This window comes from Anomaloglossus baeobatrachus, chromosome 5 (genome assembly GCF_048569485.1).
Source record: "Anomaloglossus baeobatrachus isolate aAnoBae1 chromosome 5, aAnoBae1.hap1, whole genome shotgun sequence".
In the NCBI taxonomy this organism is placed as follows: domain Eukaryota; kingdom Metazoa; phylum Chordata; class Amphibia; order Anura; family Aromobatidae; genus Anomaloglossus; species Anomaloglossus baeobatrachus.
In genome coordinates this window covers 437,287,410-437,357,075 of record NC_134357.1, presented here as the reverse complement: position 1 = coordinate 437,357,075, position 69,666 = coordinate 437,287,410, and the positions used below count along the sequence as shown (strand labels likewise).

The window sequence follows — 69,666 nt, the reverse complement described above, 5'->3', positions numbered from 1 at the left end:
AAAGATAGATGGAGGTGCGACACCCGGCACCACCACCAACCAGCTGTTCGCCGTGGATGTGCTCAGTTGCTGAGTTGCACAGCACCGCCAACTGCATTGTGGCCACGGCCACGCACTGCACATCCAAAAATAGGGAGGAGGGGTGGATCGGCGGTGTCTTCCTGAAGCCACTATGCATTGACAGATTTGCTTTTCTGCTCTATAACGGAGCACATCTGACACCGGGAACAGCTGATCGGCGGGGGTGGCGTGTGTTGCACTCCCACCGATCTGGTATTGACGACCTATCCTAAAGATAGGCCATGAATATAAAAGTACAGGACAACCTTTTTAAGGAATGGAGAAGACTTTCCTAAAGAATATAGGACCACCTACTATGAGAACCATTGAGAAGAATTCATTTCAAGATATAATTTAAGATTGTACCATCAGGGAAATTGGTAATGACCTAAAAATAAAAAATGTAATTTAGGGATTATCCCATGAAAAACTAAGTCTCAATCCGCAAGATAGTTGACACATTTCTAAATCACGGAGGACCCCACCACTGGGACCCAGACAGATCACAAGAAAGATTGAATGAAGTAGCAGTTGCTCATTCACCCCACAACGCCACTCAACATCTATGGGGGTGACAGAAACTGTATCCCTTTAGCACCAGAAGATTTTCAATTTTTTCCTTTTGCAGTTTTCTCTCCCTTCTTCTAAGAAGGTAGAATTGTTTTTTATTTCTGTCTTGACATCGCTAGGCTTGGGGTTTGCTTTGTGGATAGAGTTGTAGCTTTGATTAACACCACTCATTTTACCATACAGTGTATTTTATAATAAAAAAACAAAAAACAAAAACAAAATAAAAAATATCCCATTGGAAAGAAATGGTGAAAATACACTTCAACCATTATTTCTTTGTGTTTAGGACATTCATTCTGTGGTAAAGATGACCTGGAAACAGGATTTCCAAGTTCAGTATGATTACAACAATACCAAAGTTGCATTATAATATATATATATGTGTATGTGTGTGTATGTGTGTGTATGTGTGTGTATATATATATATATATATATATATATATATATATATATATATATATATATATATATATATATATATATATATATATATATATATATATATTTATTTTTTTTAAAAAGTCGTATAATTTCTTTAACAGAGTTGTATCAGGACTTCTTTTTCGTGTGGCGATTGATGGTTTTATTGATGCCACATAGATATGACATTTTGATTGCTTTTGTTGCATTTCTTTAGGGAGGATGATTGAAAATCATAATTTTGGCATTTAAACTTGTCATTAGATTAACTTTTATCATACGGTTGACTTCATTTTAATCTTTGTTAGACCAGACTTTTACGGTCATAGCAAAATTGCTTATTTATTTCTTTTCAATGGGGGGAAAAATGGGGGAAATTAAAGTTTTTATATATATATTTTTCTTCTTTTAATAATTTTTTTAAACTAAATTTTTCAGTTTTTTGTTTTGTAGTGCCTGGCTGTCCTTCCTCTTCCTCCCCAGTTCATTCTCGCTCCTTTCTCCTTCTGTAATAACAGAGACAGGGGAGGAAGGACAGGCAGGCAGATAGGGGCGGGAATAACTAATAAACCAAACCCCCCTATTAGATATTCTGCAGAACCTCTCATCAACTAACAGTGAATTTCACAAACTTCACTTGCCTGTATTTCAGAAAGTATACATCCGATCTAACAACAAAGGGTATGTATAGAATCAGCATGATAGCGCCAGTATAGAATTGGCTTTAGTTTATATACCGTATTTTTCGGACTATAAGACGCACCATGGATTTAGAGGAGGAAAGAAGGGAATTTTGTTTACTTACCGTAAATTCCTTTTCTTCTAGCTCCTATTGGGAGACCCAGACAATTGGGTGTATAGCTTCTGCCTCCGGAGGCCACACAAAGTATTACACTTTAAAAAGTGTAACCCCTCCCCTCTGCCTATACACCCTCCCGTGGATCACGGGCTCCTCAGTTTTGGTGCAAAAGCAGGAAGGAGAAAACTTATGAATTGGTCTAGGGTAAATTCAATCCGAAGGATGTTCGGAGAACTGAACCATGAACCAAAAGAACAATTCAACATGAACAACATGTGTACACAAAAGAACAACCAGCCCGAAGGGAACAGGGGCGGGTACTGGGTCTCCCAATAGGAGCTAGAAGAAAAGGAATTTACGGTAAGTAAACAAAATTCCCTTCTTCTTTGTCGCTCCATTGGGAGACCCAGACAATTGGGACATCCAAAAGCAGTCCCTGGGTGGGTAAAAGAATACCTCAATAAAAAGAGCCGAAACGGCCCTCCTCTTACAGGTGGGCAACCGCCGCCTGAAGGACTCGCCTACCTAGACTGGCGTCTGCCGAAGCATAGGTATGCACTTGATAGTGTTTCGTGAAAGTGTGCAGACTAGACCACGTCGCTGCCTGACACACCTGCTGAGCCGTAGCCCGGTGCCGCAATGCCCAGGACGCACCTACGGCTCTGGTAGAATGGGCTTTCAGCCCTGAAGGAAGCGGAAGCCCAGAAGAACGGTAGGCTTCGAGAATCGGTTCCTTGATCCACCAAGCCAAGGTTGACTTGGAAGCCTGCGAACCCTTACGCTGGCCAGCGACAAGGACAAAGAGCGCATCTGAACGACGCAGGGGCGCCGTGCGAGACACGTAGAGCCGGAGTGCTCTCACCAGATCCAAAGAGTGCAAATCCTTTTCACATTGGTGAATTGGATTAGGGCAAAATGAAGGCAAGGAGATATCCTGATTGAGATGAAAGGGAGATACCACCTTAGGGAGAAATTCCGAGACCGGACGCAGAACCACCTTATCCTGGTGAAACACCAGGAAGGGGGCTTTGCATGACAGCGCTGCAAGCTCAGACACTCTCCGGAGTGATGTAACTGCCACTAGAAAGGCCACCTTTTGCGAAAGACGTGATAAAGAGACATCCCGCAGCGGCTCGAAAGGTGGTTTCTGAAGAGCCGTTAGCACCCTGTTAAGATCCCAGGGTTCCAGCGGACGCTTGTAAGGTGGGACTATGTGGCAAACTCCCTGCAGGAACGTGCGGACCTGCGGAAGCCTGGCTAGACGCTTTTGAAAAAATACGGAGAGCGCCGATACTTGGCCCTTGAGAGAGCCGAGTGACAAACCCTTGTCCATTCCGGATTGAAGGAATGAAAGAAAAGTGGGTAAGGCAAACGGCCATGGAGGAAAACCGTTATCAGAGCACCAGGATAAGAAGATTTGCCAAGACCTGTAATAGATCTTGGCGGACGTTGGCTTCCTGGCCTGTCTCATGGTGGCAATGACATCCTGAGATAACCCTGAAGACGCTAGTAGCCAGGACTCAATGGCCACACAGTCAGGTTGAGGGCCACAGAATTCAGATGGAAAAATGGCCCTTGTGACAGCAAGTCTGGGCGGTCTGGAAGCGCCCACGGTTGACCAACAGTGAGATGCCACAGATCCGGGTACCACGACCGCCTCGGCCAGTCTGGAGCGACGAGAATGGCGCGACGGCAGTCGGACCTGATCTTGCGTAACACTATGGGCAGCATCGCCAGAGGAGGAAACACATAAGGCAGTCGAAACTGCGACCAGTCCTGAACTAACGCGTCCGCCGCCAGAGCTCTGTGATCCTGAGACCGTGCCATGAATGCCGGGACCTTGTTGTTGTGCCGTGACGCCATGAGATCGACGTCCGGCGTTCCCCAGCGGCGACAGATCTCTCGAAACACTTCTGGGTGCAGAGACCATTCCCCCGCATCCATACCCTGACGACTGAGAAAATCTGCTTCCCAGTTTTCTACGCCCGGGATGTGAACTGCGGAGATGGTGGAGGCTGTGGCTTCCACCCACTGCAGAATCCGCCGGACTTCCTCGAAGGCTTGACGACTGCGAGTGCCGCCTTGGTGGTTGATGTATGCGACGGCAGTGGCGTTGTCCGACTGGATACGGATCTGCCTGCCCTCCAGCCACCGATGGAAAGCCAATAGGGCTAGATACACTGCCCTTATCTCCAGAACATTGATCTGAAGGGAAGACTCTATCGGAGTCCATGTTCTCTGAGCCCTGTGGTGGAGAAAAACCGCTCCCCACCCTGACAGGCTCGCGTCCGTGGTGACCACAGCCCAGGTTGGGGGTAGGAAGGATTTTCCCTGCGATAGAGAATTGGGAAGGAGCCACCACTGAAGTGACGTCTTGGTTGCAAGGGAAAGAGAGACATTCCTGTCGAGGGAAGCCGACCTCCTGTCCCATTTGCGGAGAATGTCCCATTGGAGTGGCCGTAGATGGAATTGCGCGAACGGCACTGCCTCCATCGCTGCCACCATCTTCCCCAGGAAGTGCATGAGGCGCCTTAAGGGGTGTGACTGACTCCAAAGAAGTGATTTCACCCCTGCCTGCAGAGAAAGCTGTTTGTCCCGCGGTAGCTTGACTACAGCTGACTGTGTATGAAACTCCATCCCGAGGTAAGTCAGTGATTGGGTCGGTGTCAACTTGGATTTCGGGAAGTTGATGATCCACCCGAACTGCTGGAGAGTCGCCAGAGCGACGGTAAGGCTGTGTTGACACGCCACCCGAGAAGGGGCCCTGACTAGGAGATCGTCTAAGTAGGGAATCACCGAGTGGCCCTGAGAGTGCAGGACCGCCACGACAGATGCCATGACTTTGGTGAAAACCCGTGGGGCTGTTGCCAGGCCGAAAGGCAATGCCACGAACTGAAGGTGTTCGTCCCCGATGGCGAAACGCAAGAAGCGTTGATGTTCGGGTGCGATCAGCACGTGGAGATAAGCATCCTTGATGTCGATCGATGCTAGGAAGTCTCCTTGTGACATCGAGGCGATGACCGAGCGGAGAGATTCCATCCGAAACCGTCTGGTGCTCACATGTCTGTTGAGCAGCTTGAGGTCCAGAACGGGACGGAATGATCCGTCCTTTTTTGGCACCACGAACAAGTTGGAGTAAAAGCCGCGACCACGTTCCTGAAGGGGAACTGGTGTCACAACTCCTTCTGTCTTCAGAGCGTCTACTGCCTGAAAAAGTGCGTCGGCCTGAGCGGGAGGCGGAGAGGTTCTGAAGAAACGAGCTGCAGGACGGGAGCTGAACTCTATTCTGTAACCGTGAGACAGAATGTCTCTCACCCATCGGTCTTGAACATGTGGCCACCAGGCGTTGCCAAAGCGGGAGAGCCTGCCACCGACCGAGGATGCGGTTAGGGGATGCCGAGAGTCATGAGGAGGCCGCCTTGGAGGCAGTGCCTCCTGCGGCCTTTTGGGGGCGTGACTTGGACCGCCACGCATAGGAGTTCCTCTGGCCTTTCTCCTGCCTGCTGGACGAAGAGGATTGGGGCTTGGCGGAGGGACGAAAGGACCGAAACCTCGATTGTATTTTCCGTTGCTGAGGTCTCTTAGGTTTGGACTGGGGTAAGGAAGAGTCCTTTCCCTTGGATTCCTTAATAATTTCATCCAATCGTTCGCCAAACAAGCGTTCGCCAGAAAACGGCAAACCGGTTAAGAACCTCTTGGAGGCCGAGTCTGCCTTCCATTCGCGCAGCCACATGGCCCTGCGGACTGCCACAGAGTTAGCGGATGCCACAGCTGTACGGCTAGCAGAGTCTAGGACTGCGTTCATGGCGTAGGAAGAAAAAGCTGACGCTTGAGAAGTCAAAGACGCAACTTGCTGAGCAGAATTACGTGTGACAGCATTAATCTCAGCCAGACAAGCTGAGATAGCTTGGAGAGCCCACACGGCTGCAAAGGCCGGGGCAAAAGACGCGCCCGTGGCCTCATAGATGGACTTCACCAGGAGCTCTATCTGCCTGTCAGTGGCATCCTTTAGCGATGAGCCATCTGCAACCGATACCACAGATCTAGCCGCCAATCTAGAGACTGGAGGATCCACCTTGGGACATTGAGCCCAACCCTTAACGACTTCAGAGGGGAAGGGGTAACGCGTGTCAGTGAGGCGCTTAGTAAAGCGCTTGTCCGGAACCGCTCTGGGCTTCTGGACAGCGTCTCTGAAGTTAGAGTGATCGAAGAACGCACTACGTGTACGTTTGGGGAACCGAAAATGGTGTTTCTCCTGCTGAGACGCCGACTCCTCCACAGTAGGAGGCGGGGGAGAGAGATCCAACACCTGGTTGATGGACGAGATAAGATCATTCACTAATGCGTCCCCCTCAGGTGTATCAAGGTTAAGGGCGACGTCAGGGTCAGAAACCTGAGCTGCGACGTCCGCCTCGTCCTCCAGAGAGTCCTCAAGCTGGGAACCCGAGCAGCGTGAAGAAGTCGGGGAAGATTCCCAGCGAGCCCGCTTAGCCTGGCTAGGACTGTGGTCCTGGCAGGAGTCCTCCGCGTGGGACCTAGGGCCCAACCTGGGAGCGCGCTGCGGCTCGGACCGAGAGGGGCCCGGAGGCGACGATCCAACAGGGGCCGGGGGCTGTGTAAGGACCGGTCTGGACTGCAAAGCTTCTAGCAGCTTGGCAGACCATTTGTCCATAGACTGAGCCATGGATTGTGAAAGTGACTCAGAGAGTTTCTCAGCAAAAGAGGCGAACTCCGTCCCTGCCGTCTGGACAGGGGGAGCAGGGGGGTCTACATGAGCCGAGGGGCCCACTAGTGACCGAGGCTCCGGCTGAGCAAGCGAAACAGGGGTCGAGCATTGCTCACAGTGAGGGTAGGTGGAACCCGCAGGTAACATAGCCCCACAAGAGGTACAGGCCGCAAAAAAACCCTGTGCCTTAACAGCTTTGCTCCTTGTGGACGACATGCTGTTGTCTCCTAGGAGAATGATCACTGAGGGTATATGGGCAAAAAAGGCTATACAGCCCGACCGAACAGAAACATATATAAAAATACGTATCAATTCCGGCACCCTAGGGGGGACCAGCACCGGGTGACCGGTGTGGCTTACCGACCGCTAACAAGCGGAGTGTGTGTGTCCTCCAGATTCCCAGCCTTAGGTCCCCCGGAGCTGCAGAGCTGTTCCTGAGAATCCTCCCCCGCCAGAATGCCCAAAAAATGGCTGCCGGAACTCTCAGGGGAGGAGTGGAGCCGTGGGCGGCGCCAGGAAAGTGCGGGAATCTGGGGTCCCCACAGTGATCAGTGAGGGGGGAGGAAACATGCTGGATGCTCCAGCCCTCACATCCGACGTCAGGTCGGGGCAGTCCCGCCCTTACCCCTGACAGGCAGGCCCGGGGGCGGGATTTTTGCGACTAGGCCGCGATGAAGCCGGGGACTAAATTTGAGACCGCGCCCGACAAGCAGGCACGGTCGGCGCGGAAGTCCGCCGGTCTTCTCAATTCAGCAGCTGCCGCAGCGTCCGGGAAGAAGGTGCGCTCCTGCACAGTCCCCAATGGGGACACAGAGTACCTTAGAGTTGCAGGGCCCGGTCCCTGAGGTTGAATAGACTCCGGTCCGACAGATTCCCACAGGGGCTGCGGAGGGAGCCCGGTCCCAGCAAATGGATGACCGTTCAGGATTCCACTTCTCCCAGAGCCGCTAAGGGATGGTGAAGGAGACGGCATGAGGCTCCGGCCTTTGTACCCGCAATGGGTACCTCAACCTTAACAACACCGCCGACGTAGTGGGGTGAGAAGGGAACATGCCGGGGGCCCCGTGGGGGCCCTCTTTTCTTCCAACCGACATAACTAATATGAGAATGCATGAGTGGATGTTTGCCTCCTTCCACACACAGCATAAAACTGAGGAGCCCGTGATCCACGGGAGGGTGTATAGGCAGAGGGGAGGGGTTACACTTTTTAAAGTGTAATACTTTGTGTGGCCTCCGGAGGCAGAAGCTATACACCCAATTGTCAATTGTCTGGGTCTCCCAATGGAGCGACAAAGAAATAGGAAAATAAAACTTTAAGCAAAAAAATGTGGTCATGACACACTGTTATGGGGCGAGGATCTGCTGCTGACACTGTTATGGGGGTAATGTCCCCAAATTCTCTACTAAGGTACCCCATCCTGGTAATGATCCTCCTGCCTTGTATAGGATTCTGCTATAAACCCCCATCCTGCTCATATACCCCCATCCTGCTCATATACCCCCATCCTGTTCATATACCAGCATCCTGCTCATATTCCCCCATCCATCCTGCTCATATACTCCCATCCTGCTCATATACTCCCATCCTGCTCATATACCCCCATCCTGCTCATATACCCCCATCCTGCTCATATACCCCCATCCTGCTCATATACCCCCATCCTGCTCATATACCCCCATCCTGCTCATATACCCCCATCCTGCTCATATTCCCCCATCCTGCTCATATTCCCCCATCCATCCTGTTCATATTCCCCCATCCATCCTGCTCATATACTCCCATCCTGCTATATGCCCCCATCGTGCTCATATACCATCCTGGTATATGGCCTGTATCCTATAGCACAGAGAAAAAAAATAAACGTTTATACTCACCTGTTCCTCACTCCCTCCAGCACCGATCATCTTCCTCTCTGCGCCACTGACCTGTGTGTGTGGAGCCGTAACCTTGCAGCATCGCGATGTCTTCCTGTCTGTGCCGATCAGCTGATCAGCACAGATCAGCTGACTGGCACAGACAGGAAGACATCGCGTGCTGCAGGGGGACGGCTCCACACACGGGGACGGGTGAGTGTACTGATTCACTGCACCCCGCGCTGATGATGACGCGCAGGGGAGCAGTGAATACACATGATCACTCCAGGCTGTAATTGCCAGGGGTGATCATGCGGACCGGCTGTTTACTATGCGCGCGTCCCCGCTCGTCCTCCCGCCCACCTGTCAGTGTCGACTTCTGCGCTGAGAAATGGGCGGGAGGATGTAATGAGCGGGCCCACGTGGTCACAGCAGGCTGCTATAGCCTGCTCGTGCCCCCGATGATCCGCTCCACCGCAGCACCCTCATTCCCGGCCGCAGCCCTATAGTCAGACCATAAGACGCACCCCCAACTTTGCCCCAACATTTGGAGGAAAAAAAGTGCGTCTTATGGTCCGAAAAATACGGTAGGAAAATCCTAGTGGTTGGTCCTCTTTAAAAAGCCCCGAATATTGAGGGCGAAAATGCCAACTGTGATACAAAATAGGGATACAGGAGATATGTGAGGAACGATCAGTATGTGTAGCTACTACCTGCTCATAGCCATATGGCCGTTGTTGCTGGGCCGATGACGCTGTCTGTGGTGCCCGATAGCTGGAATAGGGTTGGCTCTGGCCTTGCTGGAAAGTTGAATACTGTGAGGACGAGCCCTGTGCTGGGACTGAAATGAGGAACAAGGATTATTTTCAACATTTTGGGGTGTTTGGAGTTGTAGCTTCACAACAGACTGGTTCCAGAGATGTATCCAAAATAAGTCACCATATACCCTGGCCTGTCTTACCATATCCCTGCTGTTGCTGTCCAGGATAGTTCTGTTGATTGGAGTACTGTTGTTGTTGGGAGTACGCCTGCTGTTGACCTGTTCCCTGCTGATATCCGCTCTGCTGTTGGGTGTACTGGGTGTTTCCTGCTAAATAATGAATAAATGAACGGGTAGATGTTAATCACAATGATATTGCATTTAGTTTTGTTAATTTGAAAGGGTTAAATCACAAAATGACCTATTGTTAAAATAAGAGTGTGTCACTTTTTTTTCATATCATGATTAAAAACAAATCAACAGAATTAGTAATCTTGCAATTTTCATACTGGCCACTTGGGCTTTTTTTGGACTTTCTCTTCTATCAGTAAGTTTTCAGCAGGCGTCTTATCATCAGAGGCAGTAATGCAATGATCACGCAATAAGCAGTCACAGCTGCCTTTGCTGCCCATCCCTTCACAATGAGCTTTGCACACACTCAGAGGTTTCAATACAAAACAATAGGGCCAGAGTCTGTTTATCATGGCTAATGAGCATGTAGATTTCCTGAAACAAAAGGAAGAGTTTTCTGCAGGCTTTATCATCAGAGCAGTATTGCAATAACTGACAACACCTCATTACAGCTGATAACAATAGGTGGTCACAGCTGCCTTCGCTCTCCTTCACAATGACCTTTGCACACGCTCATTAGAGGCTTCAATACAAAAGATGGGAGACAAGTCTGTTTATTGTGGCTAATGTACATGTGAATTCCCTGAAACAACAGGAAAGTTTACAAAAACCCTAGTGACAAGTAAGAAAATTGCACATTTTCTAATTTTTAATCTAGATAGTAATGTGAATTTTTTTTCTTTACTAAACTAAAAAAAAATAAATAAGTAAAACATAAAAATAAAAAAAATAGTATAACCCCAAAACTTGACTTCACAATATGCTATTTTCTATCATCCCTTTGTCATTAAGCACATTTATGTTTTTTTCCTGACCTCCTTCATAGTAGTGCTGTGACGAGTCGTCGAACGTCCGGTCATAGCTCTGTTCACCATATGATGGCTGTTGGTAGGAGTAGTCGCTATGTCCTAAATTATAGAACAGCAGTGACATAGTGTAAAGCACCATTAATCCGGTATTAATAAGAACCCAACATCTAAAACTGCAGATTCTGCTATTAAAAGAGAAGCATTCTAATACATAGTTGTAGCAGAGTGGAGTTTGTGATTCGGGTGGTCCAGAATTACAAAAGAATGGCTGCTTCCTTCTTGTGCCCCCTGACCATCGGTTGTGTCTCGTATCACAGATGCAGTTGTAAAACTATACCCAGTGTGTGAACAGGGGCGGCACTTTTTTTGGGAATCTCACGCTTCGTTGTATTAATGTACAAATGGTAATCAACCAATAAAACCCATTTACAGCCCGCCATGATGAAACTATTGTTACAGGCACTGCAGCCTACTTTAAAGTACACTTTTGATACTATAAAGTAATAGCCATCCTGCAGCTGGACAATAATCATGGCCCTCCCCAAATTCAATGATGTGCTGCCATGATCTGACACCTACCGTCTGTGTAATACTGCTGGCTCATAGAATCAGAGGAGCTCTGACTGTGTGCGTACTGCTCGCTGTAGTACTCCTCCTGACCCAGATATTGCTGAGCAGAACCTAGATGATGAAATGAAGACTACATCTCAAATTGAGAACACTGACTTGTAATATAAAATAAGGACCTTCGAGGCTATTTCTTATAATTTTGTCCATCGTGGAAAGTTATGAATGTACTCATCAGGAGTACAGGTGATGGCAGTGAAATGGTCAGCAGGGCTCCTCTGAGTCTTGTGTTCATCAGATCACTCTCCTTCAACAGCCTTTCCTCAGTGTTAGTGCCACAAGTGCTGAATTGACCCATCACTGCCATCATCAGTACTCCAAATGAGTATGTTTGGATATCAATGAAGCTGAAAGTAAGAAAACAAACTAGGGAAAAACAGTGTTTGGAAGCCACCTTAGATGCATTTTTTTTTTCTACAAGATTGAGGACAGAAAAAAGGGATTTGCAAAGTTTCAAAACTTTTCATGCTGGACAAAATTATAAAAATAAGGTTTAGTTACATTAAGCATAGGTTCAATCCAGTGATATGCCTATGCCCCCTAGTGGTAATACTTGGAATGACATGGACAGTGTACCGTGTAATTCATTTCAGCTCACCTTGTTGAGATGATCTGTAGGGTCCCAGGGGTCTCTGACCCATCATACTGCTTCCTTGGTTACTCTGGCTCATAATGGAGATTGAGGATTGTCCTTGGTAATGCTGACCTCCTCCCTGTGCTGTGGTGTAATGAGAGCTGGCAGCTTGCTGATGCATCATGGACACTGGTAGGTAGACAGAATAGCAAATCAGGAATAGATCGTGTCAAAAGTATTTATCTAATGTCAGACAATTAACGACCGCCATACACACTAGATGGCTTAAAAAAAAAAAACAAAAAAAAAAAAACAAAAAAAAAAAAAACACGATGGTCCACTTGGCCGATCGCGCGGCAGCCATGTTGGCCATCTATCCCATTCCCTGTAGACTGTGAGCCCTCGCAGGCAGGGTCCTCTCTCCTCCTGTACCAGTCTGTGCCTTATATTGTTAATGATTATTATACTTGTTTTTATTATGTATACCCTTTTCACAGGTAAAGTGCCATGGAATAAATGGCGCTATAATAATACACTGGAGCAATTTTGTGGCCGAGCGCTCCTGTTTCCCATCAGTTGACATGTCAGTGGCGGCTTATTTCCGGGAGAACAAAGTGATCAACAGTCCAAAATCAGACATGTGTAATTGACATCTGTCCTGACGATCAGTTGCCCGAGGCCCCATAAACATCAGACTGTCGGATGAAGCCGTCGATATCAGCGGGTTCGGCTGACATTAGTCTAATGTGCACTGGGTCCTTAAATCTCACACCCATCTATCTTATTTGCTGAGACGGAAGAGATTGTTAGGCGGAAATATCGATAAGTTATGATAAGTACAAACAGCCCAGTATTTGCAATGGTTTACTGATCGAGGGCCCACTCTATACCCTCCCTACCCCTCTGTAAGGGCATATACACATGGGTTGTCCAGATGGGACACTACAGGAATGAGTTTTACATATGTAAAGTTGGGTAGATTTGCCATATAGTAGTATGAAGCCAGTATACCACTCACCTGGGTTGGTAGGCATGTTTATATTGGCCCTTGACACATAGTTGCCGATGCTGCTTTGAGTCTGCATTGGCATATTCTGGGAGCTGGGCACAGTATGACTATACCCAGGGGCTGTGCCATGGGAGCTGACTGCCATGCTCATGCTAGTGGTAGGCATGGTGGTTTGACCAGACTGTTGCATGGTTACATGGTTGGGGCCTGTTCCAAAAAGACATAGAAAAATACCAATGGATATAGTAAACTTTATTAAAAAAAAATAAAAAAAAATGCTAAAGATCTAATTAATAAATATTACACACTACTCAGTCATAACATGAAAACCATCTATCTAATCTTATGTAGGTTCAAATTCCCATTGTGTCGCTAAAATAGTTCTACCCCTTTAGGAATGAAGTCTACAGCGCCTCCTGAAGGTGTCCTGTGGTATCGGTCACAGATCTCTCCTGGAAGATGTGACCCATGGATAGGACTCATTTCCCAGCACATCACACAGATGCTCGACTGGGCAAAGATCCAGGGAATTTGGAGACAAGTCATCACCCTGATCTCTGCGTCATGTTCCTCAGACAGACCACTTGTGCTGAGAAGTCCCCATAATTAGGAATAACTCCAAGGTTTAGGTGTTATGTGATAGTGACAACCACATGAATGCCAGGAGGACCTAATGTTTGCTAGAAGAGCATCACATTGCCCACTCGTCTCTTCCCAGACAAGTGACGCACACCGCTGATACTCCACAGGGTGCAAAAGAAAATGGAGCTCATCCGACCAGGCCACCTTTCTCCATGGTCCAGTGCTAATGCTCAGGTGACCATTAAAGGTCCTTTTGGCAGCAGATAAGGGGCAGTATGGGCACTGACTGATCTATATCTACACAGCAAGTCTCCACGTTGCGGACACCTTCCGATCAAAGCATGGGCGTACCCAGGATCAAAACTGGGGGGGGGGGCAAGCCATGGTCGTTCAGGTTGTAAAATATTAGAACGGAAAAGGTGAATGAAACGAAAATTTTAAGAGAATTAAATGTAATTATACCTCGATTAATGACTCCGTGCCCCTCTCACACACGCACACACAGACACAGACACACACACAAACACAATGCACGCTCCATTACCCCTCCTCCCCCCACACACACAATACAATACAATACAATACATCCCCCCATCACCCCCTACATACACACACACAAATACCATGCACCCCTCCAATACCATCTCCCCACGCACACAATACAATGCACCCCCCAAACACACACACACACACACACACACACACACACTACAATACACGTTCCAATACATCCCCCATCACCCCCTACACACACACACACAATACAATGCAACCCCCATCACCCCCTACACACACACACACACACACAATACAATGCACTCCCCATCACCCCCTACACACACAATACAATGCACCCCCCATCACCCCCTACACACACACACACACACAATGCACCCCCATCACCCCCTACACACACACACACACACACACACACACACAATGCACCCCCATCACCACCTACACACACAATGCACCCCCATCACCCCCTACACACACACACACACAATGCACCCCCATCACCCCACACACACACAATGCACCCCTCCATCACCCCCTACACACACACACACACACACACACACAATACAATGCATCCCCCATCAACCCCCCCACACACACACACACAATGCAATGCACCCCCTCATCACCACACACACACACACACACACACACACACAATGCACCCCCATCACCCCCTACACACACAATGCACCCCCATCACCCCCTACACACACACACACACACACACAATGCACCCCCATCACCCCACACACACACAATGCACCCCTCCATCACCCCCTACACACACACACACACACACACAATACAATGCATCCCCCATCAACCCCCCCACACACACACACACACAATGCAATGCACCCCCTCATCACCACACACACACACAATACAACCCCCCATCACCCCCTACACACACACACACAATGACATCACCCCTCCACACACACACACACACACACACACAAAATACAATGCACCCCCCATCACCCCAAACAATACAATACACCCCCATCACCCCCTACACACACACACACACACACACACAATGTACCCCCTCATCACCCCCTACATACACACAATACAATGCACCCCCCATCACCCCCTACACACACGCACACAATACAATGCACCCCCCATCACCCCCTACACACACGCACACAATACAATGCACCCCCCCTCCACACACACGTACCCCCATTACCCCTCCTCACACACACACACAAAATACAGTGCACCCTCCATTACCCCTCCCCCCACACACGAAACAATGCACCCTCCATTACCCCCTTCCCCGACATAATACATTGCACCCCCCATCACCCCCTACACACACAAATTACACTACCCCATCACTACACACTCCTGCCTCCCCCCCTCCCTCGGAATACAGTACTCCTCCTCTGCCTGTCACAAAGCTGTGTTTCTTCACAAATGTTCCCAGTTATGTGTCCTCAGCCCCTCCCCACACATCTCCATTAATTACACCTGTTTCTTCGGCTCCTCCATGGAGCGCTTACAGCTTCCTGATGAATCCAGTGTGGCGCCCGCAGCACCGTGATGACGTCACCAAGGTGCTAATCTCATCACATTGCTGCACGTCGGGGGCGGGGCCCAGTCCCAGCGCGCTGTTCAAATGTATTTACGTCTGAAGGACGCAAATACATTTGAATAGGAAGAAGGAAGCTGCGGTCACCGGCACCGGCGCGCTCCTCTGCACTGTGTGCATGCCGGGCACACTGTCACACAGCAGGGCCGGCACAGCACAGTGCGTTGCCTCCTGCTGCAGCTAGTGTGCCCGGCATGCACACACTGCTAAGGAGCGCGCCGGTGGCTGCAGATACAGTGGCCCACTACAGGCACCGGCCTACTACACCGTGCCCCTGCTTCTAGGGGGGGAAGCTGCCCCCCCTGCCCCTCACTGGGTACGCCCATGGATCAAAACCATCAGTAAGTTCTTCAGCAATAGGTTTTACAGTAGTTCTTCTGTAGGATCAGACCAGACTAATCTTTTCACCCACATGTATTAATAAACACTGGATGGCCGTTACCCTGTTGTCAGTTTACTGGTTGTCCTCCCTTTGAACCATTTTGGCAGGTACTAACCACCTCATACCTTATGTAGAACCCAAGAGCTGACGTTTTGGAGAGTTCTTACCCAATGATCAGGGTAAATTTATATAATAAAACACACACTATTATAAATGCAAATATGTCATGGTAGGCATTAATCAGTACAAGGTACACGAATGTCCTCAGGATCTGTCAGACATTGCCTCACACACGAATAACGAGTAATATATCAGAAAAGGTCTCACCGTTACTGATCTGGCTCTGCATGATGGAGGAGGGCGGCAGGCTGGCACCCAGGGCATCACTCAGATTGCCCTGGGAATGAAGGCTCTGGCTGGGGCCTGTTTGGCTCATCCCTCCTGGGCCTATATTCATGCTCTGCGTCGGTGGCTGTTAAAAAACAAACAAGCAAAAGACTGACGTCATTTCATAGGCAAATGCTTTAGGCAGAAAAGAGAGCGCACAAACACAAATTATTTGGATCAGGTTGATATATGATACACACTAACCAAACACTAGGGCCTACTAACATTTGCATCCCTAATTGCAGGACACTTTCCAGCCTCACTCTCGATTTGACCAGGAATACTCAAAAATATCACAAGAACAACAATTTTTAAAGGAATTTCTCAACAGGGTTTCACACCTCCAAATTATTTATATATACACATGTAGCTCTTCCAAAGAGAAATCCAGCTTTACCTGTACATGGCCAGTCCATTGCTCAGTTACTGAGAAATCAGGGTTTGAATTGATATGCAAATGAGGCTGAAGAGCTATGGTAGATCTGAAGCCTCTGTCACTCCAGCTCTATTCCCTGCTGAATGCTGCCTCTACCTGCTTGACTGATAACATCTATCCTGTGCAACTTCAAGGCATATGACTCGTCAGCCAAGCAGGAGGAGGCAATGGATAGGGAATAGAGCTGGAGTGACAGAGGCTTCAGATCTACAAATAGTTTTTCAGCCTTATTTGCATATTAATTCAAACATCTCAGTAATGGAGGAAGTTTTGTACACCAGTCTTAATTAAAGGTGCAGTGGAGTAAGATACAGCAAATTCAGTACAAGGTGCATGCCTCTAAATGAATTTGGCACATCTTACAACTGGCGTGCGTGTCTGCCATAAATAAGAAGCTGGAGTACATTTATGGTGTAATATATGCCACTTTTTTGGTGTAAATTAAGACATATTTGATGGGCGGGTATCACCACCTCCCAGCGCTGCTTTTCCAAGGGACTGGCATGAGAAAGCCAAAAGTCACAAAATCTTGAATTACTTCAAAGAGTTTAAGGACTTCTTGATGAAATGGGACCAAAGCATATTAGAAAGTGGTAGAAATTTCAATGAATCCATTCAATTTTATTTGTTTAGAGACAGAAAAGCCGTCATAGGATCAGACACAAACATCATACCACAGGCCGATCATGACTGTGAACTGCGATACTCTACAAAAAGCTACATTTAAGGATTAGAGAACTGAGAACAATAGTAAAGGCATTCCTATATGGGATACAGTTAGGTCCAGAAATATTTGGACAGTGACACAAGTTTTGTTATTTTAGCTGTTTACAAAAACATGTTCAGAAATACAATTATATATATAATATGGGCTGAAAGTGCACACTCCCAGCTGCAATATGAGAGTTTTCACATCCAAATCGGAGAAAGGGTTTAGGAATCATAGCTCTGTAATGCATAGCCTCCTCTTTTTCAAGGGACCAAAAGTAATTGGACAAGGGACTCTAAGGGCTGCAATTAACTCTGAAGGCGTCTCCCTCGTTAACCTGTAATCAATGAAGTAGTTAAAAGGTCTGAGGTTGATTACAGGTGTGTGGTTTTGCATTTGGAAGCTGTTGCTGTGACCAGACAACATGCGGTCTAAGGAACTCTCAATTGAGGTGAAGCAGAACATCCTGAGGCTGAAAAAAAAAAGAAAAAATCCATCAGAGAGATAGCAGACATGCTTGGAGTAGCAAAATCAACAATCGGGTACATTCTGAGAAAAAAGGAATTGACTGGTGAGCTTGGGAACTCAAAAAGGCCTGGGCGTCCACGGATGACAACAGTGGTGGATGATCGCCGCATACTTTCTTTGGTGAAGAAGAACCCGTTCACAACATCAACTGCAGTCCAGAGCACTCTCAGTGAAGTAGGTGTATCTGTCTCTAAGTCAACAGTAAAGAGAAGACTCCATGAAAGTAAATACAAAGGGTTCACATCTAGATGCAAACCATTCATCAATTCCAAAAATAGACAGGCCAGAGTTAAATTTGCTGAAAAACACCTCATTAAGCCAGCTCAGTTCTGGAAAAGTATTCTATGGACAGATGAGACCAAGATCAACCTGTACCAGAATGATGGGAAGAAAAAAGTTTGGAGAAGAAAGGGAACGGCACATGATCCAAGGCACACCACATCCTCTGTAAAACATGGTGGAGGCAACGTGATGGCATGGGCATGCATGGCTTTCAATGGCACTGGGTCACTTGTGTTTATTGATGACATAACAGCAGACAAGAGTAGCCGGATGAATTCTGAAGTGTACCGGGATATACTTTCAGCCCAGATTCAGCCAAATGCCGCAAAGTTGATCGGACGGCACTTCATAGTACAGATGGACAATGACCCCAAGCATACAGCCAAAGCTACCTAGGAGTTCATGAGTGCAAAAAAGTGGAACATTCTGCAATGGCCAAGTCAATCACCAGATCTTAACCCAATTGAGCATGCATTTCACTTGCTCAAATCCAGACTTAAGACGGAAAGACCCACAAACAAGCAAGACCTGAAGGCTGCGGCTGTAAAGGCCTGGCAAAGCATTAAGAAGGAGGAAACCCAGCGTTTGGTGATGTCCATGGGTTCCAGACTTAAGGCAGTGATTGCCTCCAAAGGATTCGCAACAAAATATTGAAAATAAAAATATTTTGTTTGGGTTTGGTTTATTTGTCCAATTACTTTTGACCTCCTAAAATGTGGAGTGTTTATAAAGAAATGTGTACAATTCCTACAATTTCTATCAGATATTTTTGTTCAAACCTTCAAATTAAACGTTACAATCTGCACTTGAATTCTGTTGTAGAGGTTTCATTTCAAATCCAATGTGGTGGCATGCAGAGCCCAACTCGCGAAAATTGTGTCACTGTCCAAATATTTCTGGACCTAACTGTATATACAGCATAGCCATAGGACCCAAATTTATTTAGAAAACTGGACCCTGGTAGCACACAAGGTGCCCGAGATACTGAACATTTATGACATATCTCATCAATAAAATGGCCTGTGGCGGATTGATACTCACAAAATATTTGGATATCTCTGTGCAACGATCATGTACGGGAAACTCTAGTAAGAAGGATATCCATACTCACCGCAGGGAGCAGAGATTGCATATTCTGGTTGGAGTCAGCTATAGTTGCCAGATATACCAGATTTCTGTGCAGGATCTGCTGGTATCTGTAAAAAATATCCTAAGAGGTGACATGCAGCACTATACGAGACAATAAAGGGGATGTAATGGCAAAGCAAAACTTTATTGCAGGTAAACTTACTTTATACTATGTAAGAAATTTGCAAAAATCTACACCACCCCAGAGCTGGTGCAGACAGCCATAGATGGTATAAGCTTATTCAGTGGTGTATTCCTCCTAATAGACTAGGTGTATCTTACTTTTGTTAACTTTAAATTAAAGGCAGTCTGTCAGCAGCTTTTTGTTATGTAATCTAAGAGCACCAATGATGTAGTGGAACAGAGCCAGATTACTGTGATGTGTCACTTACTGGGTTGTGTTTTGCTGTTTCAATACCATCAGTGTTTTATCATGAGGAGATTATCACTACAGGACAACTTCCCTCATGTCTCCTGGTCCAACCCCCAATCGCAGCACTGATTGGCAGCTCTTTGTCCCTAAACATAGTACACAAAAAGTTGTGATTCTACACCGCTCATCAACTGAGCTCTGCTAGATCTGCAACAGAGAAAAACTGAGATTCTATAACTGCTGAACCCAGTATACTAAGTGATACATCGCTGGAATCAGGGTCTCTGCTCCTACTCATACTGCAGTATGATTACATAGTAATAACCTGCTGACAGATTCACCGGCCCCAATATAAATAAAGTGCCCCTAATGAAAGGGGGAAACCTCAACATAGGTACTTCAATAGCATTCATTAATGTTATGTTTCAAGGCTTGATTATGCATCACAAGATAAGGAATATCCACATCATGCAATGAGCCCCATAAAAGTGACAGTCCTGTGCCTCCAGAACTGTGACTGTAACAGTGCTTCATAATAGTGACAACTACAGTGCCTCCATAATCGTAGCACAGTGCTCCGGTATCAGTGACAGGCGCAGCCCTTATACAGTGACAGCAACCCATGACAATTAAAGGCACAGACACCCAAGACATTGAAAGCTGAAGTGCCCTAATATCAGCGAGAGCAACATCACCCTTACAAAACTCTTTAAAGAGTAATCATTGTTTTATTTTTAGGTTTTCATAAATCAGTAGTACATGTTAAAATAAAACGTTTTGTAATATATCTTATCTGATAAATCCACTGCTTTCTCCTCCTGGACCTATCCTTTATTCTCAAAATTCTGTTGTCTGTGAATACAGACTTTCCCATTACAGGGATAGGAGATGACAGTTCGTGCTCATGAAGTTCTATGGAGAATTGTAACTGTCTTTTCAGCGGAACTTGCAGCAGAATGTCTGTGTCTGCCTCTAGCTCCTCCCTCTGCCTCTAGCTCCTCCCCTCTCCATAGAATTTTAAAAGCACTAACTGTCATCTATCTTAGTAATAGAAACATCAGTGTTCATGTGACTCGCCCGCCCCAGGGCCTTAGGTGACTGTGTCGGGCTGGACTAGTCCGGGGCAGTCAGCGGTGGCGTGGCTCGACTCCGTGACCCTGGCGGAGTCAATTAAAATGGCGGAATGGGGGAGACGGTAATAAAGTTTATATAAGATTCGTGACGCCACCTGTGGTAATTTGCAGCTATGGAGCCGCAGCTGCTAGAAGGGACCTCCGGGGCTGATGTTATGGCAGCTGAGGTGTTTCTTGCTCCCCACAGGTGGAGCGGGTTCCCCCGGGGCAACCTTTGGTGCTTGGTAAAGTCTATGGTGTCTATTGATGTGGTGCAGAATAAAGCAGACGACACGGGGCTTGCAGTTAAGATGTTTACTCACTGTTCAGTTTCAATGCTGCAGCTGACCGGTTACCCACGGAATGCCAGGATCCACTGTCGGGGACCTCCGCCGATCCCGGATAGTTCAAGGGTCAGTACCGGTGCACCCCTCAATGTGTCCTTTCTGGCTGTCTCACTAGTGCAACACTGCACTTGGCTGTCCTGCGCCTCCACCACCGAGCCTGTCCAAGGGTAGCTGACCTAGGTCTTCTATTGCTTTCCCTTGCAGGTGATCTGTGGCGGGTTATGGCCTCGAGTGCCTACAGCAATCTCCCGGGCCGTCGGTTTTGCTAAAAGTAATGTCTTTCTTCTTTCGCCTAGGGACCGTGCCTGTGTTGCAGCCGGATCCCTCCACCCGGTATTCTAGTGGAACAGGTCCACGGGACGTTCGTACTTCCGTGGCACCCTGGAATCCCTTCAATCAGTGTCACCTGGGCCTAACAAGACCCCAGGATCTCCACTAGGAACCTTCTTTTTCTAAAGTCTCTCTGTCCGCTGTCCTTTCCGGACAGCCCACCTCTTCACTCCTCTACTCCTTCTCTCCGACTCCCTGAACTTGTACTTACTGGTTATCCTTTCTACTCCCTGACTCCTCCCACACCCTTCCCTGGTAGGCTCCACCCCCTCATGGACCAGTGAATGGGACTTAAGGACCCATAACCAGGTATACTGGTCGCTACCCTCAGCATTAAATGGAGTGACTGACTTAAACCCTGACCCGGTGTGTGACCTACCAATTGGTGTGTGCAGGTTTTGTCTGTGAACCGGTAGATGACGCCATTCGTACCCGGGATGGGATACCACACCTCTGGCTGAGGTGCAGTACCTCTGTGGCGACGGAAGCCTCAGGGGCGCCACACTTGGAATACAGATTTTACCTATGGATTTCCCTGATAAGTACATTAGAAAGTTGCTTATTTTCACGTGTACTGTTGATTTATGGAATAAGAAATAAAAAGACAATTCTTCTTTTAGTTCCAGCAACAGTCCCATTTCTGCTGCCACATTGCCCCCAACAAGGAATCTCACTAAAATCCTTAGCCACCTGGGATCTCTGCAAAATCTACACAAGACGGTGACTATCAGGAGCTGCAGAATATCCAAACTTTACACAACTTTCCACCCTTTTTATGACTGTTTTGTGGTCTGTACTCACTGTGTGCACTCCACCGTCTTCCCCTTGCTCTGATAGTCCATTATACACTGGATCAGGTGATGATTCTCATCCAGCATCTAAGAAGTACAAAAATAATTACTGCAATTGTTCTATATCACATAGATAAATAGGTTTGTGGAATTCCCGTCCTTTTTCATTGCAGAAATCACTCAGGTCTCTGTCACCTGGTCAAGAATAGCCAACTTCTGCCCTTATGTTATTCCCGTCAATACCCTGAGCATTCTGGGGTTGTTGTTTTTTTATCTAAAATCCGCTATAAAGTTTGAGATTTGGGCTTTTTAACGTTTTCTGCACTAAGGGGGAGTGGCTAACGGTAATTATGCAGCACAGCCTAAAGACACGCCCCCAGAGACTCCTCTGAGCCACGCCCCCTTGGTTAAGATCAGAAAATTTACCGCTAAATAAAAAGCGGCATATTTCTGTAAGTATATGGCAAATTAAAATAAAAGGAGCAAAAATGTAGTACTCAGGGAGCAGAGGGAATAGAAAATAAAAAAAAAAAAAAAAAAAAAGGCAAAAACGGCCCTTTTTTCATCCGGTGACAGGATCACTCCTCCAATTACAGTGTATTTGATGGTGCGGGCTGAGGCGGGTGATTGTGCGGAGTGACTGATTTCTCCATTCTCTGCTGTCAGAAGCGCTTTAGGGTGAACAGATGATTCATGTCTGACAGCCTGGTTGCTAAGGTTACACTGCCTAACAACCACAGTATTTCATATGGAGGATGTTGGGCAGAAAGTCCCCAGTGACTATTATTCAGGTCGTGAACTGAAGGCCAAACGGGCACATTAACTGGTCATATACATTACAGAAATGTCACAGTGATCTGCGGACAATCTAATCAGAGCAGTCCAGTTAACCCCTGACATCTGGGTTGTCCCCTACACAGTACACTTGTGTAACGTACGAGCTAGCAAAGAAGGGGCAGTATTGAAAAGACACTCTATATATCTCTTACCGCTATATTAACATACACGTGTGATCTAAAAGAGCTCTGGATAAAAGGACGTCCCTTTCTTACACATATATGGCACTCAGTGTGGGCATAGCGTCACAATGTACACATATGGCACTCAGTGTGGGCATAGCATCACAATGTACACGTATGTCACTCAGTGTGGGCATAGCGTCACAATGTACACGTATGTCACTCAGTGTGGGCATAGCGTCACAATGTACACGTATGGCTCTCAGTGTGGGCATAGCGTCACAATGTACACGTATGTCACTCAGTGTGGGCATAGCGTCACAATGTACACGTATGTCACTCAGTGTGGGCATAGCGTCACAATGTACACATATGGCTCTCAGTGTGGGCTTAGCGTCACAATGTACACGTATGTCACTCAGTGTGGGCATAGCATCACAATGTACACGTATGTCACTCAGTGTGGACATAGCGTCACAATGTACACGTATGTCACTCAGTGTGGGCATAGCGTCACAATGTACACGTATGTCACTCAGTGTGGGCATAGCGTCACAATGTACACGTATGGCTCTCAGTGTGGGCATAGCGTCACAATGTACACGTATGTCACTCAGTGTGGGCATAGCATCACAATGTACACGTATGTCACTCAGTGTGGGCATAGCGTCACAATGTACACGTATGTCTCTCAGTGTGGGCATAGCGTCACAACGTACACATATGTCACTCAGTGTGGGCATAGCGTCACAACGTACACATATGTCACTCAGTGTGGGCATAGCGTCACAACGTACACATATGTCACTCAGTGTGGGCATAGCGTCACAACGTACACATATGGCACTCAGTGTGGGCATAGCGTCACAACGTACACATATGGCACTCAGTGTGGGCATAGCATCACAATGTACACGTATGGCTCTCAGTGTGGGCATAGCGTCACAATGTACACGTATGTCACTCAGTGTGGGCATAGCATCACAATGTACACGTATGTCACTCAGTGTGGGCATAGCATCACAATGTACACGTATGTCACTCAGTGTGGGCATAGCGTCACAACGTACACATATGGCACTCAGTGTGGGCATAGCATCACAATGTACACGTATGGCTCTCAGTGTGGGCATAGCGTCACAATGTACACGTATGTCACTCAGTGTGGGCATAGCGTCACAATGTACACGTATGTCACTCAGTGTGGGCATAGCGTCACAATGTACACGTATGTCACTCAGTGTGGGCATAGCGTCACAATGTACACGTATGTCACTCAGTGTGGGCATAGCATCACAATGTACACGTATGTCACTCAGTGTGGGCATAGCATCACAATGTACACGTATGGCTCTCAGTGTGGGCATAGCGTCACAATGTACACGTATGGCTCTCACTGTTGGAACTGCATCACAATGTACACGTATGGCACAGTGTGGGCGCAGTATGACAATGTACACATGTACGGCACTCAATGTTGGCGCAGCATGATAATGTACACATGTATGGTACAGTGTGGGAATAGAATGCCAATATTCACATTTATGGCATAGTGTGGGAATGGCATAACAATATACACACGTATGGCACTCAGTGTGGGCGCAGCATGATAATGTACACATGTATGGCATAGTGTGGGAATAACATGACAATATACACACGTATGGCATAGTGTGGGAATAGCATGACAATATACACACATATGGCACTCAGTGTGGGCATAGCATGAAAATGTACCCATGTATGGCACTCAGTGTGGGCATAGCATGAAAATGTACCCATGTATGGCACTCAGTGTGGGCATAGCATGAAAATGTACACATAGCATACAGTATACGTGTACACGTGTATTTATGGCATTCAGTGTGGGCACAGCCTGGCAATGTACACATGTATGGCACAATGTGGGCACAGCATAGCAATGTACACATGTATGGCACAGTGTGGGCATGACAATGTACACATGTATGGCACTCAGTATGGGCATAGCATGACAAAGTACGTATGTATAAGACATTGTGGGCAGAGCATGACAATATATCCTTGTATGGCACTCCGTGTGGACGCAGCATGATAATGTACACATGTATGGCATAGTGTGGGCACAGCATGACAATGTACACATGTATTTATGGCACTCAGTGTGGGCATAGCATTATAATGTACAGATGTATGGCACAAAGTGCTCATAACATTACAATTAATATATCTTTGGCATGGTGTGGGCATAGCCAATGTACACGTGTATGGCACTCAATGTGAGCATAGCATGACAATGTACCCATGTATGGTACTCAATGTGAGCACAGCATGACAATGTCTAGAACTCTGGCCATTGATTCAAGTTGGCTCAGGTTGGGCACATTTGGCACACTTCATGTTTGTGTCGGTGACGAACTGTCCCATGAGAGTCGGTCCTGACTTTGGCTTAGCAGTGACTGGATGGCACAGCTCAGAGCATAGGGCACATCATGCCTATCAATCAGGAGGTAAAGGGAGTGGACGGTTAGGATCTCAGCGAGTGCCGAGGATAGTCCAGGCACGTCCCTCAGACCGCTCAGTGCTAGCGTCATTTACCGACAGCACCGTACAACTATAATAAAATGACTTCCATAAAGGTATGCCAGGCAGCAAGGTGAGAAAAAGACATAAAAACTCTTTACAGGGGGAACAATCCAGGGGACAGCTGTTTAGAAAGGAAAGACCTGATGACAGTTTCCCTTTAAAAGAAGATATGGATATTTTATATTGGGGTAATCATCTTGCCCGAGTTCCAGCATTTAGTGATATGCTTTATAACGGTGACATGGACTATTGGAACCTGTGTTCTTCAGATCTTCATAGATTTCAGTAGGAAAATGTTTTAGACATAGACATGCTCAGTGATCTGTGCAGAGATCATGGTGCAGGGAAGGAGAGGAGGTGAGCTGTGACCAGTTAGGAATGCTGGATCCCATGGTATCTATATTGAGGTGTGATTAGTTATCTAATGAGCTGAGAAGTGACCTCCACATAACAGTAGATGTCAGCTTATTATGAGGCTCAGTGGTCAGAAAGATTTGACTTTTTTTTTTTTAATTATTGATACTGGCATGGAAAAAAAATAACTGAAAATACCAAAAAATATATTTAACCCCTTCACCCTCACGGCGATTTTCCATTTTTTTCTCCCTTTTTCTAAGAGCCAAAACGTTTTTACATTTTCCATCAATATGGCCTTAAGAGGGCTTGTTTTTTCCGGGACGAGTTGTACTTTTGAATGACACCATTCATTCTACCCAATATTGTACTAGAAAACAGGAAAAAAAAAAAAAAAAAAGTGCGGTGAAATTGCCAACAAAATGCAATTGCACGATAGTTTTGTTTGTTTTTTTATGTACGGTGTTCTCGATTTGGAAAAACTGACATATCAGTATGATTCTCTAGGTCGGAACAAGTTTGTAGATGCCAAACGTGTGTAATTTTACTTTTATCTAAGTGGTAGAAAAAAAAAAACCAGACATTTATCAAAAAATATAAATAAAAAAGAATTGCGCTTTTTGTCCTTATTTTGTGAGACCCATAGCGTTCCCATTTTTCGGGATCTGGGACTGTGTGATTCCTTTCTTTTTGCATTTTAAGCTGACGTTTTTAATTATACTATTTTTGGCAGATGCGCCGTTTTCATCGCCTGTTATTGCATTTTAATGCAATGTTGCAGCGACCAAAAACAAACGTAATTTTGGACTTTAAAAATTTTGTTTAATTGATTTTTTGGGATAAATTTAGAGAATTTGGTGCAGAAATTTTCTCCACCAAATCTACATCTTCTGGCAGAATGCACCAAAACCGCATTTTTCACAATGAAGTCAATGGGTGGAGGGGCTGAAAGAACAGAAATGCTGCAGATTATATTCTGCACAAAAACTGCAATGAACAAATAAGCAACATGTGCACAAGACTTCCGAATGCTCATTGACTTTGCTGGCATAAGGATAGGAATGCAGATGTGTGACAATCCTGCACCCAAAAACGCATAAAAAACTGCAGTGTGTGCACATGGCTGTACCCTCATCAGTCTATAGTGTCCTCATATAAACAGTATCCACATAGGGAAATAAAGGATCCAAATACCCACAATTAGTGCTCAGAGAGTCCCCACATACATAAGACACAGTGACAATATCCACATAATTATATATCAGTATCCATGTAATATCTGTGGATGGCTGGACCATCATTGTAAATAAGCACCTGTGTGTTGTGTCAGCCCCACCGCATTGTAGATTGTAAGCTCTTACGAGAAGCGTTGTCATTATTTTTGCTTTATATTGTATTCTCTATAAGGGTATGTGCGCACGTTGCTTTTTACCTGCTTTTTTGCTGCTTTTTCTTCTGCGCTGTTTAATGCCAAAATGGATGTGTTCTTCTATTCAAGCAAAGTCTATGGGAATTTGGGTTTCTTGTTCACACTATGTTGTTCAAAATGCTGCCTTTTTGTGGCAGAACTTTGGTCAAAAACTCAGCTTTGCAGTGCAAAACCCAAATGGCAAAAACAATTGACATGTTGCTTCTTTGAAAAGCTGAGTTTTTGACCAAAGTTCTGCCTCAAAAAGGCAGCATTTTGAACAACATAGTGTGAACAAGAAACCCAAATTCCCATAGACTTTGCTTGAATAGAAGAACACATCCATTTTGGCATTAAACAGCGCAGAAGAAAAAGCAGCAAAAAAGCAGGTAAAAAGCAGGTAAAAAGCAACGTGCGCACATACCCTAAGTGTTGCTTATGATTTTGTATATCAACCTCTGAATTGTAAAGCACTGCAGAATATGTTTGCGCTCTATAAAGATTATTATTATTATTTGTGATTTATTATGCGATTGCAATTTTAGCAATTCCTGAGTAGAGCATGTGGCTAGAATTTAGGGATGTCTTACTCAGTCCTGAGGATTGTTGGAGCTTTTACTGATTATTTTGGTACTGAAATAGGCATCACGATATTGGCGCTAATGCACCTCGCCACTCTCGTGGCATTCTGCAATAGCCAATCTGGTATACAATCAATAAAGAAAGCAAAGAATTCCCACTAAACGCTGGCCCCATACATTGCCAAGGAAGATCCATCCCTCCAGCCTGGCCAGGAGCAGCGGCAGGTCATGGCTGACTTTCCTACAGGTGATTTCACTTGTGTTTAGCCTCCACCAGCTGTCCTGAAAACTACATCTCCCACTTGCATGCTGGGAATTGTAGTCCTAAGCAGGAGATACATTGCAAGAAGAGATTACTGCTCAGCCCAAAATCAGATCAGAAATAATACTGGATGAAATGCAGTAAATCAATAAATAGATCCCTAAATTATTCCCAAATCTGATCCATTCTTGATGCAGCCACTTTTTCACCTCTGATGTATCAATGTCCAGCACATTCTATCATTACTATGTGTCAGATGGTTACACAGCAGCAAGAGGGAAGTAAGGAGGTGATAGACAATGGTGATTTATAGGCTCTTCACACCCCTCCTCCCTAATCCAGATAAGGATGGAGGCTCAGGGATGCATCCTGCTCTCTGTCATCATGGAGGCAAATGACATCTTAGAGGACAGCACACCAGCACCACCTGCAATCCCCAAACCCCCCTGCAATTTGGATGCAATTTTAATTATATATATATATATATATATATATATATATATATATATATATATATATATATATATATTCCCACTGATTGGTTGCATCTGCCATATTTTGGGTGCTGGCACCCATGCATCCTCCCATGCTCCTCATACTATGCATGACACATGAGGAATTTGCCTCCCTCCTCCCTCCTTAGAATAAACCTGGTGCCATCAGACACCCTTGCAGATCATTTACCTTCTGTATAGTTTGCTGGGTGACCTCTCCTTTCCCTCTGGGTCTGGCTGAAGCAAAGGCCACAGACATGATCCCCCCTGCGCCCCTGTGTGTGCCTGATCCTTGCTGACAGCAGTATAAATTATTACAGATATTCTTAATATCTGCACCCTATTACTAGCCAGAGGATTCTTATTCTATGCAGCAGACAGGGGGGAGCCAGTGCCAATAGAATAACCCATGTTTATTTTTATAACATGTATACAGTCATTTCTTGATCTTTTCTATAGATTTATATTTACTAACACTCATAAAATATTATTTGTAATATTAGTCTAAGCGGCAACTAGTTAATATGGAAAATTCAATCAAGGTTCCCCCTAGGAAAAAGTGGTACATTCCACAAGCCGGGTTTCCTGTCTAAAGCACCGGGTAGCGTAGGTTCCCGGGGGCGGAGTTTAGTTACGGCGTTTACGTAGCGCACAGCAGTGGAGTAGCCGCATTCTTACGTTAGCCTGGGAGCGCAAGTACGCTTCTGGAATAGGAGGTGGATGAGTGCGCTGTTTTCAGGAGGTTTCAGTTTGTGAGCAGTCAGACCCCGTTGTGAACATGAGCTACGACCGAGCCATCACGGTGTTCTCCCCGGACGGGCACCTCTTCCAGGTGGAGTACGCCCAGGAGGCCGTGAAGAAAGGATCAACCGCGGTGAGGATCGCCTACAGCAGCAGACATATGTATTGTGGGGGGCTGGGGGCGACCCCCGGGTATTTATGGGGTGTGCGGCACTGATACAGCTGGGATCAGCTCCCAGTCTTACTACCTATTATGGGGACCCCTTGTTATAAACAGAATGGGGGAGGGGGCAGAGCAATTAACACAGGGACCCCCTTAAAATGTGGGGTTTACATTAAAAATGGGACAAGCTCATTCTGAAATGTTTATTCCGTTAAAAAGGTTTTGGAGCGTACTGGATAGTCCGATTTATAGGTGGGGGGCACCCCGGGGGGAAGATGCATCCAGTGAGCATGCGGGGTCCTACGGGGGGATTTCCCGTAGGCGGGAGGTAACACACCGGAGACTTTATGGCTAGGTTTGTAGGGGGGTATGCACTTTATATGGCTAGGTTTGTAGGGGGGCGTGTACTTTACATGGCTAGGTTTGTAGGGGGGCGTGTACTTTACATGGCTAGGTTTGTAGGGGGGCGCATACTTTTTATGGCTAGGTTTGTAGGGGGCGCGTACTTTTTATGGCTAGGTTTGTAGGGGGGCGCGTACTTTTTATGGCTAGGTTTGTAGGGGGGCGCGTACTTTTTATGGCTAGGTTTGTAGGGGGCGTGTACTTTTTATGGCTAGGTTTGTAGGGGGGCGCGTACTTTTTATGGCTAGGTTTGTAGGGGGGCGCGTACTTTTTATGGCTAGGTTTGTAGGGGGGCGCGTACTTTTTATGGCTAGGTTTGTAGGGGGGCGCGTACTTTTTATGGCTAGGTTTGTAGGGGGGCGCGTACTTTTTATGGCTAGGTTTGTAGGGGGGCGCGTACTTTTTATGGCTAGGTTTGTAGGGGGGCGCGTACTTTTTATGGCTAGGTTTGTGGAATGAGTAGGCACCCATTGGTTAAATGATTTGGGGAGGCGCACCAGTTAGATGGGAACCACACGGTGACTTTGTAGTGTTGACGTATTGCAATCTTTGGCCGTGTGGCACGTCGCCATGTAGCCCATCCTTATCCTCTTCACCTATGTGCTCGGCTTGTTACACTGCTGCAGACTCGTGCACCTCTGCTCGCTGGATATGAGCAGGTTTTCAGCCCTGAGATGTACCTCAGCTGTTCACTGACAGCAAGCTGAGATGTTGGAAATATATTATTTGAAACAAACAGTATATTAAGGAGTTCCAGGACACTTGGCTGTCTATGGTTATATGGGTTCTCCAACCCCTGAAAAGCATTTATTTACAATGACGGGGATTTATTGGGTCATTCCGTGTCAAGTGGACCAGTCGTCCCCACTCGACGTTCTCCGATTTTGCTGAAAATTTATAAGGATGCACATGTATGTTTGAAAAGAGGTTCTGTAAATTTTTAGTGCTTGGGGGGGGCCTCCAGTGAAAGGTCAACAGTGCCCAATATATTTGAGATCTGGCCCTAAAAATTTACAGAACCTCTTTTCAAACATACATGTGCATCCTTATAAATTTTCAGCAAAATCGGAGAACGTCGAGTGGGGACAATTTTTAAAACTGGTCCACTTGACACGGAATGACCCTATTTATAATATAATGTCTCCTCACCGGCTGTAGCCACCCCAGGCCCTGTGCTGGAGTATGTCCCCCTCTTCAGCCACCCAGCTGCAGAGACCTATGATTGGCTGCAGCGGTGAGGTGGATCATCAGCACTTCCTGTTCTGGTGAAGGCCATCGGAGCTGCCAGCACAGGGCCAGGGGGCTACAGCCAGTTAGTATACGTCATTTTAAAATCGTCCCCAACATTTAAAATGTTTTTTAGTAATTTGACAACTCCATAAAGTTTTATTTATAGGGAAACTGGAAGAAAAGCCAAAAACAAAGTCTTGGGTTCTCCTGAGTTCAATATGACTTTCTGTTTTGTCACCACTAGGTCGGCGTACGAGGGAAAGAAATCGTGGTCCTAGGCGTGGAGAAGAAATCTGTAGCCAAACTTCAGGATGAGCGGACGGTGCGGAAGATCTGTGCGCTGGATGACAACGTATTCATGGCATTTGCGGGTAAGTTGTTGTAGTACCAGGGTCACATCAAACCAAAAATGGCTTCTGTAGGGATCTGTTTGCTCCTAGAGACTTATAGGGGGGTACTCTTTGCAGTTACACTATTCACAAAAAAAGTTAGGGATGTTTGGATTTTGGGTCAAATTTCAGGATGATCCTAAAACGCACTCTGACCCTTTCACGTGACCTTAATGTGGCCTTCACTTTTTGGATGCACTTGTCAAACTGTTTAATGTGTCAGTACTTTGTGCACAACTTGCTGTTCTTTAGCAAGGAGATTAATGGCAAAAGTCACAACAGGGGTTTGATCAATGAATCGCCCAATAAATTTCAGGGTTTAATTAAAATTAGTATTAAACAGTCTTCCTCATCTTGCTGTTCACATTTTGATATGAAACTAAGACGACACCTAACAATTGATCAACAGAACTTCGCCATTGAAAGGCTTCAAGGAGGATGTCCTTAGACGGAAGTAGCCACTGAGATTAGAGTTTCACAGAGTGTCATCAGCAGGTTGCAACAGAGATACAGAGAGACTGGAAGAGTTACAGAAAGGCGGAGAAGTGGACGTCTTTTGCCCACATCCCACACTGATGATAGCTTCATTGTGAACAATGCCTTTCAGAACCTGGATGATGAATGCCACATAACTCCAGGCACATTTAAAGAGATTTTAGAACTACTTTAACATTGATGGCCTATTTTTAATATAAGTAATCAATCTCTGATCGGCCAAGGTCCGACATCCAGCACCCACGCCGACCAGCTGTTCTCAGTGCTGGCGGCAACAGTCAGCTGGAAATGCTCAGCTTCGGAGCTGCACTGTCTTCTGATGGTGGCAATGGCCAGGTAGTGCACATCCGCCTCCAATTCAAATCCATAGAAGGCAGATGTGCAGTACCCACCTGCAGCTACTATCAGAAGATGGAGCAGCTCCAGAACTGAGCATTTCTGGCCAAAAGCTGCCGGCACCGAGAATAGCTGATTAACGGAGGAGCTGGGTGTCGGACCCCTGTCGATCAGACATTGATAACCTATCCTAAAGATAGGCAATTAATATTAAAGTAATGGACAACCTCTTTAAGGAAGGTGAGTCACCCAAGTGTCGCATCACACCATTCAAAACTTTACATCAGTGTGATCTGCGTGCTAGATGACCTGCAAGGGTACTTGACCTCACCTTTAAGCAGTGGCATCATCATCTTGCTGGATGAGGGACAATTGGGCCTCAGAGCAGTTCACTGATGAAAGTTGATTCATGCTGAGCAGAAATGATGGCCACCAACGATGTTGGAGACGTCAAGGAGAGCGCTATACATCAGCCACTGTTGTTGCTAGAAAAGACTATGGGGTGGTGTTATAGTGTGGGTAGGTGTGTTTAGTCAGTACAGAGCTGTCCTAAACTTTGTGCATGGTACAGTGACATGCCCCAACTACTTGAATAACATAATCCAGTCATTGTGCCTCTGCATGAACAACACAGGCCTAATTTCTTCGGCGCTCCATTGGGAGACCCAGACGATTGGGTGTATAGCTACTGCCTCCGGAGGCCACACAAAGCATTACACTAAAAAGTGTAAGGCCCCTCCCCTTCTGGCTATACACCCCCAGTGGGATCACTGGCTCACCAGTTTTCTGCTTTGTGCGAAGGAGGTCAGACATCCACGCATAGCTCCACTGTTTAGTCAGCAGTAGCTGCTGACTATATCGGATGGAAGAAAAGAGGGCCCATATAGGGCCCCCAGCATGCTCCCTTCTCACCCCGCTTGTGGTTTGTAAGGTTGAGGTACCTATTGCTGGTACGGCGGCTGGAGCCCACATGCTGTTTTCCTTCCACATCCCCCTGAGGGGCTCTGAGGAAGTGGGATCTTACCGGCCCCAAAGCCCTGAGGCCGGGCTCCATCCACAGACCCATAGAACCTGCTGGATGTGGAGCGGGAGTGCCGTTCAGGGACAAGGCCCTGCAACTTTCAGGTACTCTGTGTCCCCGTACACACAGGCACAGCACACTCCAGACTTGCTGGGTGTGCTAGTGCGCCGGGGACAGTAAAGGGTTACAGTCACTGCAGCCTAGCTGAGTGACTTTATGTATGGGGAACTACCGCGCCGGACGCTCCGGGAGCGGCGGCGCGGCTGGGACTTGTAGTGCGCCGGGGACTTAGCGCCGACCGCGCTTTTACGGCGGCGGCGCTTATAAATCCAGTCCCCGGCTTTTGCGGCCTAGCTCCGCTTCGTTCCCGCCCCCACCCTGTCAATCAGGGTAGGGGAGAGACGCTGTACAATCAGCAGCGCCGAGGGCTGGAGCCTTATTTACATGCTCCAGCCCTCTCACTGGACACTGTGGGACGCCGGTTTCCCGCTCTGACTTGGGGGCACGCCCACGGCCCGCCCCTACTCACACGAGCTGGAGAAGGACGCCGGCAGCCATTCCTGCAGTCCGAGCTGAGAGATCGGACTCTGGGCGACCAGGCACAGGACTAGGGCGACCACACACCCGCTTATAGGCGGGCGGTAAGCGGCACCTGAAGTGCTGACCCCACTAAATACCGCAGTTGTCCATTTGTATTTTATGCTTACACTGCATAGGTCGCTATTTTTGGCTATATGCCCTCTTAGATGGCGACACATCAGCAGCAGGAAAGCAGGGGTGCTAAGGCACAGGCTTTCTATGCTGCTTGTATTGCATGTACTGAAGTGTTCATGTGTATTTATGCTTGTATGCTATACACTGCACTGTACGGTCGCTAGTCTGGGCTATTTTCGCCTAGAATGACTAGACTACAGCAGCAGAAAAGCAAAGGTGCTGAGGCACAGGTTTTTTCTATGCTGCTTGTATTGCAGGGGTTGCAGTGTTCATTTGTACTTATGCTTGTATGCTATACATTGCACTGTATGGTCGATATTCTGGGCTATATTCCCCTAGATGGCTAGTCTACAGCAGCAGAAAAGCAGGGGTGCCAAGGCACAGGCTTTCTATGCTGCTTGTATTGCATGTGCTGCAGTGTTCATTGTACTTTATGCTTGTATGCTATACATTGCATTGTACGGTCGCCATTCTTGGCTCTATGTCCTAGATGGCTAGTCGGCAGCAGCATATAAGCAACTCAGGCTTTCGATGCTGTTTTTACTGCATGTGATACTGTTCCACGGCACTGAACCCCATTGTGTGCAATGCTCCCCTGGAGCACTTGGTCAGCCGGGGTCTCTACTAGACGTGGCCAAAGGAACCACCTGTCAACCCTGTCCAAGGACAGGGATGGAGTTGCAATGGGATAGAGACTTGCAGTCCGGACAGGCCATGGGCAATCTGGATCATTGCTCCCTGGCCACCCTCATTGGGAATAAAATCGGTGCTCCGGGGGGGGGGTCCCAGGAGGCTCTCTGTAGGATGAGGCGGACGTAGCTCATCAGGACTTTGATCCTGACAACGCTCTCAATCCGGATACACCGGATGGTGACGCCATAAGGAATGATCCTATAGCGTCCATCAATGGAATGTTGGATCTTTCTCCCTCAGCTCCCCCAGCGGAGGAGTCAGCTTCACAGCAGGAGAAGTCCCATTTCAGTAGCTCAAACGTAGATTGAGTATTTTTCTGGCCACGCTGACTTCAGAGAAGCAGTCCAGGAACACCACGCTTACCAGATAAGCGTTTTCTCCAAACGTATTAAGGATACACGTTATCCTTTTCCCCCTGACGTGGTCAAGCGTGGGACCCAGGGTCCAAAGGTGGATTCTCCAATCTCCAGGCTTGCGGCTAGAGCTATAGTTGCAGTGGAGATGGGACTTCACTTAAAGATACCAGACAGATGGACTCTGGTTGACGTCTGTCTATGAGGCTATCGGCGTGTCGGTTGCTCCGGCATTTACAGCCGTATGGGCACCCTAAGCTTTTCAGCTGTTCTTGCACAGCTGGTCTTGAGCATATGTACATTTGTGCCGCAGGGGCGTCCGTAACCTCGCAATGTCTGCATTGCGACTTACCCTATTAATGCTGTCCTGGAAGGACAGTCGAGGTTTCGGTCCTTCCCAAGCTCGGACAGGTCCCAATTGTCCTCGTCCAAAAGAGCTGAAAAGCCTCAGAGGGGCTCAGTTTCCGGGGGCTCAATCACGCCCAAGGAAGGCAGCCGGAGGAACCGCTACCAAGGCGGTCTCCTCATGACTCTCAGCTCTCTCATCTCTCCGCATCCGCGGTTGATGGCAGACTTGCTCGCCTTTGCGACATTTAGCTGCCACAGGTCACAGACCGGTGGGTGAGGGACATTGTGCCCACGTGCACAGGACAGGGTTCTGTTCTCGTCCTCCGACTCGATTCTTCAGAACGTCCCCACCGAGCCGATGCTCTTCTGCAGGCAGAAGGAGTGGTAATCCCTGTTCCTCTTCAGGAACAAGACACGGTTTTCCTCCAATCTGGTTGTGGTGCCAAAAAAGGATGGCTCTTTCCGTTCCGTTCTGGACCTAAAACTGCTCAACAAGCACGTGGAGGCCAGGCGGTTCCGGATGAAACCCTCCGCTCCGTCATTGCCTCAATGTCTCAAGGATATTTCCTAGCATCAATAGACATCAAAGATGCTTATCTCCACGTGCCGATTGCTACAGAGCACCAATGTTTTCTACGTTTCGTGATGGGAGACGACCATCTTCAGTTCGTAGCTCTGCCATTCGGTCTGGCGACAGCCCCACGGGTGTTCACCAAGGTCATGGCGGCAGTGGTAGCAGTCTTGCACTCACAGGGACACTCTGTGATCCCTTACTTGGACGATCTACTTGTCAAGGCACCCTCTCAGGAGGCATGCCAACTCAGCCTGAATGTTGCGCTGGAGACTCTCCAGACGTTCGGGTGGATCATCGACTTCTCAAAGTCAAACCTGTCACCGACCCAATCACTAACGTATCTTGGCATGGTGTTTCATACCCTCTCACCGCTAGTGAAGCTTCCGCTGGACAAGCAGCGGTCACTACAGACTGGGGTGCAGACTCTCCGTCAAGGTCAGTCGCACTCCTTAAGACGCCTCATGCACTTCCTCGGGAAGTTGGTGGCGGCAATGGAGGCGGTTCCGTTTGCGCAGTTTCATCTGCGTCCTCTTATTGGGACATTCTCAGCCAATGGGACGGGAAGTCAACATCCCTGAACAGGAAAGTATCCTTTTCACAGAAGGACTCTCTGCAATGGTGGCTTCTTCCCACCTCATTATCACAGGGAAGATCCTTCCTACCACCGTCTTGGGCGGTAGTCACGACAGACGCGAGTCTGTCAGGGTGGGGAGCAGTTTTTCTCCACCACAGGGCTCAGGGTACGTGGACTCAGCAGGAGTCCACCCTTCAGATCCATGTTCTGGAAATCAGAGCAGTGTATCTTGCCCTACTAGCCTTCCAGCAGTGGCTGGAAGGAAAGCAGATCCGAATTCAGTCGGACAACTCCACAGCGGTGGCATACATCAATCACCAAGGCACAGTCGGCAAGCCTTCCAGGAAGTCCGGCGGATTCTGATGTGGGTGGAAGCCACGGCCTCCACCGTATCCGCAGTTCACATCCCCGGCGTAGAAAACTGGGAAGCAGACTTCCTCAGCCGCCAGGGCATGGACGCAGGGGAATGGTCCCTTCACCCGGACGTGTTTTCAGGAAATCTGTAGCCGCTGGGGAAGGCCGGACGTCGACCTAATGGCGTCCAGGCACAACAACAAGGTCCCAACCTTCATAGCACGGTCTCGCGATCACAGAGCTCTGGCGGCAGACGCCTTAGTGCAAGATTGGTCGCAGTTCCGGCTCCCTTATGTGTTTCCACCTCTGGCACTCTTGCCCAGAGTGCTACGCAAGATCAGATCCGACTGCAGCCGCGTCATACTCGTCGCCCCAGACTGGCCAAGGAGGGCGTGGTATCCGGATCTGTGGCATCTCACGGTCGGCCAACCGTCGGCACTACCAGACCGACCAGACTTACTGTCCCAAGGGCCGTTTTTCCATCGGAATTCTGCGGCCTTGAACCTGACTGTGTGGCCATTGAGTCCTGGATCCTAGGGTCTTCAGGATTATCTCAAGGGGTCGCTGCCACCATGAGACAGGCTAGGAAGCCCACGTCCGCTAAGATCTACCACAGAACGTGGAGGATATTCTTATCCTGGTGCTCTGCTCAGGGAGTGTCTCCCTGGCCTTTTGCATTGCCTACCTTTCTTTCTTTCCTGCAATCTGGGTTAGAAAAAGGTTTGTCGCTCGGCTCCCTTAAAGGGCAAGTCTCGGCGCTATCCGTCTTTTTTCAAAAGCGTCTAGCACGACTTCCTAAGGTGCGCACGTTCCTGCAGGGGGTTTGTCATATTGTACCCCCGTACAAGCGGCCGTTAGATCCATGGGATCTGAACAGGGTACTAGTTGCCCTCCAGAAGCCGCCCTTCGAGCCTCTGAGGGAGGTTTCACTTTATAGACTATCACAGAAAGTGGCTTTTCTGGTAGCGATCACATCTCTTCGGAGAGTGTCTGAGCTAGCAGCGCTGTCATCCAAGGCTCCTTTCCTGGTCTTCCACCAGGACAAGGTAGTGCTGCGCCCCATTCAGGAGTTTCTCCCGAAGGTGGTATCCTCTTTTCATCTTAATCAGGATATCTCTTTGCCTTCTTTTTGTCCTCATGCAGTTCATCGGTATGAGAAGAATTTACATTTGTTAGATCTGGTGAGAGCACTCAGAATCTACATTTCCCGCACGGCGCCCCTGCGCCGCTCCGATGCACTCTTTGTCCTTGTCGCTGGTAAGCGCAAAGGGTCGCAGGCTTCAAAAGCCACCCTGGCTCGATGGATCAAAGAACCAATTCTTGAAGCCTACCGTTCTGCTGGGCTTCCGGTTCCATCAGGGCTGAAGGCCCATTCTACCAGAGCCGTGGGTGCGTCCTGGGCATTGCGACACCAGGCTACGGCTCAACAGGTGTGCCAGGCAGCTACCTGGTCGAGTCTGCACACTTTCACCAAACATTATCAGGTGCATACCTATGCTTCGGCGGACGCCAGCCTAGGTAGAAGAGTCCTGCAGGCGGCAGTTGCCTCCCCGTAGGGGAGGGCTGTCTTCGCAGCTCTAACATAAGGTATTTCTTTACCCACCCAGGGACAGCTTTTGGACGTCCCAATCGTCTGGGTCTCCCAATGGAGCGCCGAAGAAGAAGGGAATTTTGTTACTTACCGTAAATTCCTTTTCTTCTAGCTCCTATTGGGAGACCCAGCACCCGCCCTGTTGTCCTTCGGGATTTTTGGGTTTTTTCGGGTACACATGTTGTTCATGTTGAACGGTTCTTCAGTTCTCCGATGTTACTCGGAGTGAATTTGTTTAACCAAGTTATTGGCTTTCCTCCTTCTTGCTTTTGCACTAAAACTGGTGAGCCAGTGATCCCACTGGGGGTGTATAGCCAGAAGGGGAGGGGCCTTACACTTTTTAGTGTAATGCTTTGTGTGGCCTCCGGAGGCAGTAGCTATACACCCAATCGTCTGGGTCTCCCAATAGGAGCTAGAAGAAAAGGAATTTACGGTAAGTAACAAAATTCCCTTCTTTATATTCATAGATGACAATGCTCCAGCTCATCGAGGTTACATCATTAGGGAACATCTGGTGGATACTGGGATAGCTCAAATGGAGTGGCCTGCACTTTCTCCAGACCTGAATCACATAGAAAACCTATGGGATCAGCTGAGTCGCCATTTAGAGGCTCGTAATAAATCTGTACCCTGAACCACAATGACCTGAGGGCTATCTTTCAAGAACTGTGGGATACCATGCCTCAGCAGACAATAGCTCAACTCGTGAACAGCATGACACATCGTTGTCAAGGTGTAATTGATGCTCAAGCCCACGAGTTATTGATACATTGACAATTTTAGGGGGTATACCCACCACTGTTGTAGCGTGAACTTTTTACATTTTCCATAAATTACAGCCGAAAGCCAATTATCCCAAACTTTTTGTGAGCATTGTATAATATGGTCACAAATGTTAAGACTTCACATGGACATTTTGTCTCCCTATGGGCTGTGGCAATATGGCTACAGGACTAGAAATTGCCCTCTATTTCAGCAGGCAAGAGAATCGTGGATTACCACCAGACATAACCTATTGACAGGAGGGGCGCTGTTTTTGTAAACTGGGTGTACAAATTTACTGTTCAAAGTCCAGATTCCCTGAAATTCATCTGCATGACATAACTCTTATCTCTGGCAGGGCTCACTGCTGACGCTCGGATTGTAATAAATCGCGCCCGTGTGGAGTGTCAGAGCCACAGACTGACAGTAGAGGACCCAGTGACGGTTGAGTACATCACACGATACATTGCCAGTCTGAAGCAGGTAAGAGGCGTGGGTATTTATCAAAGTCAAATAATGAGTAGTGATGAGCGGACTCGCAGATCACCAGGACTGGTGGGTCTATGTTATCTGGTTTTTAAAATCCGGTTCAGGCCGGATTCTGGTCCCCATATAAGTCTACTGGGACCAGAATCCAGCGATTTTAAAAATGTTGGTAGAAGGGATAGGACCAGGTGCGCTGTACTTACCGAGCATCCGTCATGGAGGTACACTGCTTCCAGGCCGAGCATTCACTTCCATGGCCGGTAATTTACCTTCATTGCATATGCACTGCTTTCCCCACCCACCTGCGCCTGTTATTGGATGCAGTCAGACGCGCCCCCATGCGGAGTAACAGCGTGTCAGCTGACTGCTTCCAATCACAGGCGCTGTCTGCAGGTCAGTGTCGTACAGTTAAAATAAATACATAAAATATTTGGCGTAGGGTTCCCCCACATTGATACCCCGCACAGATAAAGCTTACAGGCCTAAAGACTACAGGCTGCAGCCCCCAGCCGTGCGCCTAGCTTGGCCGTGTATCATAATAAGATGAATCGCATGCGTTTGTTTTTTTTGTTTGTAATTATTTAAATAAATAAATTTAAAAAAAGGGTGCGGTTAACCCCCAATTTTGATATCCAGCCATGATAAAGCCCAACAGCTTGGGGCTGGTATTCTCTTCTTGGGGAGTCCAATGGTTATTGGGACCCCCAGGTTGAGAATAGCAGCCTACACCCTCCCCGGAAATGTTGCATCCATTAGATGTGACAATCGTGACGCTTTACCTGGTTCTTCTTGCTTGCCCTGGTGCAGTGGCACACTGGGTGATAGGGGTTAATGACAGTGCACAACTGTAATCAAGCCCAGTATTAGTTATGGGTAGGGGTCCATGAGACCCCCCCCAATCACGAATCCTATAAGTAAAATGAAATAAACGCAAAGAAAAATCCTCTTTACTAACCCCAAAAAGACCGTTTAAGTTCCCGCTACTGCACACGTCGTCCCACGACTGTCCTGGCTCTGCTACATCCAAGCCTGGAGAGACTGAAAACATCCGGGAAACACTGACAAGGGGGACCCGGCTGGCAGCACTGATATCACTCAGTTCACCGAAGGTCATACCCGGGTTCCCACAGTATGATCTCCAGTGACCTGAGTCACACACTCTGGCTTAATGTGCGAGGTCATGCCCCGCACGCCTCCGGACCTTTAACAGGGACAGTGCCAGTCAGGGAGTGAGGGCACCCCTGGACGGCTTGAATGTAGCAGAGCCAGGACCGTCATGGGACATCGTGTGGATTAGCGGGAACTTCAACAGTCTTTTTGGGGTTAGTAAAGAGGGTGCTGTATTTTATTTCAGATCTAGGATTATTCTCTGTGTTTTGTGTTTTTCTTTTTGCATAGACATACACATCTCTAATTCTGGGCTTGATTACAGTTGTGCACTGTCATTAACCCTTATTATCCCGATTGCCACCGCACCAGAGCAATCGGGAAGAGCCGGGTAAAGTGCCAGGATTGTCAGCATCTAATGGATGCAATATTTCTGGAGAGGCTGTAGGCTACTATTCTTAGCCTGGGGGGGTCACAATAAGCATGGGTCTCCCCAGGCTGAAAATAGCAGCCCCCAGCTGTTGGGCTTTATCATGGCTGGGTATCAAAATTAGGGGGGGACTGCACACCATTTTTTTTCAAAATTATTTATTTAAATAATTAAAAAAGACTCATTCGGTCCTCTTATTTTGATACACAGCCAAGATAGGCGCACAGCTGGGGGTTGCAGCCATATGCTTTATCTGTGCTGTGGGGACCCTACGCCAATTGTTTTATTTTTATACCACAATACTGACCCGCAGACCGTGTCTGTGACTGGTTGCAGTCAGACGCTGTCACACAAGCTGGGGGCGCATCTGACTGCAACCAATCACAGACGCCAGGACGGCCAGTGGGCGGGGAAAGCGGTGCATATGGATGAGCAATGATGAGCGGTTCAAGAAGTGAAGGAAAGGCAGGGAGCAGTTACAGCCGTGCCAGAGACTCAGTAAGTGTAACGCACTTGCTTCATTCTTATTTTTCCTTTAATTTTTTTTTTTTAAATTTCCTGAGATCCGGATCTAGATCTGGAAGCCCGGGCCTAGTTCCAGCACTCGGGTACATTTGAAACCATGCTGATCCGGAGTTTTACAGTCCGGGTCTGCCCATCACTACTAGTGAGAGGTGTGGTGGCTTTGTTACCCATAGTGCCATGACATCTGTGTGATATAAACCATACTTACTGTCGGGAGACAGATATAAAGTGTGTAACATGTGTATACACTTGTTTTCTCCAGCGTTACACACAGAGCAATGGCCGCCGGCCTTTTGGAATATCTGCCCTCATTGTGGGATTCGACTTTGATGGGACGCCTCGTCTCTACCAGACCGATCCTTCAGGGACGTACCATGCTTGGAAAGTAAGTGCATCAACCGTTACTTGGGTGAAGGGTTATCAAGGTGGATGACAGAAACTTCAATATCTTCTGCTCCATCACCCGACAGGCAAACGCCATCGGCAGAGGAGCCAAGTCTGTCCGCGAGTTCCTGGAGAAGCACTACACTGATGAAGCCATTGAGACAGACGACCTGACCATTAAACTGGTCATTAAAGCTCTGCTTGAGGTGAGCAATCGGGCCTGTGTAATATAGATCTTCAAGCTGCGATTTGTAGAAAAAAAAGCCACATCAACACTTCTATTAAAAGACATCTAATCCTGCTCTTTTATTCCTCTACAGGTTGTTCAGTCTGGAGGTAAAAATATAGAACTGGCCGTCATGAGAAGAGACCAACCTCTAAAGGTGAGTGTGTAGGTGCACACAGAGGCCCACAGTTTGTCAGAGCCATGATCCTAGAGGAGAAGACCTCCATAATACGGCATCGGATGGCTTCCGGTGCACGCACACAGGGATGAGGAAACAGAATTATTAAGCACATATGTGGCATTTATGGATAATGCAGGGATCCTTAAAAATGGTATAAGGAAGTAGTAAATTCTGCTATTGCGTTCTCTTTAATATTGCCATATGGCTCTGTACTTCACAGCAGCGAGATAAGTACAAAGGGCGGATTGAGCCACATTGTTTCTTGCCATTAAAGATTGGATCGGCCCTGTTTGCTCTATGGGAGCGATGCTGCATATATTCATCAAAATGCTGAGTATCAAACAACGCAAGGCACCAGAAGTAGAACGAGACTTTACATTTATTTGTGTCATTTAAGTAAAGCAATCGTGAACCTTTAGCCTTTATCAAGCAAAATGTGTATTCTTGGCATTTGACTCGATAAAGGCCGATTGTGGCTGAAACATTGTGGTTCATTTTGCAGTTTAATGATGGCATACACAAGCGGGAAGCTTTCTTCTGCATTCGGGGCGCTGTGTAATACAAGGTCTGTGTCTTCCCAGCAATCCACTATGAGCAAATGGACAGCAGGCATTAAACCACTATAACCTGCAATAATGGGATTACACAGATCATGGGATCCCCGCTCCCTGTATAATGAGAAAAAAAATAACGTAAAAAATTGAGCAATAAAAACCTAAATGTTTTTCTTTAACACCTTCCTTAACCTACCCCCCACCACTGTCAAGGACTTATCTTCTATGACATGGACATCACAGTATACAATATTGTGTCAATGTAGCAGAATATATGATTATTTTTGTTCACTAGATTCTTACTCCCTATCTGCCATTATGCACACAATAAGGGTATGTTCACACCGTGCCTTTTTTACGCTCCCACAGTCACAACGAGAGCAGAGGATGCGAGGGCATACACGTTGCCTTCGCATAGCGCATGTGACAGTCCACTGAAGACCGGGTTTTCTCAAAGATGCCGACAGAGATAGTGCTATGTGAAGTCTTCACTCAGATGCCATCTTGGTGAAGACTTTTTTTTTTTTTTTTTTTTTGCAATACTTCCAAATGATTCATTAATGTGTATGATGGAGGGGGGCAGGCAGATGGGTGGGCATAGATAACAAAAACTGACCCACATATTCCCTTCCTTTCTTTGTCGCTCCATTGGGAGACCCAGACAATTGGGTGTATAGCTATTGCCTCTGGAGGCCACACAAAGTATTACACTTAAAAGTGTAAGGCCCCTCCCCTTCTGGCTATACACCCCCAGTGGGATCACTGGCTCACCAGTTTTGTGCTTTGTGCGAAGGAGGCAACACATCCACGCATAGCTCCACTTTTTAGTCAGCAGCAGCTGCTGACTATGTCGGATGGAAGAAAAGAGGACACATATAGTGTCCCCAGCATGCTCCCTTCTCACCCCACTGTATGTCGGAGGTGTTTGTAAGGTTGAGGTACCCATTGCGGGTACGGCGGCAGGAGCCCACATGCTGATTCCTTCCCCATCCCTTTTTACAGGGCTCTGGGTGAAGTGGGATTTACCGGTCTCCAGGCACTGAGACCGTGCTCCATCTACAGCCCCTGGAGAAGATGCTGGATGGAGCGGAGTACATCAGGGACATGGCCCTGCTTCCTCAAGGTACTCTGTGTCCCCGTGCATTTGGCGCTCACACCGCAGCATGCTGGGTGTTGTAGTGCGCCGGGGGACATCAGCGCTGCGGCGCCTGTGCCATGGCCTCATTCAGCTTCGCTGAAGCAGGCTCACTTATGGGAATTGGTCGCGCCGGCCGCTGGGACTGCGGCGCGGCTGGCACTTGTAGTGCGCCGGGGACTTCAGCGCGGCCTGCGCTTTTACGGCGGCCGCGCTGATAACTAGAGTCCCCGGCTTTTGCGGCCTGCTTCCGTTCGTTCCCGCCCCCAGACCTGCCAGTCAGGAGAGGGGCGGGACGCTGGCCACTTCCAGGAATCGGTCGCGCCGGCCGCTGGCAGCGGCGCGGCTGGCACTTGTGGTGCGCCGGGGACTTCAGCGCGGCCCGCGCTTTTACGGCGGCCGCGCTGATAACTAGAGTCCCCGGCTTTTGCGGCCTGCTTCCGTTCGTTCCCGCCCCCAGACCTGCCAGTCAGGAGAGGGGCGGGACGCTGGCCACTTCTATGAATCGGTCGCGCCGGCCGCTGGAACTGCGGCGCGGCTGGCACTTGTGGTGCGCCGGGGACTTCAGCGCGGCCCGCGCTTTTACGGCGGCCGCGCTGTTAACTCGAGTCCCCGGCTTCTGGGCCTAGTCTCCCTTCGTTACCGCCCACAGCCCTGACAGTCAGGGTAGGGGCGTGACGCTGCATAGAGCAGAGCTGAGAGCTGGAGTATGTTTTGCATACTCCACCCCTCTCACTGTGTGCACTGTGAATCCGGATTCCCGCACTTTCTCAGGCACGCCCACGGCTTCCTTCTCTACAAGGACACCGGCAGCCATTAGTGTCAGTTTCTGTACGATACAGAGACAAGTGTGGAAGACCCTGGCATTCTGATAGTCACACAATCGCTGTAACAGGCGTTAAGCAGCACCTGTGGTGCTAACCCCACTAGTGCAGAAGTGCACTTATAGATATGCTTGTACTATATACATTGCACTGTTTGGTCGCACGTTGTATATACCCTCCTGGATTATGCGGAGGAGTTATCAGCATATTCTCTGTGTAAAACAAAGGTGCAGAACCACATGTTTTTCTATGCAGCTGGTACAGCAGGTACGGCTATACGGCCGGCAGGTTACATAGACTCCCATTGTATGCACTAATGGCCAGGGGATGAGGACGGTGTCTGCAGTATTTACTGACAGTTTTTCTGAGACTATGGCTATGATACTAGAAGCCTAGCAGTCCGGACATGTCTCTCACAATATGGGCACTGTTGAATCATTGATCCATGGCCCCCCTCAGTGTGAATAACTAACAGCTCCGGGAATGTCACACGCATCCCAGAGTCACGGCTCTGCACGGACGTCAGTCCCAGACAGCCTAAGTGGGCTCGCTATGAGCGGCCTCGGTTTCATCAGGGTCCTAACAGAAGGACTCGCTGTGTGATGAGGCGGAAGTGGCGGCTCAGGATTCTGATCCTGAGACCGCTCTCAATCTGGATACACCTGATTGTGACGCCATAGTAAATAATCTTATAGCGTCCATCTATAGAATGTGGGTTATTTCTCACAGCTCCTCCAGTGGAGGAGTCAGCTTCACGTATTTTTCTGGACCACTCTGCCTTCAGAGAGGCAGTCCAGGAACACCACGCTTATCCAGATATGCGCTTCTCCAAACGGCTTAGGATACACGTTATCCCTGTCCCCTGACTTGGTCAAGGACTGGACCCAATGTCCCGAGCGGCATCCTCCAATCTCCAGGCTTGTAGCTAGATCCATAGTTGCAGTGGGAGATGGAACTGCAAACTCAAAGATGCCACTGACAGACAGATGGATCTCTGGTCGAAAGCCATCTATGAGGCTGTCGGCGCACCGTTGGCTCCGGCATTCTCTTCCTTGGGGCACTCCAAGCTATTTCAGCTTGTCTTACACAGATTGACACGGTTACACGTACATCTGTGCCGCAGGTGGCATCCTTAACCTCTCAAATGTCTGCATTTGTTTCTTACGCGAGACCGACTGTTTGGTGAGCGTTGGATGTAACCATCAAACAGTCCAGGGGTAAGGATTCATCCTTTCCTCAGCCCGGACACAACAAACCCCAACAGAGCAAGAGGCAGTCGGGGTTTTCGGCCTTTTCGAGGCTCGGGCAGGTCCCATTTTTCCTCGTCCAATGTGGACTCAAAAGGATCAGAGGAGCTAAGATTCTTAGCGGGCTCAGTCTCGCCCAAAAAAGCGACAGTCTGAAAACCCGCTTCCAAGGCGGCTTCCTCATGACTTGCGGCCTCGGTCGGTAGCAGGCTCTCCCGCCTTGGCGATATTTAGCTGCCATAGGTCAATGACCATTGAGTGTGAGACATTCTGTCTCACGGGTACAGGATAGAGCTCACTTCTCGTCCTCCAACTCGATTCTTCAGAATTTCTCCACCTCCCGGCCGGGCCGCTGCTCTTCTGCAAACAGGGTGCACTCTATAGGCAGAAAGAGTGATGACCCCCGTTCCTCTTCAGGAACAAGGTCACGGTTTTTACCCCAAATTCTTTGCGGTACCTATAACAACGGGCCGTTCCGTCCCGTTCTGGATCTAAAAATGCTCAGCAAGCTCGTGGACACCAGGCGGTTCCGGATGGAATCCCTCCGCCATGTCATCGCCTCAAGGTCCCAAGGATATTTCCTAGCATCATTAGGCATCAAGGATGCTTATCCACACGTGCCGATTGATCCAGAGCACTAGCGTTTCTACGCTTCGTTATAGGAGACGAACACCCTCTGTTCGTAGCTCTACCTTCCGGCTAGCGACAGTCCAACTGGTCTTCGCCAAGGTCAGGGCAGCAGTAGTCACAGTCCTGCACTCTCAGGGTCACTCTGTGGTCCCGTATTTAGACGATCTACTTGTCAAGGCACTCTCTTAGGAAACATGCCAACACTGCCCGAACGTTGCGCTGGAGACTCTCTAGAGTTTTGGGTGGATCATCAACTTTTTAAAGTCAGATCCGACCCCGACCCTATCGATAACATATCTAGGCATAGAGTTTCTTACTCTCTCAGCGATAGTGAAGCTGCCGCTAGACAAACAGCATTCACTACGGGCTGCAAGCTCTTCTTTAAGAACCAGTCGCACACATTGAGACGCCTCATGCACTTCCTACGTAAGATGGTAGCAAGGGAGGCAGTTCCTTTCGCGCAGTTTTACTGCGTCCACTACAATGGGACATTCTCCGCCAATGGGACGAGGAGTCGACGTCCCTCAACAGTCGTCGTTCTTTCTCAGGCGGCCAAGGAATCTCTACGGTGGTGGCTTCTTCTCACCTCTTGGTCAAAAAGAAGGTCCTTCCTATCCCCGTCCTGGGCGATAGTTACGACAGACGCGAGTCTATCAGGGTGGGGAGCAGTTTTTCTCCACTACAGCGCTCAGGGTACGTGGACTCAGCAAGAGTCCACTCTTCAGATCAATGTTCTTGAACACAGAGCAGTGTATCTTGCCCTACAATCCTTCCAACAGCGGCTGGAAAAGCAAGCATATCCGACTTCAGTCGGACAGCTCCACAGCGGTGGCATACATCAACCACCAAGGAAGAACGCGCAACCGGCAAGCCTTCCAGGAAGTCCGGCAGGTTCTGATGTGGGTGGAAGACACGGCATCCACCATATCCACAATTCACATCCCAAGTGTGGAAACTAGGAAGCTGACTTCCTAAGTCGCTGAGGTGTGGCCGAAAGAGTATGGTCTCCTCACCCGGACGGGTTTCAGGAGATCTGGCGCCGCTGACAGAGGCCGGACGTCGATCTAATGGCGTCACGGCACAACAACAATGTGCCAGCTTCATGGCACGGTTTCACAATCATCGAGCTCTGGCGGCAAACGCCTTAGTTCAGCATTGGTCGCAGTTCCAGCTACCTTAGGTGCCACCTCTGGCATTGTTGCCCAGAGTACTGCGCTAGATCAAGACCGACTGCGGCCGCGCCATCCTCGTCGCTACAAATTGGCCGAGGATGTTGTGGTACTCGGTTCTGTGGTGCCTCACGGTAGGCTAACCGGGGGCACTACCAGACCAATCAGACTGGCTGTCTCAAGGGCCATTCTTCCATTTGAATTCTACGGCCCTCAACCGGATGGTGTGGCATTGAGTCCTGGAACCTAGTGTCGTCAGGATTACCTCAGGACGTGGTTGCCACCATGAGACAGGCTAGCATACCAACGTCCGCCAAGATTGACCACAGGACGTGGAAGATGTTCTTATCTCGGTGCTCGGCGCAGGGTGTTTCTCCCTGGCCGGTTGCATCGTCTATGTTTCCTTCCTTCCTGCAATCTAGGTAGGAAAATGGGTTGTCGCTCAGTTCCCTTTAGGGACAAGTCTCAGCGCTATCTGTATTTTTTCAGAAACGACGACTTCCTCAGGTACGCACGTTCCTACGTGGAGTTTGTCTTCTCAGCACTCCGTACAAGCGGCCGTTAGAGCCCTGAGATCTGAACAAGGTTCTAATTGCTCTCCAGATGCCGCCTTTCGAGCCTTTGAAGGATGTCTCCCTTCCCGTTTTTCACGGGAAGTGGCCTTCTAGTAACGGTCTCGTCTCTTAGGAGAGTTTCCGAGCTAGCAACGCTCTCATACAAACTCCCTTCCTGGTCCTTCACCAGGACAGGGTAGTTCTGCGTCCGGTTCCGGAATTTCTCCCTAAGGTGGTATCCCATTTTCATATCAATCAGGATATCACCTCACCTTCTTTGTGTCCTCGTCCAGTCCATCAATTTCAGAAAGATTTGCATCTGTTGGTTCTGGTGAGAGCACTCAGGTTCTACTTCCCGCATGGCGCTCCTGCGCCACCCGGATGCACTCTTTGTCCTTGTCGCTGGTCGGCGTAAACAGTCGCAAGCTTCCAGATCCACCCTTGCTCGGGGGCTCGAGGAACCAATTCTTGAAACCTACAGTTCTACTGGGCTTCTGGTTCTCTCAAGGCCGAAGGCCCATTCTACCTGAGCCGTGGGTGCATCCTGGGCATTACGGCACCAGGCTACGGCTCAGCAGGTGTGTCAGGCACCCACCTGGTCGAGTCTACTTACTTTTACCAAGCATTATCAGATGCATACCTACGCTTCGGCAGACGCCAGCCTAGGTAGATAAGTCATTCAGGCGGCGGTTGGCCACCTGTAGGAGAGGGCCGTTTGACGGCCCTATCATGAGGTATTCTTTTACCCACCCAGGGATTGCTTTTGGACATCCCAATTGTCTGGGTCTCCCAATGGAGCGACAAAGAAGAAGGGAATTTTGTTTACTTACCGTAAATTCCTTTTCTTCTAGCTCCAATTGGGAGACCCAGCACCCGCCCTGTTTTCTCGGGGTTTTTCTGTTTTTTCGGGTACACATGTTGTTCATGTGGTATGGTTCAGTTCTCCGATGTTTCCTCGGATTGAATTGGTCTTTAAACCAGTTATTGGCTTTCCTCCTTCTTGCTTTGGCACTAAAACTGGTGAGCCAGTGATCCCACTGGGGGTGTATAGCCAGAAGGGGAGGGGCCTTACACTTTTAAGTGTAATACTTTGTGTGGCCTCCAGAGGCAATAGCTATACACCCAATTGTCTGGGTCTCCCAATTGGAGCTAGAAGAAAAGGAATTTACGGTAAGTAAACAAAATTCCCTTCTTTGCACCTGTCAATCAAATAGCAGTGCAGCATCCTAGCACTAGTATAGCACTGGTTTTACTTTATTTAGGAAAATCTTGCTCGTTGATCCTCTTTAAGGTAGAAAAGGATTTTCGCAGGCCTACATATACAGAACATCTGTGGTTGGTTCTCCAAGATGTTTGGAACAACCTCACTGACTAGTTCCTTCGAAAACTGTACAAGTGTACCTAGAAGAAGCGATGCTTTGATGCTTTTTTTCAAATTTTTGCACCAAAAACCTCCATTTCTTAGCAGGAATAACACTGCATAAAATGTGTTATTTATTTGTCCCCCACCATTCATTATACACCAGTTTCCCCCAAAGCTCCCCCATTCATTTGAATAAGTTAAAACGGGGAAAGAATTGACATACTGTAGATATAAAAATACTACAAATCTGTAAGGAAAAAATAAGCACCATGTGCATGGGATTATATAAATCAGTTTCTCTTTACTGGGACAGTAAACTGCTGCAGTTTAATGGTAAAAAAATGCAATGAAGAAATGCAACATGCGAATATACCCTAACTTTGCAGCATTTTCCCACCTGTCTTTTGCTCAGTATTGCATGGGAGGCAGAGTCCAGCTAGTGACAAAGGAAACACAGGAAGTAGTGTGTGGCATAAATGTTTTTTATTCTACTAAATCACAAATAGAGGGGGGAAAAAAAAAGGAAATTTCCATTTTCACCATATTTTTTTTTTCTCATAATCTAATATATAAAGCTGTGTGTGTGTGTGTGTGTGTGTGTGTGTGTGTGTGTGTGTCTGCTAAAGGAATCCGCACCGCCGCATTTATAATCAAGAAATTTTGCACAGACAACCCATGTGACGCGGGGAACGTCATAGACTATGTTTGGACTGGAAAATGTATCCCCGCGCTTTAGTTACTCTAAAAAAAAAAACTGCCTTCATTAAAGTCAATGGAGCTGCGAGCTATTAGGTTATTAATAGCAGCTGTGATTGGATGCTATAGGAACAAAATAAATTGTTAGTATAAGAAGCTTATGTGTGAGGTAATAAGATGTCGGTGGGGAGACTGATAGACACAGACAGGGAAAGAGAGACAGACTGGGGAAAGAGAGACAAGTAAAGAGACAGTGAAAGGGACAGACTGGGAAAGGGACAGAGACTAATACAGACACACAAAAAAGACAGACAAAAACTCGGAGAGAAACAGAGACAGTTACTATCCCAGGCAACACCCGGGTACTACAGCTAGTCTAATAAATAAATCTGAGCGTATGTGGGTTTTTTTGTGTGTGTCCGCTAAAGGAATCCGCACCGTCGCATTTACAATCCCTAAATTTTGCACAGACACACCATGTGACTCAGAGAACGTCATAGACCAGGGGTCTCAAACACGCGGCCCGCGGGCCGCATGCGGCCCCTGAGGCTGTTTGATGCGGCCCGCAGACCCCGTGACAATCGTGGCTCTATGCTGAGGGTCGGCGCCGGCTAAAAACTTTACTGCATTTGAATCCATCTGCGGTGCCGCGCAAGGAGCTGTCAGTTCTATCCCAGTTGCTGCTGCTGTCTGCCAATCAGATGCAAGGAGGTGACGTCATACAGCGACGTCACTTCCTTGCATCTGATTGGCAGGCAGCAGCCATTGGTCCAGACACAGCTCCTCTGCGCTGCACCGCAAATGGATTCAAATGCAGTGAAGTTCCTGCCGGCGCCGACCCTCCGCACAGAGCCGCGATCATCACGGGCCGCGACAAGCAGGTAAGTACTCAAGATCAGGACCCGCTGCGTGCTGGACACAGCGCGTCCTGATCGGCGAGGCCGCAAGTCTCCTCCTTAGGAGACCGCAGCTGCCCGTGCCTGCTATCAGGGGTTCGGGCCGCTGCGGTCTCCTCGCTGTGCTCTGCCTAGGGAGGACGCTTCAGACGCCGCAGCATAAATTCACATGCTGCGGCCTCTGGAAGCCACACTGCAGTTCCGTTTTCACTGCGGGCCGTACACGCACAGTGGGCATGGGATTTTTAGAAATCCCATGCCCACTGTGCTTTTACCATACATAGCAGGGTTTTGGACGCAGCTGAAGCATGCTGCATCCAAAACTCTGCAAGTACTGATCGTGGGCACACAGGGAACGGAGGAAAGGTGAGGAGATTTTTTTTTTTGTTTGCGTATTACTAAAGGATGGGCAGAATACTACAGGGATGGGCAGAATATTACAGGGATGGGCAGAATACCACAGGGATGGGCAGAATACTACAGGGATGGGCAGAATACTACAGGGATGGGCAGAATACTACAGGGATGGGAAGAATACTACAGGGATGGGCAGAATATTACAGGGATGGGCAGAATACTACAGGGATGGGCAGAATACTACAGGGATGGGCAGAATACTACAGGGATGGGCAGAATACTACAGGGATGGGCAGAATACTACAGGGATGGGCAGAATACTACAGGGATGGGCAGAATACTACAGGGATGGGCAGAATGCTACAGGGATGGGCAGAATGCTACAGGGATGGGCAGAATGCTACAGGGATGGGCAGAATGCTACAGGGATGGGCAGAATGCTACAGGGATGGGCAGAATGCTACAGGGATGGGCAGAATGCTACAGGGATGGGCAGAATGCTACAGGGATGGGCAGAATGCTACAGGGATGGGCAGAATGCTACAGGGATGGGCAGAATGCTACAGGGATGGGCTGAATGCTACAGGGATGGGCAGAATGCTACAGGGATGGGCTGAATGCTACAGGGATGGGCTGAATGCTACAGGGATGGGCTGAATACTACAGGGATGGGCTGAATACTACAGGGATGGGCTGAATACTACAGGGATGGCCACAATACTACAAGGGTGGGCAGAATACTACAGGGATGGCCACAATACTACAAGGGTGGGCAGAATACTACAGGGATGGCCCCAATACTACAAGGGTGGGCAGAATACTACAGGGATGGCCACAATACTACAAGGGTGGCCACAATACTACAAGGGTGGCCACAATACTACAGGGATGGCCACAATACTACAGGGATGGCCACAATACTACAGGGATGGGCAGAATACTACAGCGATGGCCACAATACTACAGGGATGGCCACAATACTACAGGGATGGCCACAATACTACAGGGATGGCCACAATACTACAGGGATGGGCAGAATACTACAGGGATGGGCAGAATGCTACAGGGATGGGCAGAATGCTACAGGGATGGGCAGAATGCTACAGGGATGGGCACAATGCTACAGGGATGGGCACAATACTACAGGGATGGGCACAATACTACAGGGATGGGCTGAATACTACAGGGATGGCCACAATACTACAAGGGTGGGCAGAATACTACAGGGATGGCCACAATACTACAAGGGTGGGCAGAATACTACAGGGATGGCCACAATACTACAAGGGTGGGCAGAATACTACAGGGATGGCCACAATACTACAAGGGTGGGCAGAATACTACAGGGATGGCCACAATACTACAGGGATGGCCACAATACTACAGGGATGGCCACAATACTACAGGGATGGGCAGAATACTACAGGGATGGCCACAATACTACAAGGGTGGGCAGAATACTACAGGGATGGCCACAATACTACAAGGGTGGGCAGAATACTACAGGGATGGCCACAATACTACAGGGATGGGCAGAATACTACAGGGATGGCCACAATACTACAAGGGTGGGCAGAATACTACAGGGATGGCCACAATACTACAAGGGTGGGCAGAATACTACAGGGATGGCCACAATACTACAAGGGTGGGCAGAATACTACAGGGATGGGTAGAATACTACAGGGATGGCCACAATACTACAGGGATGGGTAGAATACTACAGGGATGGCCACAATACTACAAGGGTGGGCAGAATACTACAGGGATGGCCACAATACTACAAGGGTGGGCAGAATACTACAGGGATGGCCACAATACTACAAGGGTGGGCAGAATACTACAGGGATGGCCACAATACTACAGGGATGGCCACAATACTACAGGGATGGCCACAATACTACAGGGATGGGCAGAATACTACAGGGATGGCCACAATACTACAAGGGTGGGCAGAATACTACAGGGATGGCCACAATACTACAAGGGTGGGCAGAATACTACAGGGATGGCCACAATACTACAGGGATGGGCAGAATACTACAGGGATGGCCACAATACTACAAGGGTGGGCAGAATACTACAGGGATGGCCACAATACTACAAGGGTGGGCAGAATACTACAGGGATGGCCACAATACTACAAGGGTGGGCAGAATACTACAGGGATGGGTAGAATACTACAGGGATGGCCACAATACTACAGGGATGGGTAGAATACTACATGGATGGGCAGAATACTACAGGGATGGCCACAATACTACAAAGGTGGCCACAATACTACAGGGATGGCCACAATACTACAAGGATGGGCAGAATACTACAGGGATGGGCAGAATACTACAGGGATGGCCACAATACTACAGGGATGGCCACAATACTACAGGGATGGGCAGAATACTACAGGGATGGCCACAATACTACAGGGATGGCCACAATACTACAGGGATGGCCACAATACTACAGGGATGGGCAGAATACTACAGGGATGGCCACAATACTACAAGGGTGGGCAGAATACTACAGGGATGGCCACAATACTACAAGGGTGGGCAGAATACTACAGGGATGGCCACAATACTACAGGGATGGGCAGAATACTACAGGGATGGCCACAATACTACAGGGATGGCCACAATACTACAGGGATGGCCACAATACTACAGGGATGGCCACAATACTACAGGGATGGGCAGAATACTACAGGGATGGCCACAATACTACAGGGATGGGCAGAATACTACAGGGATGGCCACAATACTACAAGGGTGGGCACAATACTACAGGGATGGCCACAATACTACAGGGATGGCCACAATACTACAAGGGTGGGCAGAATACTACAGGGATGGCCACAATACTACAAGGGTGGGCAGAATACTACAGGGATGGCCACAATACTACAGGGATGGGCAGAATACTACAGGGATGGCCACAATACTACAGGGATGGGCAGAATACTACAGGGATGGCCACAATACTACAAGGGTGGGCAGAATACTACAGGGATGGCCACAATACTACAAGGGTGGGCAGAATACTACAGGGATGGCCACAATACTACAAGGGTGGGCAGAATACTACAGGGATGGCCACAATACTACAGGGATGGGTAGAATACTACAGGGATGGCCACAATACTACAGGGATGGGTAGAATACTACATGGATGGGCAGAATACTACAGGGATGGCCACAATACTACAAAGGTGGGCAGAATACTACAGGGATGGCCACAATACTACAAGGATGGGCAGAATACTACAGGGATGGCCACAATACTACAAGGATGGGCAGAATACTACAGAGATGGCCACAATACTACAAGGGTGGGCAGAATACTACAGGGATGGGCTGAATGCTACAGGGATGGGCTGAATGCTACAGGGATGGGCTGAATGCTACAGGGATGGGCTGAATGCTACAGGGATGGGCTGAATGCTACAGGGATGGGCTGAATGCTACAGGGATGGGCTGAATGCTACAGGGATGGGCTGAATGCTACAGGGATGGGCTGAATACTACAGGGATGGGCTGAATACTACAGGGATGGCCACAATACTACAAGGGTGGGCAGAATATTACAGGGATGGCCACAATACTACAAGGGTGGGCAGAATACTACAGGGATGGCCACAATACTACAGGGATGGCCACAATACTACAGGGATGGCCACAATACTACAGGGATGGCCACAATACTACAGGGATGGCCACAATACTACAGGGATGGCCACAATACTACAGGGATGGCCACAATACTACAGGGATGGCCACAATACTACAGGGATGGCCACAATACTACAGGGATGGCCACAATACTACGGGAATTGGCAGAATACTACAGAGCACAATACTACAAGGATGAGCACAATACTACAAGGATGAGCACAATACTACAAGGATGAGCACAATACTACAAGGATGAGCACAATACTACAAGGATGAGCACAATACTACAAGGATGAGCACAATACTACAAGGATGAGCACAATACTACAAGGATTGGAACAATATTACTGGGCACAATACTACAAGGATGGGCACAATACTACAAGGATGGGCACAATACTACAAGGATGAGCACAATACTACAAGGATTGGAACAATATTACTGGGCACAATACTACAAGGATGGGCACAATACTACAAGGATGAGCACAATACTACAAGGATTGGAACAATATTACTGGGCACAATACTACAGGGCACAAGGATGGGCACTATACTACTGGGCACAATACCACAAGGATGAGCACCTTACTACAGGGCACACGGATGGGCACATTACTACAAGATTTTGGCTAAGATTACTATATGATGCTGCTAATTGTAAAACAATTACAAGAAGGTGATAAAATGTAAAAAAAAAAAAAAAATCCTAAAGCATGACTTTTTTTATTTACATTAAAAATGCTTTTCTGTATATAAACTTAACAAAAAAAGTGCACGTTTGTTATAATAAACAAGCGAAAAATGTTTACAAAAGTGATCCAAGATGTATAGAAAAAAAAACATGGATTCATTAAAAATGTTCACTTTGTCCTGCAAATAATGCGGCCCCCCTCATTTTTTTTTTCTATATGCGGCCCATACACCCAGCTGAGTTTGAGACCCCTGTCATAGACTATGTTATGATGGGAAAATGTAACCCCGTGCTTTACAGTTAGACTCAAAAAAAACAAAACGCCTCCATTAGTCAATGGACCTGTAAGCTAAAGGTTATTAATAGGAGCTATGATTGGTTGCTATAGGCAACAAAAAAAGTTGTTAGTATAAGAAGCTTATGTGTGAGTTAATCAGATGACGGTGGGGAGACGGATAGAGAGAGACAGAAAAAGACAGAGTAAGAGAGAGACAGACACAGACAGACGGGAAAAGAGACAGATGGCCGGGCAGAGACTGGGAGAGACAGTTACTATCACGGGCAATGCAGGGTACTACAGCTAGTTCTCTTTATAAAATGTGAAGAAAGAAAATGCCGGATGCCAGTTCTGTTTTTATACCAGACTCAAGACCCATCCTTGCCTCGAGGGAAAAAAAAAATTAGGCTAAAACAAACAAAAATAAAATACTCCCCTTTAGAATGTGCCACAATGAAAGGTGAAATTTTGCAGCGGACATTCAGGCATCAAAAGGCATTGGTCTTCAAATGGTTAAAGGGACACTTCAAAAAAGCTAATACTTCCTTATACTTCGTACAAGGTTTCGAGGGCCAGGCTGTGTCTTCAGTTTCTCAGCTCTGAAGCTCATCATTTTTTGCCTCTGGTTTGCAAATCCTGGCTCATGGGTAAAAAATTGAGACTAAACATTGTTTTCAACTGTTTGTCTTCCTGACAGATCCTGAGCCCCGAGGAGATTGAGAGGTACGTCGCAGAGATTGAAAAGGAGAAGGAAGAGAATGAGAAGAAGAAACAGAAGAAGACATAACTTATTCTACTGGACAATACTGTGTAAATCAGTCCGACAATAAATGTTTTTCTTTATTAAATTTCTCTAAGAGCTCGGAGTCTGGTATTTGGTTTGCAGCAGATCCTCCTCAAGACTTGTTTCTGAGGAATAACTTGTATGTCAATTCATTAACGTGTTGAATTATTGGAGCTCATTTTAGTATATCGTCATTATGATTATAGATTACTCAATGTATCATTATTAAAGATGAGCAGAGCCGTTGAAGTTCGGTTCTACTGGCTGGTTCAGCTGGACTTTAGATAAAGTTCGGCTTGGGACCCGAGTTGACCTGAACATAAATGGAAGTCACTAATTTGTCAGTTCGTGTCTCTGCCAACACCTAGCCAGCCATAAACAGATCATTTCCGGGAGCAAAGTGTGTATATATATATATATATATATATCTATATAAATCTAATATATGAAGCTGAATGTGTGTATGTACAGTGTGTGTGTGTGTGTGTATGTCTGGGATTGGCATCTGCACTGTCGCAGCCACAAAATTTTGCACACTCACACGTCTGGACCCCCAGAGCGTCATAGGCTATGTTGTGAGGCGAAATTTTAACCCCGCACGTTTCAATTTACCAATCAATTTTGCCCCTATCTACATAGTGGGGAAAAAGTGAAACGAAAAGTGTATCTGCACCGTCGCATTTACAATCACAAAATTTTACACAGACACCTCATGTGACCCAGGGAACGTCGTAGACTATGTTTTGACAGGAAAATGTAACCCCGCGCTTTACAGTTACTTTCCAAAAAATATGCCTCAAAGTAAATGGAGCCTGGAACTACAGGTTATTAGTAGGAGCTGTGATTGGTTGCTATAGGAACAAAAGACATTCATAGTATAAGAAGCTTATGTGAGGTAATAAGATGTCGGTGGGGAGACGGATAGCGAGAGACATAGACAGACAGAGAGACAGACGTGGAAAGAGACAGAGACGGACGTGGAAAGAGACAGAGACGGACAGAGACGGACAGAGACGGACAGAGACGGACAGAGACGGACAGAGACGGACAGAGACGGACAGAGACGGACAGAGACGGACAGAGACGGACAGAGACGGACAGAGACGGACAGAGACGGACAGAGACGGACAGAGACGGACAGAGACGGACAGAGACGGACAGAGACGGACAGAGACGGACAGAGACGGACAGAGACGGACGTGGAAAGAGACAGAGACGGACGTGGAAAGAGACAGAGACGGACGTGGAAAGAGACAGAGACGGACGTGGAAAGAGACAGAGACGGACGTGGAAAGAGACAGAGACGGACAGAGAGAGACAGAGACGGACAGAGAGAGACAGAGACGGACAGAGAGAGACAGACGTGGAAAGAGACAGAGACAGACGTGGAAAGAGACGGACAGAGAGAGACAGACGTGGAAAGAGACAGACGTGGAAAGAGACAGACGTGGAAAGAGACAGACGTGGAAAGAGACAGACGTGGAAAGAGACAGACGTGGAAAGAGACAGACGTGGAAAGAGACAGACGTGGAAAGAGACAGAGACGGACAGAGACGGACAGAGAGAGACAGAGACGGACAGAGAGAGACAGAGACGGACAGAGAGAGACAGAGACGGACAGAGAGAGACAGACAGAGAGAGACAGACGTGGAAAGAGACAGGCGTGGAAAGAGACAGACGGACGTGGAAAGAGACAGACGGACAGAGAGAGACAGACGTGGAGAGAGACAGACAGAGAGAGACAGACAGACAGAGAGAGACAGATGTGGAAAGAGACAGACAGAGAGAGACAGACGTGGAAAGAGACAGACGTGGAAAGAGACAGACGTGGAAAGAGACAGACGTGGAAAGAGACAGACGTGGAAAGAGACAGACGTGGAAAGAGACAGAGACGGACAGAGAGAGACAGAGACGGACAGAGAGAGACAGAGACGGACAGAGAGAGACAGAGACGGACAGAGAGAGACAGAGACGGACAGAGAGAGACAGAGACGGACAGAGAGAGACAGAGACGGACAGAGAGAGACAGAGACGGACAGAGAGAGACAGAGACGGACAGAGAGAGACAGAGACGGACAGAGAGAGACAGAGACGGACAGAGAGAGACCGAGACGGACAGAGAGAGACAGAGACAGACAGAGAGAGACAGACAGACAGAGAGAGACAGACAGACAGAGAGAGACAGACAGACAGAGAGAGACAGACAGACAGAGAGAGACAGACAGACAGAGAGAGACAGACAGACAGAGACAGACAGACAGAGAGAGACAGACAGAGAGAGACAGACGTGGAAAGAGACAGACGTGGAAAGAGACAGAGAGAGACAGAGACGGACAGAGAGAGACAGAGACGGACAGAGAGAGACAGAGACGGACAGAGAGAGACAGAGACGGACAGAGAGAGACAGAGACGGACAGAGAGAGACAGAGACGGACAGAGAGAGACAGAGACGGACAGAGAGAGACAGAGACGGACAGAGAGAGACAGAGACGGACAGAGAGAGACAGAGACGGACAGAGAGAGACAGAGACGGACAGAGAGAGACAGAGACGGACAGAGAGAGACAGAGACTGACAGAGAGAGACAGAGACGGACAGAGAGAGACAGAGACGGACAGAGAGAGACAGACAGAGAGAGACAGACGTGGAAAGAGACAGGCGTGGAAAGAGACAGACGGACGTGGAAAGAGACAGACGGACAGAGAGAGACAGACGTGGAGAGAGACAGACAGAGAGAGACAGACAGACAGAGAGAGACAGATGTGGAAAGAGACAGACAGAGAGAGACAGACGTGGAAAGAGACAGACGTGGAAAGAGACAGACGTGGAAAGAGACAGACGTGGAAAGAGACAGACGTGGAAAGAGACAGACGTGGAAAGAGACAGACGTGGAAAGAGACAGACGTGGAAAGAGACAGACGGACAGAGAGAGACAGAGACGGACAGAGAGAGACAGAGACGGACAGAGAGAGACAGAGACGGACAGAGAGAGACAGAGACGGACAGAGAGAGACAGAGACGGACAGAGAGAGACAGAGACAGACAGACAGAGAGAGACAGACAGACAGAGAGAGACAGACAGACAGAGAGAGACAGACAGACAGAGAGAGACAGACAGACAGAGAGAGACAGACAGACAGAGAGAGACAGACAGACAGAGAGAGACAGACAGACAGAGAGAGACAGACAGACAGAGAGAGACAGACAGACAGAGAGAGACAGACAGAGAGAGACAGACGTGGAAAGAGACAGACGTGGAAAGAGACAGAGAGAGACAGAGAGAGACAGAGACGGACAGAGAGAGACAGAGACGGACAGAGAGAGACAGAGACGGACAGAGAGAGACAGAGACGGACAGAGAGAGACAGAGACGGACAGAGAGAGACAGAGACGGACAGAGAGAGACAGAGACGGACAGAGAGAGACAGAGACGGACAGAGAGAGACAGAGACGGACAGAGAGAGACAGAGACGGACAGAGAGAGACAGAGACTGACAGAGAGAGACAGAGACTGACAGAGAGAGACAGAGACTGACAGAGAGAGACAGAGACTGACAGAGAGAGACAGAGACTGACAGAGAGAGACAGAGACGGACAGAGAGAGACAGAGACGGACAGAGAGAGACAGACGTGGAGAGAGACAGACGTGGAAAGAGACAGAGACAGATGTGGAAAGCGACAGAGACAGATGTGGAAAGCGACAGAGACAGATGTGGAAAGCGACAGAGACAGATGTGGAAAGCGACAGAGACAGATGTGGAAAGCGACAGAGACAGATGTGGAAAGCGACAGAGACAGATGTGGAAAGCGACCGAGACAGATGTGGAAAGCGACCGAGACAGATGTGGAAAGCGACCGAGACAGACCTAGAAAGAGACAGATGGGGAAAGAAAGAGAGATGGAGACATACAAAAAAAGAGACAGCCAGAGACAGAGCTGGAAGAGACAGACTGAGCACATTACTTGGCCAATTTAGTTAAATCTGTGTCTAATATCTGTGGTGTTGAAATATATGTTGTGAAATGCTTCTATTAGCTTAGTTTTTGCCTTTTAATAATTACATTTCTATTTGTTTTGTGGTTTTTGTGTGCAGAATACATTTTTGTTAATACATTCTATTTTGTTAACAACAGTTATTAACCGGGGCGAAGCCGGGTAGTACAGCTAGTGTGTATATGTATAAGTATACACTACATCCAATAACTCTGTGGTTACCCCCCGTGCGAGCCATTAATACGTAGCTTGCACAAGGCTGAGCACGGAGTGTAGCAGAGCACAGCGATGATCACGCAAGTGGTTTGCATATGTAAAGCATTCAAACGCTGTTTTTTTGTGGGTTTTTTTTTAAGTTTGTGTTTGGTATGAACACCAAACCTCGGGTTCGCTCATCTCTATTATCATTATATGTAAACAACTGGGGGCAAAACCACGCAGAACGTCCAAACACCCGCACCAACCTCATGGGTTTTATACTGGTTAGCAATAGCTGCAGTTTTTCTTGTAAAACTGTGTGGCTGCTCTTAATGTAAAAACTGCTCTAAACTGCATGTCAATACATTTTATTTATTTTTTTCCCCACCTAACAGCTGGTAAATGAGGCTTTACCTCAAGGCTACATGCCTACATAGTGTAAATGCAATTGTTTATTTGCAGAAATATATTGCATCTTACAGCGTCAGCAGATTTTAGAAATTTTGTGCACATTGTGAAAAATATCCTGTGGCCAAAGTGACGAGTGCTGTGCATTTGAGGTCCTCAGTATGTCAATTTAAAGGGAATCTGTCACCACTTTGACCTTTTTAAACTGTTAATATGGGCATACAGGTTATAGGATGCTGACATTAGTCTTACCTGTATGCCTCATATCGGATACCTTGTTTTGAAATATCTTTTACTGCTTTATGCTAATTAGTTGTTCCAGGCTTTGGGGCGTATGCTGCCTGGAAGATAGCCCTGCATCCGCACTTCCTCAGCATTGTTTTCGCCGCCCATTATCATCAGTCTGCCTGTGACATGTAGTTCCTGCTTTGGAATCCCGTGCCTGCTCACTAAAAGTTAAGCAAAATAGAGATTAAAACAGGAAAGTTATACTTACCGCGTCTCCTGCGCGGCTGTCACACTACTTGTGGATCTACTCGTTAATCTTAATGCATATTTAATGTATATTTACTGTTTCTTCGGCGCTCCATTGGGAGACCCAGACGATTGGGTGTATAGCTACTGCCTCCGGAGGCCACACAAAGCATTACACTAAAAAGTGTAAGGCCCCTCCCCTTCTGGCTATACACCCCCCGTGGGATCACGGGCTGCTCAGTTTTCAAGCTTTGTGCGAAGGAGGTCAGACATCCACGCATAGCTCCACTGTTTAGTCAGCAGTAGCTGCTGACTATATCGGATGGAAGAAAAGAGGGCCCATGCAAAAGGCCCCCAGCATGCTCCCTTCTCACCCCACTCTTATGGCGGTGTTTGTTAAGGTTGAGGTACTCATTGCGGGTACGGAGGCTGGAGCCCACATGCTGTTTTTCCTTCCCCATCCCCCTGAGGGCTCTGGCGAAGTGGGATCTTACCGGCCTCCAGACTCTGAGGCCGCGCTCCATCCACAGACCCGGAGATCCTGCTGGATACGGAGCTGGGTACCGTCAGGGACAAGGCCCTGCAACATTCAGGTACTCTGTGTCCCCGTACAGACAGGCACAGACACACTTCAGCGTTGCTGGGTGTTCTAGTGCGCCGGGGACAGTAGCGCTGCGCGCTGGGGTTATACTCACTGCAGCTTAGCTGAGTGAGTTTATGTGTGGGGAACTACCGCGCCGGCCGCCACGGAGACTGCGGCGCGGCTGCGACTTGTGGTGCGCCGGGGACTTCGCGCCGACCGTGCTTTTACGACGGCAGCGCTTATAAATCTAGTCCCCGGCTTCTGCGGCCTAGTTACGTTTCGTTCCCGCCCCCAGCCCTGTCAGTCAGGGAAGGGGAGAGACGCTGTACAATAGTCAGCGCCGAGGGCTGGAGTCTTATTTACATACTCCAGCCCTCTCACTGAGCACAGTGGGACGCCAGTTTCCCGCTCTTTGTCTGCAGCACGCCCACGGCCCGCCCCTCTTCACAGGACGCCGGCAGCCATTCCTGCACGCAGTCTGAGCTGGAGAACGGACATAGCCCTGGGAGACCCAGACAGGGGATTCTGGCGACCACACACCCGCTGTTAAGCGGGCGGTAAGCAGCACCTAGGTGCTGACCCCACTAGTGCCACAGTGTTTGTTTTGTGTACTTTGTCTGTACCTATATATTGCACTGTACGGTCGCTTCTTGGCTTATACCCCTATATTGCTCTGAGGAGACAACAGCATGTCATCCGCAAAAAGCAAGGGTGCCAAGGCACAGGCCTTCTATGCTGCTTGTACCGCATGTGAGGCTACTCTACCGGCAGGTTCCACTGACCCCCATTGTGTGCAATGTTCGGTCCCTGTGCCACTTCGTCAGCCGCAGTCTATGCTAGTAGTGGCCCAGGCAGAGACGCCTGTGAACCCTGCCCCGGTGACGGGGACAGAGTTTGCAGTTTTTGCTGATAGGATGTCTGTGACTATGACAAAAATTCTAGAAACTTTGCAGTCCAGGCCGGTCACTCAGACCATGGGCACTGCTGATTCAATGTTCCCCGGTCCCCCTCAGTTGGAACTAATCCGTGCTCCAAGGGGGTCCCAGGCATCACAGGCTGAAGGCTCTGACTCGGACGACAGTCCCAGGCAGCCTAAGCGAGCTCGCTGGGAGAGACCCTCGGCGTCATCACGCTGGTCAGGGTCTCAGCGAGAGGATTCTCTGTATGATGAGACAGAACTAGGTGATCAGGAGTCTAATCCTGAGACTGCTCTTAACCTGGATACTCCTGATGGTGACGCCATGGTGAATGATCTTATAGCGGCCATCAATAGACTGCTGGATATTTCTCCTCCAGCGGAGGAGGCAGCAGCACAGCAGGAGAAATTCCATTTCAGGTATCCCAAACGCAAATTGAGCTCTTTTCTGGACCACGCTGACTTCAGAGAAGCAGTCCAGAAACACCATGCTTATCCAGATAAGCGTTTCTCCAAACGTCTTAAGGATACACGTTATCCCTTTCCCCCTGACGTGGTCAAACGCTGGACCCAGTGTCCAAAGGTGGACCCCCCAATCTCCAGGCTTGCGGCTAGATCCATAGTTGCAGTGGAAGATGGGGCTTCACTTAAAGATGCCAATGACAGACAGATGGACCTTTGGTTGAAATCTGTCTATGAAGCTATCGGCGCGTCGTTTGCTCCAGCATTCGCAGCCGTGTGGGCACTCCAAGCTATTTCAGCTGGTCTGGCGCAGGTGGACTCTATCATACGTCCATCAGTGCCGCAAGTGGCGTCCTTGACCTCGCAAATGTCTGCGTTTGCGACTTACGCTATCAATGCGGTCTTGGACTCTACCAGCCGTACGTCAATGGCGTCCGCCAACTCGGTAGTTTTACGCAGAGCCTTATGGTTAAAGGAATGGAAAGCGGATTCTGCTTCCAAAAAATGCTTAACCAGTTTGCCATTATCTCAAGACAGACTGTTTGGTGAGCAATTGGCGGAAATCATTAAACAGTCCAAGGGTAAGGACTCTTCCTTACCCCAGCCCAGATCAAGCAAACCTCAACAGTGGAAGGGACAGTCGAGGTTTCGGTCCTTTCGAGGTTCGGGCAGGGCCCAATCCTCCTCGTCCAAAAGGACTCAGAAGGAGCAGAGGAGCTCAGATTCCTGGCGGACTCACTCACGCCCAAAGAAAGCAGCCGGAGGAACCGCTTCCAAGCCGGCTGCCTCATGACTTTCGGCCTCCTCTCTCCGCATCCTCGGTCGGTGGCAGGCTCTCCCGCTTTTGCGGCATTTGGCTGCCACAGGTCAAAGACCGGTGGGTAACAGACATTTTGTCTCACGGGTACCGGATAGAGTTCAGTTCTCGTCCTCCGCCTCGGTTCTTCAGAACTTCTCCACATCCCGACCGAGCCGATGCTCTTCTGCAGGCGGTGTGCTCTCTAAGGGCAGAGGGAGTGGTGATCCCTGTTCCTCTTCAGGAACGAGGTCAAGGTTTTTACTCCAATCTGTTTGTGGTGCCAAAAAAGGACGGCTCTTTCCGTCCTGTTCTGGACCTAAAACTGCTCAACAAGCACGTGAAAACCAGGCGGTTCCGGATGGAATCTCTCCGCTCCGTCATTGCCTCAATGTCTCAAGGAGATTTCCTAGCATCAATAGACATCAAGGATGCTTATCTCCACGTGCCGATTGCTCCAGAGCACCAGCGTTTTCTACGCTTCGTTATAGGAGACGAACACCTTCAGTTCGTAGCCCTGCCATTTGGTCTGGCGACAGCCCCACGGGTTTTCACCAAGGTCATGGCAGCAGTGGTAGCAGTCTTGCATTCTCAGGGACACTCGGTGATCCCTTACTTGGACGATCTACTTGTCAGGGCACCCTCTCAAGGAGCATGCCAACACAGCCTGAACGTGGCGCTGGAGACTCTCCAGACCTTCGGGTGGATCATCAACTTTTCAAAGTCAAACCTGTCTCCGACCCAATCACTAACATATCTTGGCATGGAGTTTCATACTCTCTCAGCGGTAGTGAAGCTTCCGCTGGACAAGCAGCGGTCACTACAGACAGGGGTGCAGTCTCTCCTTCAAGGCCAGTCGCACCCCTTAAGACGCCTCATGCACTTCCTAGGGAAGATGGTGGCAGCAATGGAGGCAGTTCCGTTTGCGCAGTTTCATCTGCGCCCTCTTCAATGGGACATTCTCCGCCAATGGGACAGGAAGTCGACGTCCTTGGACAGGAAAGTCTCACTTTCCCAGACGGCCAAGGACTCTCTTCAGTGGTGGCTTCTTCCCACCTCATTATCACAAGGAAGGTCCTTCCTACCCCCATCCTGGGCGGTGGTCACGACAGACGCGAGCCTGTCAGGGTGGGGAGCAGTTTTTCTCCACCACAGGGCTCAAGGTACGTGGACTCAGCAGGAGTCCACCCTTCAGATCAATGTTCTGGAAATCAGGGCAGTGTATCTTGCCCTACAAGCCTTCCAGCACTGGCTAGAAGGGAAGCAGATCCGAATTCAGTCGGACAACTCCACAGCGGTGGCATACATCAACCACCAAGGTGGGACACGCAGTCGGCAAGCCTTCCAGGAAGTCCGGCAAATTCTGATGTGGGTGGAAGCCACGGCCTCCACCATATCCGCAGTTCACATCCCCGGCGTAGAAAACTGGGAAGCAGACTTCCTCAGTCGCCAGGGCATGGACGCAGGGGAATGGTCCCTTCACCCGGACGTGTTTCAGGAAATCTGCCGCCGCTGGGGAGTGCCGGACGTCGACCTAATGGCGTCTCGGCACAACAACAAGGTCCCGACCTTCATGGCGAGGTCTCGCGATCAAAGAGCTCTGGCGGCAGACGCCTTGGTGCAAGATTGGTCGCAGTTCCAGCTTCCCTACGTGTTTCCCCCTCTGGCACTCTTGCCCAGAGTGCTACGCAAGATCAGGTCCGATTGCCGCCGCGTCTTACTCGTCGCCCCAGACTGGCCGAGGAGATCGTGGTACCCGGATCTGTGGCATCTCACGGTCGGTCAACCGTGGGCGCTACCAGACCGGCCAGACTTACTGTCACAAGGGCCGTTTTTCCATCTGAATTCTGCGGCCCTGAACCTGACTGTGTGGCCATTGAGTCCTGGATCCTAGCGTCTTCAGGATTGTCTCAAGGGGTCGTGGCCACCATGAGACAGGCTAGGAAGCCCACGTCTGCTAAGATCTATCACAGAACGTGGAAGATTTTCTTATCCTGGTGCTCTGCACAAGGAGTGTCCCCCTGGCCATTTGCATTGCCTACTTTTCTTTCCTTCCTGCAATCTGGTTTGGAAAAAGGCTTAGCGCTCGGCTCCCTTAAAGGACAAGTCTCAGCGCTATCAGTATTTTTTCAGAAGCGTCTAGCACGACTTCCTCAGGTACGCACGTTCCTGCAGGGGGTTTGTCACATCGTCCCTCCGTACAAACGGCCGTTAGATCCATGGGATCTGAACAGGGTACTGGTTACTCTCCAGAAGCCGCCCTTCGAGCCTATGAAGGAGGTGTCACTTTCTCGACTCTCACAGAAAGTGGCCTTTCTAGTGGCGGTCACGTCTCTTCGGAGAGTGTCTGAGCTAGCAGCGCTGTCATCCAAAGCTCCCTTCCTGGTGTTTCACCAGGACAAGGTGGTGCTGCGCCCGATTCAGGAATTTCTCCCTAAGGTGGTATCCTCTTTTCATCTCAATCAGGATATCTCCTTACCTTCCTTTTGTCCTCATCCAGTTCATCGGTATGAGAAGGATTTGCATTTGTTAGATCTGGTGAGTGCACTCAGAATCTACATCTCCCGCACGGCGCCCCTGCGCCGCTCGGATGCACTCTTTGTCCTTGTCGCTGGTAAGCGCAAAGGGTCGCAAGCTTCCAAATCCACCCTGGCTCGATGGATCAAGGAACCAATTCTTGAAGCCTACCGTTCTGCTGGGCTTCCGGTTCCATCAGGGCTGAAGGCCCATTCTACCAGAGCCGTGGGTGCGTCCTGGGCATTACGACACCAGGCTACGGCTCAACAGGTGTGCCAGGCGGCTACCTGGTCGAGCCTGCACACTTTCACCAAACACTATCAGGTGCATACCTACGCTTCGGCGGACGCCAGCCTAGGTAGAAGAGTCCTGCAGGCGGCAGTTGCCTCCTCGTAGGGGAGGGCTGTTTTGCAGCTCTAACTTGAGGTATTATTTTACCCACCCAGGGACTGCTTTTGGACGTCCCAATCGTCTGGGTCTCCCAATGGAGCGCCGAAGAAGAAGGGAATTTTGTTACTTACCGTAAATTCCTTTTCTTCTAGCTCCAATTGGAAGACCCAGCACCCGCCCTGTTTTCCTTCGGGATTTTTGTTTTTTTCGGGTACACATGTTGTTCATGTTGAACGGTTTCAGTTCTCCGATGTTACTTCGGATTGAATTTGTTTAAACCAGTTATTGGCTTTCCTCCTTCTTGCTTTAGCACTAAAACTGAGCAGCCCGTGATCCCACGGGGGGTGTATAGCCAGAAGGGGAGGGGCCTTACACTTTTTAGTGTAATGCTTTGTGTGGCCTCCGGAGGCAGTAGCTATACACCCAATCGTCTGGGTCTCCCAATTGGAGCTAGAAGAAAAGGAATTTACGGTAAGTAACAAAATTCCCTTCTTTACCTGCCCACCCTCTGTGACAGCATCTGATTGGTTGCGGTCAGAGTGTCGGCAAGCCGGCGTCTGTGATTGGCTGTGGAGTGTAAAGATAAATAATTGGAAAAATAAGGTAGGGTCCCCTGTATATTGATATCCAGCACAGATAAAGCAGACCGATACAGGCTGCAACCCCAGCAGAGCAGGTTATCTTTACTGGTTATCAAAATACAAAGGATCCATGTGGCTTTTAAAAAATTATTTAAATAAATAATTTAAAACAATGCCGTACGGTCCCCCTTAAGTTTGATACAAAGCCAAGCTAAAGTGGACTGCTTTAGCCTGGTACTCTCAGGGTGGGGAGGTTCATGGTTATTGGGCCCTCTAGACTAAAAGTAGCAGCCCGCAGTCACCCCAGAATTGTCACATCCATCAGATGTGACAAGTCCATCACTTTACCCAGCTCATCCCGATTGTCCTGGTGTGGTGGCAATCAGGGTAATATAAGGGGTTAATAACCGTTGTGATTTGTCAAAAAATCACATCTGTCATCAAGCCCAAGGTTAGTAATGGGGAGGGGTCTATGAGACACTTTCCACCCCTTCTTCCCCATTATGAATACTCATAACTCGCCGAGTATCATGGCGGCACCAGACGCTGTTCACATTGCAGACGCTATCACTTCACACTGGTTTCTCTGGTGCTTCTGAGTGACACAGGCAGGCTCGGGTGTCGACCAGCTGTGTTTTCATTTGTAATTAGGCTGGCAGTAGTTAATTTCTACTGGCTTGCTGCTTACCTCTGGGATCACATGTTGTGGAAATACCTATGACAGC

The 69,666-nt window shown here is 48.4% G+C and overlaps 2 protein-coding genes across 2 annotated transcripts; one reads left to right on the top strand and one right to left on the bottom strand.

The window, feature by feature from the left end:
• Nucleotides 1–9,044: 9,044 nt before the first annotated feature.
• Nucleotides 9,045–29,032, bottom strand: SS18L1 (SS18L1 subunit of BAF chromatin remodeling complex). The gene is made up of 11 exons (XM_075351777.1): nucleotides 28,885–29,032; nucleotides 22,082–22,158; nucleotides 19,102–19,186; nucleotides 15,976–16,120; nucleotides 12,569–12,766; nucleotides 11,575–11,739; nucleotides 10,929–11,030; nucleotides 10,356–10,448; nucleotides 9,391–9,516; nucleotides 9,143–9,270; nucleotides 9,045–9,080 (listed from the first exon to the last, which is right to left on the bottom strand). Exons 1-11 carry the CDS (start codon nucleotides 28,951–28,953, stop codon nucleotides 9,045–9,047), a joined length of 1,224 nt encoding a protein of 407 aa, XP_075207892.1. The 5' UTR covers nucleotides 28,954–29,032.
• Nucleotides 29,033–29,384: 352 nt separating this feature from the next.
• On the top strand, nucleotides 29,385–57,692 carry PSMA7 (proteasome 20S subunit alpha 7). Its single transcript, XM_075347766.1, has 7 exons — nucleotides 29,385–29,568; nucleotides 31,475–31,601; nucleotides 39,793–39,917; nucleotides 42,245–42,367; nucleotides 42,453–42,572; nucleotides 42,687–42,749; nucleotides 57,538–57,692. Exons 1-7 carry the CDS (start codon nucleotides 29,473–29,475, stop codon nucleotides 57,625–57,627), a joined length of 744 nt encoding a protein of 247 aa, XP_075203881.1. The 5' UTR covers nucleotides 29,385–29,472; the 3' UTR covers nucleotides 57,628–57,692.
• The last annotated feature ends 11,974 nt before the right edge of the window (nucleotides 57,693–69,666 follow it).

Coding starts and splice junctions, on each gene's coding strand:
- SS18L1 (XM_075351777.1), bottom strand. CDS start 28,953: ATGTCTGTGGCCTTTGCTTCAGCCAGACCCAGAGGGAAAGGAGAGGTC. Junction 11,740..12,568: donor AAACATGCCTACCAACCCAG/GTGAGTGGTATA, acceptor TCTACCTACCAG/TGTCCATGATGCATCAGCAA. Junction 9,517..10,355: donor ACAGCACTACTATGAAGGAG/GTCAGGAAAAAA, acceptor ATTATTTAGCAG/GAAACACCCAGTACACCCAA.
- PSMA7 (XM_075347766.1), top strand. CDS start 29,473: ATGAGCTACGACCGAGCCATCACGGTGTTCTCCCCGGACGGGCACCTC. Junction 42,368..42,452: donor GGACGTACCATGCTTGGAAA/GTAAGTGCATCA, acceptor ATCACCCGACAG/GCAAACGCCATCGGCAGAGG. Junction 42,573..42,686: donor TCATTAAAGCTCTGCTTGAG/GTGAGCAATCGG, acceptor ATTCCTCTACAG/GTTGTTCAGTCTGGAGGTAA.